The sequence below is a fragment of the Berghia stephanieae genome, chromosome 6, assembly GCF_034508935.2.
Source record: "Berghia stephanieae isolate SIO BIC M18660-M18661 chromosome 6, UCSD_Bste_1.3, whole genome shotgun sequence".
Taxonomy (NCBI): domain Eukaryota; kingdom Metazoa; phylum Mollusca; class Gastropoda; order Nudibranchia; family Aeolidiidae; genus Berghia; species Berghia stephanieae.
The window spans coordinates 15,993,692-16,065,780 of NC_088365.1; the positions used below are offsets into that span (position 1 = coordinate 15,993,692).

The 72,089-nt window shown below is 35.1% G+C and overlaps 2 protein-coding genes across 8 annotated transcripts; one reads left to right on the plus strand and one right to left on the minus strand.

Annotated features, from left to right (window-relative positions):
* Window positions 1–8,880: 8,880 nt before the first annotated feature.
* On the minus strand, window positions 8,881–26,250 carry LOC144974566 (centromere protein P-like). 7 transcript variants are annotated; one of them, XR_013645763.1, is made up of 10 exons: window positions 26,127–26,250; window positions 23,569–23,747; window positions 22,407–22,479; window positions 21,571–21,637; window positions 19,926–20,011; window positions 18,166–18,266; window positions 16,489–16,662; window positions 14,940–15,031; window positions 10,917–13,379; window positions 8,881–10,565 (listed from the first exon to the last, which is right to left on the minus strand). XR_013645763.1 is itself a non-coding variant. In XM_078917562.1 (9 exons), the coding sequence occupies exons 2-9, from the start codon at window positions 23,733–23,735 to the stop codon at window positions 13,198–13,200; spliced, it is 942 nt and encodes a 313-aa protein (XP_078773688.1). In that variant the 5' UTR covers window positions 23,736–23,747; window positions 26,127–26,245; the 3' UTR covers window positions 8,881–13,197. The 7 variants fall into 7 exon arrangements, 6 of the variants coding, with proteins under 6 accessions (XP_078773688.1, XP_078773691.1, XP_078773689.1 ...); XM_078917562.1 differs by having other exon boundaries at window positions 8,881–13,379; window positions 26,127–26,245; XM_078917565.1 differs by having other exon boundaries at window positions 8,881–13,379; window positions 18,166–18,263; window positions 26,127–26,235.
* Window positions 26,251–26,521: 271 nt separating this feature from the next.
* LOC144974567 (store-operated calcium entry regulator STIMATE-like) lies at window positions 26,522–37,208 on the plus strand. Its single transcript, XM_078917566.1, has 8 exons — window positions 26,522–26,610; window positions 27,533–27,918; window positions 29,426–29,474; window positions 30,184–30,279; window positions 30,951–31,072; window positions 32,121–32,233; window positions 33,937–34,020; window positions 35,164–37,208. Exons 2-8 carry the CDS (start codon window positions 27,735–27,737, stop codon window positions 35,413–35,415), a joined length of 900 nt encoding a protein of 299 aa, XP_078773692.1. The 5' UTR covers window positions 26,522–26,610; window positions 27,533–27,734; the 3' UTR covers window positions 35,416–37,208.
* Window positions 37,209–72,089: the final 34,881 nt, after the last annotated feature.

Sequence of the window (72,089 nt, forward strand, 5' to 3'; positions counted from 1 at the left end):
CCCTGAGAGAAGTAAGGTTAAGGTTAAGGATAAGTCGCCCATTTGACACCCATTTTATTCCACTCTTTCAATATCTGCCACTGTCTCTGGCTAGGTACTTGTTTGATTATAGTTTGAAGACACGTGTGACACTCTTAAACCAATGAGGTCCAACTCTTCTCAATACGTATTTTATTCATGTTCTAGAAAGGCTTTTTAAAAAAATTATTTCATACAGTTTTCATTATATGCTATTAACTCTAACACTTACGTTAAATGTCAGACAATGTTGTCAAAATGAATACCCATAATGAAAGGAAAAATAAGGCACGGCGATGAAAGTGAAAGGCCTCCATTAAATTGTTATTAAAGTAAGGCATATTCTCCCGTCCACTAACAAAACGTCTTGTTCTATTTCCCCAGAAAATATTCACCTCATTAACCAGTTAACCGCCGTACTCTGGAAAAAATAGTATTTAAAAGTAAGGCCAGAAAACTCGTCCTTCAAAAATCGATCGATTTAAATGATCACCATCTTGACAAAAATTCGAAAACTTGGGACTTCGCGAAGTCCCAGGTTTGAGAGGGTTTTTTTTGCCAATATGAGCGTCATTTAAATTGATCGATATTTGAAGGACAAGTTTTTTGGCAAATTTTTAAAAACACAATTTTCCAGAGGACTGCAGTTAACGGGTTAATTATTGAGATTTTTGCTACTTTTCAAAATTGGAAAAAAAAATGTATTAAAAATGAGCATGTACATGTGTAGTTTGTTTCAACTATCATTAACATTTAAAAATTAAAAACATTAGATTTGATACTAAGCCTAGAATTTGTCTGAGAAAAATGTAATAAATAGGCATGGGGTAAAAGTAACTAGGGTAAACTACGGATATAGTCGGTGTTCGGGTTAAGTGAGTTAAGAATGCCCTCAATTATTTGTCAAAATGTCATAAATCTGAGACTTCTAAAGTACACACGAACTCTAACAAAAATGTGACCCATCGTCTCAAAACGGTATTCCGTGTGGATGATTAGGATACTGAAAAGTAAATTTACAACTAAAGCGATAAGAAATATAAACGTAAGTCTTTTGTAATGTAAGAAGTCGTATTTCGTCTTCAACACAACGAATAGAATTTAATCTCAAGTTTCATATTTGTGGCTATAAATTGTGTTTCTGAGGGCTTGGTCCATCTCCGACAAATTACAGTTTGGAGACATTGGGTTATAGATTCTTCTTGAGCTTTTTTTTTTAGCTTTTATATAGCGCAATATCCACTAAACGTGTTCAAAGCGCTTTACAAAGGGGTCCTTGGCCAACAGCAACACATAACATGTAGGACGAGACATGACGAAATATTCCTTTTTTTTTCGACAGAGACAACGCTGCTAACGACCAGCTACTCATTTTACACTTGAGTACGGTGAAAGAATGTGAGTAAAGAGCCTTTTCCAATGACTCCACTATGCGCCGCTTAAAGTTCTTAAATAACACAAGAACACATAATTCTAAAGAAGTCTTGGGTTTAAAACTTTTTAACAAGTGGAGGAGGAGGAAGCCTAATCTATTGACTTGTGAAATAAAAGCTTCCAAAGTGCGGCTATGTGGTCTTGTGGTATGACACTCACTTTCGGATCGGAAGGTCCTGGGTTCAAGCCTCGCGCTCGGCGCATAGTTGAGTCCTTGGAAAAGACTCTTTACTCACTTTCTCTCACCGTACTCAGGTGTAAAATGAGTACATGGTCGTTAACAGCGTTGTCTTTGTTCGAAAAATTGAATCATCGCCTAACAGGCGTCATGTCCCGTCCTACATGTTGAATGTTGCGCTATGTAAAGCTCAATTCTTTAAAGTGGCCAAAGTGAAAAATAAAATGCGTTTTGTGATAATACGACAGTACTCTTCATATAAATGATCCTTGACAGGTAAGAGAAAAGGAGCGGGGATCCTAATGACATTTTAATCTTGGCAGGTTAAAACAACAATATAATCGTACGTAGAGAGTGATTACATTTTAACATTGGTGCTTTATTATTGTGTAATTTGTCAGTATGTGCGGCTCTGTGGTCTTGTGGTATGACAATGACACTCGCTTTCGGATCGGAAGGTACAGGGTTCGAGCCTCGCGCTCGGCGCATAGTTGGAGAAGGCTCTTTACTCACATTCTCTCACCGTACTCAGGTGTAAAATGAGTACCCGGCCTTTAACAGCGTTGTCTGTGTCCGAAAAATTGTAATATCGTCTAACAGGCGGCATGTCCCGTCCTACATGTTAAATGTTGCTGTTGACCAGGGACCCTTTGTAAAGCGCTTTGAGCACATTAAGTGGATATTGCGATATATAACGCTCAATTTGTTTATATTATTAGAATAACTCTCTACTATAGATTTAAGATTCACGTCATACATCTTTGTCGTTTTCAAGAGAATAACATAGGGAATTGCAGTGACATTTCAAAGACCAGTTTAAAATCAAAATGACCCAAGAATTTGAATTTATATAAATAAAAAAGAACGTTTGTGACACAATTATTTTTTTTTACGGATCAATGCGCGTCAAAGTTTCATGTATATCATTGATAGGTCATATGAAACTAGGTTTCTTTTTCACACAGTACTAGTCGACTGTAAGGTTCCTGTGTGTGTGTGTGTGTGTGTGTGTGTGTGTGTGTGTGTGTGTCTTTTAGTACTGTTATAATATCCGTTAGATTCTATAGTCAAAAACCCCATTCACATCTGAGTTGAGAGGGGTAATATGTGTAAAGAGACTTAACCAATGACTAAACAGCCACTGATACTGATAATGAGAAGGATAACGTCTAAGATGGGGGGGAGGGGAGGAGGCGGGGGGGGGGGGGGGGGGGGGGGAAATCCAATAGATCACATCGTGACTTGACCGCATGTCATAAGGTCTACCACAATAATGTACTGTAGCTAAAACATTGACGTCACTCGGCTCTTTGTTATTGTTTTTTTTTAATTAAAAAAAAAGCTTTTATATAGCGCAATATCCACTAAACGTGCTCAAAGCGCTTTACAAGGGGTCCCTGGCCAACAGCAACACTTAACTTGTAGGACGTGACATGATGCCTGTTAGGCGATATTAAAATTTTTCGGACAGAGACAACGCTGTGAACAGCCAGGTACTCATTTTACATCTGAGTACGGTGAGAAAATGTGAGTAAAGAGGACTCAACTATGCGTCGAGCGAGGCTCGAACCCAGGACCTTCCGATCCGAAAACGAGTGTAATACCACTAGACTGCCATTTTAACGGTTAGTTCTCACTTAATCATATATCAACCAAACTATAACTATTCAAGGTTACACATAGATAGTAATAGTATTGTATTTTGATACGTTATATAGGGAGTATTTTACCTTAGCGTATCACGTGGACAATCTAAAAAAAACACCCGTTTCAGTTCAATTTCAATGCCTTTTTCATTATTAATAATCAAGTTATTTAATCAAAAGACTCCCTTGTTCACACATTATGACAATCAGACGGTTCCGTACAGTCAACATTGTGACGCTAAAGAAATGAGATTAACTCACTCAATCCTAGAGAATTTTGCTACTTTTCAAAATTGGAGAAAAAAAATGTATTAAAAATGAGTATGTGGATAGATAGTTTTATTCAACTACCATAAACTTGTAAAAAGGAAAAACGTTGGCTTTGATACTTTGCCTATAATTTGTCTCAGAAAAATGTAATAAATAGGCATGGGGTAAAAGTAACCCGGGTAAACTACGGATATAGTCGGTGTTAGGGTTGAGTGAGTTCAAGCTTCAAGTTCAAGCCGAGTCTTATGGTTCATATTATTATGAATATTCAATTCTTTAATTCGTACTGGTGTCTTACTTGTTGAGAAATTCGTTACCCCCTGGAGAGAGACATGTTAAAGTCAAAGTAAACAAAAGATAGATCACACTTTCCTTTTTATACTTACATAGGCTACCAATAATTCAACATGGAATAGATAACGCAATAATTCTAGCTTGTCTGCCACTGTTTCTTAAACACTTTTTTAACCCTCTCCTTACCACCTATTGGAAAATCGTCACATTTTTGTTACGATGCAACCGTCACTTTTCTCATCCAGATTTCATTTCTTTATGCTTTAGCTATTAAAACTTGACATTCTGTAACAGAGTTCATATCGTTAAACAAAATTATGTATCGAATGTGCTTGTTGCTTTTCTGTTTGAGTTAGAAATGTCTGTTTTTGTGTTGGGTGGGTGTGAAGTTTTGGGGAAAATTCTGAAAATGGCTGGTAAGGAGAGGGTTAAACCAGTGCCTGCTCCATAATTAAAGATTTAAAAAAAAAAGAAAAGAAAAGGAAAAGAAAAAATGTGACCTAGTGCCTCAAACTGGTGTTATGTCGGATTGATTGAGATACGAAGAGTTAAGTTATAGCTGAGACTATAATAATATGGAGACTTGAAACGTAGGTGCTCCTTCGTATGTGGGTGTTCAAGGTCAAGTCGGTAAACATGGCATTTGATGGTATGTGTTTAAATAAAATACACACCATTTCTTCCCGCTATATCAATCGTACAAATACACAAAAAGTTCATCGTCTGATAGAATTTAGTGAAATCACATCTGCAAAAAAATCCCATGCCAAATATCAAATGTATTCATATAAAACATTATGAGCGAGAGGTTGTTTACCGGCCTGACATATAGATAGAACGAAGATGACGTCACTCATGTCTTTGTTATTGTTTTTTGCCATCCACGTTTATGAGTACTTCTCACTAAACTGTATTAACCAGACTATAAACGTTCATGGTTACACATAGTTTTGTGTGTTGGTCCGTTATACTTTCGGATGGCAAAGTTGTGAACTTCTTGGCCAAGCGCATACTATCTATACACCAACGTATCTTCTGCTATTAAAACCCTATTGCCACTTCAGAAGTTTCGCGTCCCTATATATCGCTGTCTCCGGTTATATATATATATATATATTTTTTTTTAATATGAGATTTGGATTTATTCTTATGCTGTTTTATTAACTCACCCAACCCTAACACCGACTATATCCGTAGTATACCTGGAGTTACTTTTACCCCATGCCTATTTATTACATTTTTATGAGACAAATTATAGTCGTAGTATCAAAGCTAATGTTTTTAGTTTTTACATGTTGATGATAGTTGAATAAAACTATCTATGTACATGCACATTTTTAATACGGTAAGAGCAGTTTAGCGTGCTTGAGTCCGAAATCTGCTTTATGCCGGTGTGTTTAATGCCGGCATGTACTGTACATTTTTTTCCAAGTTTGAAAAGTAGCAAAATCTCTAGGATTGAGTGAGTTAAGGAGAATGAATATAGATAAATAATACTTTACTCTTCCGATTCGATTTTCTCACTGCCCCTTACCCCCCTCCACCCAAATCGCTGTGTGACCTTGAGCAAGTCACCTCACCCGAGCTCACTTTGTGGCGCTGCACAGAGGCTGATCCTGGGTTATTCCATTCTTCTCTTGGAATAATAATCTATCATACAGTACATCCCATCTAACCTTTAGACCTAACCATCAATTGACTGATGATTGAACACGAAGCCTTCAAAAAAGGATTGATTACAAGACAAACAGGGGTCATATTTTAGTCATCTGACTGTAGCCTTCCCTAATTCATAGCAATAGCAGGATACTTTCGTAATCTAGCAAATAGTATTCTCTTGTACAATCAATAAGATTAATTCAACTTTTTGATGATATATTTTTACGCATTTGAAAGCTGTAGTGACTACTCTTTATTCCATCATTTTTGCTGAGTTGCATTGTGTGGTCTAGTGGTATGACACTCGTCTTCGAACCCACAAGTCCCTGGTTCAAATCCTGCAATGGGTGGTACTATATAAAGTATTGTCCTTGGAAAATGCACGTTACATTGCCATACGCAGGTTTAATAGGAGTATATAGCCGGTAACAGCGTTGTCTGTCCAGAAAAAAAAAATAACGCATTTGACCTCCATGTTAAGTGTTGCTGCTGGCTCAGCAAGCCCTCTACATTTAGTGGATATTACAAGATCTATAAAAAAGCTTTTTCTACAAGGAAAACGTATGAAAACACAAATTAAAATGGCAACAAAAAAACCTGGCATGGCAGTTTGTTGTCTTTTTTTTTTTGCATCGCTTACGGCCGCAAAAAAAACAAAACCCAAAAAACCGCAAAATATCACTGATTTGCATTGCATTTTTACAAAGAAAAAAATAAACAAACACAAAAAGGCGAAAAAAAAAGACAATTTTTTTTCCTTTTAATTTGATAGCTCGTGTAGAACGTGAAAGAGGGGTTTCTTTTTTACTATCTCATTTTCTTCCTATTTACTAGTGCTGATACCTTACATTTGTTGCAAGCGGCGTGAAACTCTTAAAAACAAATACCTTTCTCTTTCACGAACTAATTACGGATTTTTAGGAAAATTAATCGCAAATTAATTTGCAAATTTTGCTGTTTTTAGCTTGCAAAATTTGAGATCTGCTGGCAAAATTTGGGATTTTTTTATTTCTTTCAAAAATCCGTCATGTCAGAAAAACGAAATACTGACAATGACTGAGTTAAGTTGTGTATACTAAGCATGATCAATGACTGGATGGGTGACAATGATCGAGAAACGAAAAGTCCTCGGTCGTCTTTGTCTCATCTCTTTATTATCATAATTAGACTATATATTGTTGTCAGATGTGAGGGGATCTCCATAGCTCAGTTGGTAGAGCACTCGCTTCACACATAAAGGGACCAAGATCGATCCCAGGTGCTGTTGAGATTTTTTTTTCTGAACCCCCTGTCTGAGTCTGTTAGATTTGGCGGAAAGTACTTTGCTATAGACTCGCGTCCTTTCAAAAGGATAGCAAGCAATTGCTTTTGTCCGTTTCACGCTATAGAAGCACCATTGGCCCAATGGTTCAGAAGAACTGCTTTTTTTTTTCTCTGAACTGAAGTGTCTTACCCAACTCGACTCAGGTATAAATGAGGACTTGACTATAGGCGGTGTATTAGTGACAGTACAGACAAAATGCCAAATTGGAAAATTGTATTGTAGGATATGTAAATTTTGCCTGTATATAACCCGCTGGTGAATAAATGAAACATTGTGAAGCACATGGAGCATGTTAAATCCATGAAAAGTTTGGAAATGTTAACAAAGAATTGTGGAATTGTTCTTGAGGTCTGTATACCTTTGAACCTGCAGGTCCCAATTTAGTTCTGGGCGATACAACAGTTGAGTCCCTGAAAAAAATATCCTTCACTCACATCCCCTCACCGTTGCCTCCGTAAAATGTCTATCTGGCTGAAAATAGCATTGTCTCCGTTGGAAAAAAAATTGTAATAGTGTGTTACATGTATCATCTCTCATGCTATATGTCAAGTGATGTTGTTGGCTTGGGACCTCTTGAAAAGCGTCCTGAGGACATTTTAGTGGATGTTGGGGCTATTTAAAAATTCAAAGTTCTTTTTTTTTTCTCACACCTCAGCAGCAGTCTATGTATGTGTCCAACCTGAGGTCACCAAAAGTCTCAATAGACGAAATGAAATGAGATCCAACAGATCAGGAGATTGTTTGTTTTTAAGGGTTTCATGGCGCTTGCAACACATTTAGGTCATATCAGCGCCAGTAAAAAGGAAGAATATGGGATTGTAAAAAGTTCTAGAATTACAATTAAAGTTAAAGTACACCCAATAAAAGGTAAGACAAAGGGGAATTGGTTCAAATAGGGATTAGATGTAGATTTAAAGAGCACTATCAATGTAGGTATTTAATTTGAGATCACCTAAAAGTCTCACCCAGACACAAGCACATAGGAATACACTCAGATGTTTACACATTATATATAATAATATGTCCAAAAAAAAAACAATACAGTACATAACAGAGAGGTGATTTAAAAGACAAAAATATCATCTCCCAAACTCTAACTATACATTTGACTGTTTCCTTCTCAGATAAGGTATTCGGCCACGGCCAGGACAAAACCAAGTCATCTCACCCCAAGACAAAGGCAGAAAGTATGTTGAAAAACATATATAGGGGGATAGTAAGTGTGTCCCTGCCCACAATGGGAGGTCAGGAACCCCACCCAGACAGATTAGGAGACCACGGTAATTTTCTAATAGAGATGAAGGGAAAAAATATAATCCATATTTCATTGAAAACACATTCACTTACACAGAAAAGGACTCTTACCAGGGTCTGGGCAAAAGCAAGTAGATTCAATCCAGGACAAGAATGGAAATCCACACAGAAAAGAGAATAGAATAAAATAATGAGATGTTTGTTTGTTTTTAAGTGTTTTACGGCACTTGCAACACAGTATGGTCATATCAGCGCCAGTAAAAAGAAAGAAAATAGGATAGTAAAAAGTTCTAGAATTACAATTAAAGCATCCAAGAATAAGGCAGACAAAGGGGAATTGGTTCAAATAGGGAACAGATGTAGATTCCAAGAGCACACTATCAGTGTACTTAGTTTGAGATCACCTTAAGTCTCATCCGGACACAAGCACAGGTCCCCACTAAGAGGAATACACTCAAACGTTTACAAATCATATATAATACATAAACAAAACATAATACAGTGCATAACAGAGAGATGATTTACAAGGAAAAAAATATCATCTCCCAAAACTATCTAACATTTGACTGTTTCCCTCCCAGCCAGGGTATCCAGCCAGGTCCAGGACAAAACCAAGTAATCTCATTCCAAGACAAAGACAGAAAGCAAGTTGGGAAATAGATATTATAGAGGGATAGAAGACACAGTATGTACCTCCCTGCCTACTATGGGAAATAATGAGATATCACAGACATCCCCATATGATGTCGCTGCTATTACATCAGAATCAGAGTTGATCCAATTCGATAAATTAAACATTTCTCTTTATTGCTGGTTTATTTCTTTTATTAAAAAAAAATTAAAATAAACATCAACATAATATGAGAATATAATTCATACATAAAAGTTAAATTCTCGATTTACCATTCCTTACATAAGAATTTTCCAAAATTAAAAATAGTTCAAACCCTATCTTCCTGTCCAATCAGAAACAGGAATTCAAATGAAGGCAGAAATGAGTTTCAATTTCAGGTAAAAATTTAAAATTAAATAAGTAATTTTAACTATCATAATACATAGAGAAAAATCAGGGGACTAGATTTTAAAATATAAGGATATAGAAAATCATACGTTTAGAGGAAAAGATTGACATGGCATATCAATGAGAATATTGGGACATTCTCCCTATCACACAGTGATGAAAATGCGCGATATAAATCAGTGCTGATGGAGACAAAAAGTGATAAAGTAGGAAAATGATGAACGATTGCCTTTAAGCCCCATTTCTACCACACTAAACCCTACTTTTAGAGCAATTGAGATGATAGACTATCATTGATACTCTAGCTAACTTCTGGAGAGTGGGAAACTGCGACTGTGTGTTCCACCACACATCAACTCTCTCATTGCTAGCACATTGTTTCGAGAAAATAAAATTTTTAAAAGGAGGAAATTCCTCCTCTGGACTCCAAAATCGCGGATTTCCGTGAATCCGAGGAAAACCATCAGCACTGATAAAGGCCATGTATTATTATTATCAATACTTTTGAAATAAAATAATGCAAACATCAAGACAATGACGTGAACTCCTCAAGAGTATGGGTGGATCCCAATAGCTCAGTTGGTAGAGCACTCGATTCACGCGCAAAGGGTCTGAGATCGATCCCGGGTGAAGTTGATTGAGATTTTATTTCTGAGGCCCATGTCCAACCAGCAAAGATTCGAAAATTGAGCTTTTATATAGCGCAATATCCACTAAAATGTGCTCAAAGCGCTTTACAAGGGGTCCCTGGTCAACAGCAACATTTAACATGTAGGATGGGACATGACGCCTGTTAGGCAATATTACAATTGTTCGGACAAAGACAACGCTGTTAACGACCAGGTACTCATCTTACACCTGAGTATGGTGAGAGAAAGTGAGTAAAGAGCCTTTTCCAAGGACTCAACTATGCGCCGAGCACGAGGCTCGAACCCAGGACCTTCCAATCCGAAAACGAGTGTCATACCACAAGACCACATAGAACTGGGTTTTTATAGTTATAGCTGGCATAAAGTAATTTGTGATAGACTAGCATCCTATCCAAAGGGTAGCAAGCAACTGTTATATATTGTTTGTTTCATGCGACAGAAACCCAGGTACACTCCAGCTTCATGGATCTAATGGACTACTAGACATGCCGTGAACTCCTCACGAGCATATTCTTCTTTAGTGACAATTTCTTGCTAATGTGGTTCATACTGACTGATAATAAATACAGAAAAGTGAATGGAGCAGGTACTTCTATTAATAGTTACAAAAATAAAAAGAGTAGAAAAATGATAGAAGACAAAAAAGGACAAAAACTTTTGCAGTGAAAAGCATCCAATATGGGATGCGATGGCTCAGTTGGTAGAGCACTCGCTTCACAAGCAAAGGGACTGAGATCTATCCCGAGTGCAGCCAATATTTTTCCTGACACCCCCCCCCCCCCCCGCCCCACTGGTTGACCCAGCAGTGAATAGGTAGCTGAGTTTTTTGTTTGTTTGTTGCTTTAGGTCTCTTCCAACACAATTGAGGTTATATGAGAGACTGCTGAAACAAAAAAACAAGCAATCTAACAAAAATAGTACAAATGTAAATCAAAATCATAACCTAAAGATATCATAAGCTAAATTACAAATAACCAAGAACAAACAGGCAGAAGATTTACAGAAAAAAAAAAAAAAATCCCCTGTCAAAAATACAATCACAAACCAAAGAAGCAGGATAGGCTAGTAAAGAGAAGAAGAAACGACATCACTATCGGATCGTACACCCATGCGACCATCATAGGTATATGATTCAAGGGTGATGCTCCCATCCAACCACCCGCGTAGCTGAGTTTATTAGATCTGGTGGAAAGTACTTTGCCATAGACTAGCGTCTTATTTAAAGGATAACACACACTTTCTATTGTCCGTTTCACGCTAAAGAAACCGGGATAAACTCCTCCCCATGAGCCTAATGGTTCTGAAGGACTACTTTTATTGAACCCAACAGGTACAGCACCCTCCTCCTGACTGTGATTACTCTATGATCAACGCCATCCACCACTCCAAAAAAGTGGTTTAAAATATATAGTAGAATCCGCATAAAATCAACACTCAAAGTCAACTTCTTGCCATCTAAAAAAAAATAATTTTTTTAATGAGCTTTATATAGCGCAATATCCACTAAATGTGCTCAAAGTGCTTTACAAAGTGTCCCTGGTCAACAGCAACATTTAACATGTAGGACGGGACATCGTCACATTTGGTATGACAGTTTACATTTTTTCTTATTCAGCTTTATTTTGCACATCGCAATGATCTTTGTTTAATAATTAATAAGAACATAAAGTTGTTTTGTAGAGAGATTGTTTGAGTTTTAAAAAATCAATATTTCTGCTGGGTAAGCCTGCCATTTTGGGAATATACTGATACTGCAAATGGCCGGTAAGGAGAGAGAGAGAATTAAAGTCAACAATTCTTGGTGATCCGAGATTTTCTGTTCTTTATTCAAGTGTTTTCCATTGATAATGGATAAGTTCAACATTGCTTAAAGTCAACCATCTTTCTTGTTTTTATGTTTATGTTTTTAAGGGTTTAACGGCGCTTGCAATACATTAAGGTCACATCAGCGCCAGTAAAAAAGAAGAAAATGGGATAGAAAAAGTTATAGAATTACAATTAAAGTACCCAAAGAAAAGGTAAGACAAAGGGGAATTGGTTCAAATAGGAAACAGATGTAGATTCCTAGAGCACATTGTCAGTGTACTTAGTTTGAGATCGCCTAAAAGTCTCATCCAGACACAAGCACAGGTCACTCAAATGTATACAAATCATATATTATAATATATAAACAAAATATAATACAGTGCATAACAGAGATATGATTTACAAGGAAAAAAATATCATGATCTCCCAAAACTAACTATACATTTGACTGTTTCCCTCGCATCTGGCCAGGGCGAGGACAAAACCAAGCAATCTCATTCCAAGACAAAGACAGAAAGCAGGTTGGAAAACAGATATAGGGGGATAGAAGACACAGTATGTACCTCCCTGCCCTCTATGGGAGGTCGAGAACCCCACCCAGAGCCATCTTTCTTGGTCCAGTGGTTTATGACTTGATTAGATTTCCACTGTCCTCTAGCACGAGTCACTACTCTCACAAATGTTTAGGGTCGGATCAGATGAGCCATACCAACCGTGTCCTGGTTTTGATTTCTCTACTACAGTATTCAGGCATTCCACTACTCTATTCATTTCTTGTTATTGATGATAAAATGTAAATTTCACTGCTAAACCTTTAAAATTATGAGAAATTCCCACCTGTGATGGATTGATAAATGAGCGAAACTTCTGGAGCGTGTTCATAGGAGACATAAATATTTATTTAAGTCTTTATCATACAGAAATTTCCATCTGTAAATAGCTTTCACTAAACCCTTGAATAGAATCCATGGACCATCTTATTCAATAATTCATTATGTCTACACTCATTTCTATGGATATCTGGTCTGAGAAAGGAAAAAGACTACATCATCGTCTGAAAATGAAAAAAACAAGCTGGCTACATCATCATTTCCACAAGACATAATCCAAATGGACTAAATACAATTGACCACAATATTCCACAAACCCATCTTGGATAAAATGTAACCAAGGAATCATTCGTCGAAATAAGACCTAAAGCAAGACAAAGTGAGATCTTTCCCCTCTAAAAAAAAAAAATTCCTAAAATTGAGCTTTATATAGCGCCATATCCGCTAAATGTGCTCAAAGCGCTTTACAAGGGGTCCCTTGTCAACAGCAACATTTAACATGTAGGACGGGACATGACGCCTGTTAGGCGATATTACAATTTTTTGGACAAAGACAACGCTGTTAACGGCCAGGTACTCATTTTACACCTGAGTACGGTGAGAGAATGTGAGTAAAGAGCTTTTTCCAAGGACTCAAATATGCGCCGAGCGCTAGGCTCAAACCCAGGACCTTCCGATCCGAAAGCGAGTGTCATACCACTAGATCACATTGCCGCATAGCCCTCTCATTGACTGTGATGCTATTTCAATAAATGCATAAAATGATCAAAAATCTTTTCTATTTTTTTTTTTTCAAAACAAAAAAAAAAATCCTCAGCTTCCCACTGTTGATGTCTGTAATGATTGCAATTCATCTGGAGACATAATGTCCTCTCCTTCTGATATGACCATACGAACAAGTCGGTCAATAGCTTTCTTTAAGCCGAGTAGTGAGGTCATATGGGAAAAAATCTCGGGAGCAGAATCCAAAACACCGTTGGAGTCCTTACTTTTCACTGGAAAAGAAAATGAAGGAGATGTGACCTATGGTAAATAAAACTCTTATAGAATTAGTTATAAGATTTAAGTATAACTTTCAAAGAATACAGTTAAAGTGAAAACAAAACTGCTGGAAGCTTTGAACTGTAAAAAGAAAACAGTTCTCTCTTATCTATGAAAATATAAAGTTGATAAAGTTGATTCTTCAAGAACACAAAATCAAAATTAAAAAAAAAAAAGAGATACCATTTGAAAATAAAATTATAACAATTAGAAAAGAAGAAACATAAGTGATCAATTTGTACAAAACTAAACTCATTACAATTCAGCTGTTATTGATAATGATTCGCTTGCAAATGTAATATATATGTACAAGACATGATACTTTAGGAGGAGGAGGAATTTTGTGTGCGGCTTCATCCTCGCTGGTCGATTGCTCTATCAGTACTCTTAGTTACTATGGCGTTCGGGATTTTATTTTTGTTTTCAGATATTTTTAGATATATTAAATTGCAAGAAAAATGTGCTAATCGCATGATTTTATTGATGGTACCATATTTAACACAGGACAGTAAATGGAATGTTGGACTATTCCTAATTGTGTTATCCGTTTTGTCTATAGCTATGTGCAGTCATTATACAGACTCAATGGTAGCCTATAAGTACATTTACTTGCATTTCAAAGAGCGAAAAATGATAAAAAGAATGATATGTAATATGGTGGGGTTTCGTAAAAAATTCGGTTCTCAGCACTGAATTGAAATCCTCTAACTTAGAGGCAGATTTTATAGAAATTTTGAAGGTATTTCTCTTTGATAGAGGTCAGAAAAAAATATATAATCTATAAGCTTCAAATTGTAAAATCCTCGGGTGAGATTGTACTTGGATGGATAATAAAAACAATAAAGTGAAAAAACAGAGCTCATGCAGATAACGATTTTTCACCTATATTCGCAAATATCTCAAAACTAGCTTGTACCACATCCGACCGGTTTTGCCAAATCATCACACAAGTTATAAATAAACAAAACAAAATTAAAATTCTGACTACAATAACGTAATCCTAAGATTTTTATAAAGAATCACTTGATTTCATTATAATTACAAAGTAATGTAAACGTTGCTGCTCGAAGCTCGAAGAAATAAATAATAATGTGAAATTGAATGTAAGCTTCAATTTAATTACAAAAACAGATCAAATGAACGTTTCGGGTTTGCCCTTTATCAACAAAACAGTATGAATGAAACACCACAGATGAATGAGATGATGTGGTAGTGGTGTAGTTAAGATGAATCTTAACTATGCCACTACCAAATCATCTCATTCATCTGGTGTTTCAGTCATCATGTTTTGTTGATAAAGGGGAAATCCGAAACATTCGTTTGATCTGTTTTTGTAATTAAATTGAAGCTTACATTCAATTTCACAATATTTTTTATTTTATAATTACCAAGCAATGATATAAATATAAGGCTGATGACAACAACCCACAATCTTGACAAAATGGCAGTAGAAAAAAAATTATTATAGGCAATTAGACCAGGTTTAGAAATGAGGTAAATGAATGAATTCTTACATTTCTTCGAAAACTCGACTGAAAGGGTAACATTCATCACATACACATAGGTCTCTTGTAACTTGAAAGGCCATTCTATGAGAAAAGTTGGTCTGCAGACAGAGATATAAATAAGTCACTTGAACGGTTATCTATGACCGTTTATTTTTCTCAATCTGTTATTATTTTGGGGTGAAGTAAAATATTACATAAATATTATACTCTCCACAAGGATACGTCCTAGGACTACTGGAGTTAATCTAATGTGTTCGTTCTCTTCCCCTCGTGTTCAATGTTTGTATTTTGTGATGGAGACGTAGATTCATAGCGGAAACGATTACCCTTGTGAATAAAATATACATTAAATTGTCCTAACTATTTGGTAACATCTGTGGTATAATGGTAGCATGTCAGACCAGTAATCAGCAGGTCAGGTCTGAGGTTCGATTCCAAGGCTGGAAGAGGAGGAGGAGGAGTAGGAGTAGGAGGAGTAGGAGTAGGAGGAGAAGGAGGAGGAGTAGGAAGAGGAGGAGTATGTGTAGTAGGAGGAGTAGGAGTAGGAGGAGTAGTAGTAGGAGGAGGAGTAGGAGTAGTAGGAGGAGTAGTAGTAGTAGTAGGAGGAGGAGTAGGAGGAGTAGGAGGAGCAGTAGGAGTAGGAATAGGAGGAGGAGGAGTAGTAGTATGAGGAGTAGGAGGAGTAGTAGTAGTAGGAGGAGGAGTAGGAGGAGGAGGAAGAGTAGTAGTAGTAGGAGGAGGAGGAGTAGTAGTAGTAGGAGGAGGAGGAAGAGTAGTAGTAGTAGTAGTAGGAGGAGGAGGAGTAGTAGTAGTAGTAGGAGGAGGAGGAGGAGTAGTAGTAGTAGGAGGAGGAGGAGGAGTAGGAGGAGGCCAGCTGATTTTTGTCTAGTATTTTCCTTTCTGCTTTGTCTGGCACTGTTTGATACAAACCTTTACAGATCGTTATCTTAAATCAGCGCCTGCTCCTTACTTTGTCATGGTAAAATAATATATATATAGAACTGATGAAATCATTTGGAAAAAAAAAATAAAAATAACAAGAAAAAAACTGTGATTTCTTTGGACTTATTTTCAAAACAAAACAGTTCAATATTATACTCATATCTTAATCCAGTTACTGTAAAATGGATGTCAGCCAATCATGGTTTCATAAGCAGATTAAAGTCTGCCATACTAGAAAAATTCCTGTCAATTCTGTATTGGAAAAAATGCCAGCAACAAACAAAAAAAAAAAAAAGAAAAAGAAAAATAATCTACCATCACATCGACTACTACAACTTGCAGTGGAGTACAAGGGGCAGTGTGGCTCAGCGGTACGATTTTTGCTTCATACCTGAAAGTTCGATCCCCTGTCGCTGCGCTGTGTGGCCCTGAGCAAGTCACCTTGCCCTAGCTCAGTTTGCAGCGCTGCACTGCGGCTGACGCCTGGGTTATTTCAGTCTTCCCTTGGAAAAGACCCTAGAGACAAATTTCCCCTATGGGATGAATAAAGGGAATTTTATTTTATTTTATTTATTCCCATCTTACAATAACAGGTTGGACTTGAACCACTTACTGTCTGATATCCTTTGATATTTTCAACCCATGAATCTGTTCATTTCTAAAGTGAGTTACAAATTCAGGGTAGGCCTGTGTGAAATGGTTTATCAATTTGTCCCGTTCACTAACACATAGTAGGTATGATTTGATTAGGGACATTATGGGATGGATGGCTGCCTCTTCGGTGAATCTGAAAGTAGAATTACATTACGTTTATCAGCCAGCAATTCATTACTTAAACACAGTAGAGTAAACAACCCCAAACAAAATTGTTCTTTATATTAGAAGTCTTTGAATCAGGGGAAAATAAAATGTGGTCGAGTAGTATAACACTCGCTTTCGGATCGGAAGGTCCTGGGTTCGAGCCTCGCACTCGGCGCATAGTTGAGTCCTTGGAAAAGGCTCTTTACTCATATTCTCTCAGCATACTCAGGTGTAAAATGAGTACCTGGCAGTTAACAGCGTTGTCTTTGTCCAAATAATTGTAATATAGCCTAACAGGTGTCATATCCCGTCCTACATGTTAAATGTTGCTGTTGACCAAGGGACCCCTTGTAAAGCGCTTTGAGCACATTTAGTGGATATTGCTCTATATCAAGCTCAATTGTTTTAATTGTTTTGGAATGGGGCACATCATGCGTTCATCATTTCCATCAGTTTGTTTCAAGCATATTCCTTAAACTTAAATGTGTGCTTTACAACATGTTCAGCCCACCTTGTTTATGGTTCATTTCTCTGTGGTAAACAGTATATCATCAAACAGTATCATCTATTTGTCCTTTGTGAGGACATCTCTTGTTCCAAAGTGTTTCCCAATAACAATTTTCATGATCTTCTATAATTTACTACGGTTGCCTTTCGCTATTTTTTCCTTTCTTTTTTACCCAATCAAAGCATAGCCATTGTTAAATTATAGCTTGACACTAGAATCATCTAAGACTTATAGTTTGACGTCATTTTTTCAGATTGTGAAACATCTGGTGAGTTGTCGTTAGTAGAATTCAAGGAAACGAGTTATTTCATTGGTTGAACTACTGAATACAACTCATAATTTGTTTTCTTTTGTGGAAAGACTTGTTTGGCCAGTGTCAGGCTATAAGTTTACGATGGCTACGATCAAAGACACAACAACAGGACCAGAGACTTTGTCATTGTCACCCATCCAGTCATTGACCATACTATTTTCACAAAACGTGACACAATACCATATTAGATAAGACAATTTGATAACATATTGAAAACCATTTTAGATCCATGTTTGAAATTTGTAGTAATTGTTATCTTTAATTATTCTTTTTCTTGAGTTGCATTGATCATACTTTTTGCTTAAACATACGTAACATATGGGGGGTGAAGTGGCCGAGTGGTTAAGGCATTATACTGTGACCGGAAACGACCCGGGTTCGAGCCCCACTTCAGGCACTTTCGTTTTTTTTCCTTGGGCAAGGTTATTAACCCCCAATTTGCTTACTTGGACAGTATGGGTGATTCCTGTTGACATCAGACATCTTGTTTGTTGAGTTATCTATATTCCTTCGTGGAATGCCTAGGCGACGATATCTTATGATGTCGTGGTGGAAAGGAGCATAATTTTTTTAATACGTAACATATAATGTAAAATCCAAGGCTTTCATCATCATTTTATCAAACACATAATCTGGAAAATTTCTAAAAGACCAAAGTCTTGACTTACTTTGTCATTTCATCACCAAGTACATTACTGATTTCTTCTGGGATCCAAACCTCAACCCATGACACTCTGCCTCTTCCTGTCTTACCACTCTCTGAAGACTGCTAATTGAAATAGAAATGAACAAAAACCATTTTCAAATTTAAAAAAAAAAAAAGAAGAAATAATGAAGTCCTTAACCCTCTCCTTACCAACTGTAGGAAAATCGTCACAATCGTTACGATACAACCAACATTTTTCTTATTCAAATTTCTTTTGCATATCATAAAATTTAAGGAAAATGAACAGTGTGTCAAAGAGCATGTTTTGCTAAAGAAATTATTTATTGCAAGAATTTTACTGCTATTATGTCTGAGTGATAAAATATCTATTTTGTGTTAGTTTGGTGTGAAGTTTTGGGTAAAATCTAGAAAATGGCTGGTAAGGAGAGGGTTAAACAAAAAATATTATTGTTCAGAACCACTGGGCCCACATTACAAACACATGTCACCCAACGCCTCAAAACGGCATTATGTCCGGGTAGTTTAGATACTAAAAATTCAATGCATGCTAAAAAAATATGAGATCTGGATAGAAAAAGAGTATTCATGCTTTAGTGAGAAAGAATGGATTATATTTCATAAACTGACAAAATATGAAGTTTCATGTCTCCAGTCATTTCGTCTATAAAACCACTTTTTGGCATCTGACTCACCGTGATATAATACCATTTTGAGACGATGGGTCACATATATGGACAATATTAGGAGCAACTGAGCTATATAACAATTTTTCAAATTCATTTGAACACTTTCTTTCACTTAAATTGGTTTGTTTTTTTTCAAGTCAGGTTTTGTCATCACACAATTTCAGTTTTTCAGGTTAACCCTTTTAATCTTAAAATAAAATGAATGGTTTACAAAAAAATTAAAATTTTTTTAATGAGCTTTTATATATCACAATTTCTACTTAACATGCTCAAAGCGCTTTACAAGGGCTCCCTGGCCAACAGCAACACTTAACATGTAGGACGGGACATGGCGCCTGTTAGGCGATATTATAATTTTTTCGGAAAGAGACAACGCTGTAAACGGCCGGGTACTCATTTTACATCTGAGTACAGTGAGAGAATGTGAGTAAAGAGCCTTTTTCCAAGGACTCAACTATGCACCGAGCTAGGCTCGAACCCAGGACCTTCCTATCCGAAAGCGAGTGTCATACCACAAGACCACATAGCCCGTCTTTATATAAAAGAGGTATATAAAGGTAAACAATGGCGTCCAACTAACGTTTTGAAAACCTTTCAATGACGCAGTAGCCTATTTGTCCTTAAAAGCAATCATACAAATCTGTATACATTACAAAAAAATCCAGTTATGAAATTAGGGGGCAGGCACCGCTGTAAGATAAAGATCTGAACAAGTGTGTATTAAAGGTGCCAGAGAAAGCAAGAAAGAAAAATACAAGAAAAAAAAAAATCCTAAAAAGTTTTCTTCGGATGGGGGGAAATTTTTATTTTTCCCAAGTTGAAAGAAGACTGATTTTTTTGGGAGGTTTTTTGTTGCGGCACAAATCTATATCTACAGACGCACTTTGGAATAAAGGATCCCTCTCCAAAAGGAGAGACTCTTAGATGGTTTTTTACATAGTTTAATTTAGAAGTAATAGTTAAAATGTAACAATTTTTAGACCATTTCAGCTGCTTAGACAATAGTGTTTCACTAAATATACCAATTCTAACGGGTTTTTTTTTTCCAAATTAATTAATCTGGTCGTTGACTCACCAATAACTCATCAACATTACATATTAAAGTAATTTCGTTCCCCAAAACTTGCAACTTTAGTCTCAAAGACTTGGAAGGTGTCTCATCTGAGAGGATAATAAAATAGGACATTTAAAAATAATTGAAATGTGTAATCAGTGCTGATGGTGACAAAATGTTAAAAAGTAGGAAAATATTGAACGAATGCCTTTAAGCCCCATTCTTTACTGCATCAATCTCCATATTTTGAACAATTCCAGGTGATAAACTATATCATTGATAAACTAGATAACTTATGGAGAGTGAGAAACTGAACCTGTTTGTTCCCCACACATCAAGTCTCTCACTGCCAGTACACTGATTATAAATTTTTATAAAGGAGGAAATTCCTCCTCTGACTCCAAAATCGCGGATTTCCGTGAATCCAAGGAAATCCATCAGCACTGTTTAATAAACATTGAAACAATGACTGAGCAGAGTGTCTTAAGATTTTCTTATATTTATTACAACGTAGTAAAAATAAAAGGAAACAAATTCGGGTAAAACTTGAAAATGTTCAGGTTCAAGTGTTAAAGTAATAGTCACCTTAAAGGTAATAATAATATAATAAATTGAGCTTTATATATCGCAATATCCACTAAATGTGCTCAAAGCGCTTTACAAGGGGTCCCTGGTCAACAGCAACATTTAACATGTAGGACGGGACATAAAAACACAAAATTAATTGTTATTTTAATTATTGGTCAGTTTTGAAAGCAAATGGGCTATCCCACGTTACACAAACATTTTGACAAGACGAACATGAACACAATTTTTCATTATATATGGGGCCTAATAACTCAATTGTAAGACGACTCTTTTCACAAGCAAAAGGATCCAGGTTTTATCGAGATTGTATTTCTAACTCCTTGTCTGTTGACCCAGCAGTGATTGGATGATTGATCTGTTAGATCTGGTGGAGAGTTTGTCCATTTCACATTATAGAAACTAGGATAAACTCAAATTCCATGCACCTAATGGCTCTGACTCTGAAGAGGACTTTTCCTAATTGTGTTTAATATCATCCAATTGTGGGTAAAGGTGATGTTGTAAAATGTTTCTTGTTCTTGATTATTAAATGAATAGAATATATACTAAAGAACCAAGAGATTGTGTGAATATTTACTGAAAATAATTTACTACCGGTTCCGGAGCTGCTACATAGGGCTAGCAACAGGCAGGCATGGAGGAAGACTGTAACTTCTGCTTCACGCAAATCCCCCCCCGACGACCATCCGGTCATGGGATTGAGTGAGTGAGTGAGTGAGTGAGTGAATTTACTACCTGCCTCTATTATGCCCATAAACAAGTAGAATGCATTACAAAAGTACAGTAATTTAAAATTTGACATGACTTAACTTTATATACTGTTCGGGCATACTAAAAATATAAAAACATATTACAAATGGCTCAATAGATGGACTAATCTGGAATGGATCAGATTTGAATCTATAAGATGAGCTTTTGTCCACATCTCTCTTTTACCTTCATAAGATCTGGCTAAAAGTACTTTGCAATAGATAAAAAGTCTTTTATCCAAATGTAGCAAGCTAGGTAGTAGCAAGATTACCGGGTAAACCCAAGCTCCGTTGATAAAACAAAACATATAAAGCCTTTATTTACTAACCTGAAGATTTAATACTCTCTTCTAAATCAATGATTGAAATTCCTGTCAACTTGCAAGTTTCACTCAACTGTCAATAGAGTATATATATATATATATATATATATATATATATATATATATATATATATATATATATATATATATATATATATATATATATATATATATATATATATATATATATATAAATAAATATGGAATTAAAAATTCTATTTTCAAAAGAGGGGAGAAAGAATACAAATTACATTATTTATTTTGAAAATGTTAAAACACAAAGATAGGTATATTCCATATTCAAAGTATTCCTTCGACCTAACATCTAGGAGTATACAAGAACAACACATTTTTCAATTTGAAGTATCATGAGTCATTCCTGTTTATTGTTTTGTTTGCATTTCAGCAGTTTTACTGCACCGTGACAAGTAAAAAATGCACTAGAAATTCATCAACGTTTCAACAATGCTAATTATATGTAAATACAATATCATAAAATATGTATTCATATGAACCTGCAAAACTGTTACTATTTTTGTAGAGTCACCTCATAGAACACATTTATCCTCATTTACATTTTTAAAAATAATTCTGTATTCTCATCCTTTAAATGTTGTTGATAATATGATAGAGATTTTTTTTTTGTAATGACAATACACTGCATGCCATATATTGTGCACCTAGAGCTATATTGTATGGGACAGGCGCTATATAAATAAATTACATTATTATTATTATTATTGTCAATCCTTTCTTCTACTCACATCAATCAATTTATCTTTTACTATCACCCATTTGCTATAACAAGTAATTTGTTGAAATTATAACAATCACATTATTACCCTTCTTTCTAAATTTAAAATTTCATTGTAAAGCGTCTCCTTTATCTCGTCCAAATTCGTAGTCCCATCAGCTCTGAAATAGATTTTAACAAAACATCAAATGTGTGTAACAATATAAAATAATTTCTTCTGATAACAAGCGTATAAGTAAGTATTGAAAGAATCCTAATATCTTTTTTTGATGGTGCACAAATAATATTCTGTCTTGTAAAATAAATAACTCAAGTTGTTGATGAAGTCACTTAAAAAAGATCAATTATTTTTATCTTAACATGAATCACTTTCTTCTCTAATCAATTGCTAGAATCTAAATATGTGATGAGATTGCACAATTTTCATGGGACCATAATCAACACATGTCATCGATACTAAGAGTGCTTTCTTGCTTTTCAGCTCTTCTACACCATTAATTCGATGGACGATGATGTATCTCTTGGGCGAAGTAGTTCCAATGCTTGCTTTAGGGTATTGAGAGGAGAACAGAGGAGTTAAAAGTACTCTTTTCTCACAGGCCCAACACCTCCATTGAATGAAGTTACCAAGAAAAAACAATGGGTTGCACAAACATTTTGTGTGTGAAAGAGAAAGTGATGTAGAACATGATTGTTACATTCATGGGTGAAAGTTACTCAATGATATTAATCCTGCAAAGGCAGGTGCTCAGAAAAAAAAAATCCTGCAACTACAACTACCAATAAGAGGAAAAAACAGAAGTGCGGTTAATTATATAAATGCCGGTTTTTTTCATTTTCGAATTCCGGCCAGACAAAAAAAACAAACGGCGAGACCTCTTTTTCAAAAATAAAAATCCGGCCATGCCGGATTTTTCCGGCGAACTTTCACCCATGGTTACATTCGTATCACTCGAAGAAGCATATAAATACAATGACTTACTTAGTGCATACTTCGAAGCTGAAGGAAACAACAACAACAAAAAATCACACTGGAGCAAAATTTGAAAGACTAATGATATGGTTATTGGTATATATCTAGTTATGAATGCATGCTGCAGTAAAGCAAAATATCAACAACACAAAAGCCCTAGAAGCTGAAGAGTTTCCGTCCAAAAAGAAATCATTGCAAGGACTCAAAAAAGTAATCATAAAGAGATTCCAAATAATTGTCATATTTTACAAAGAACAAGATCAAGACCAGCACACACCTCTGAATGATTTTCAATCGTTGGGCAAGTTCAGCTCCTGGACCACAATATTTGATTTTCTTTATGTACATTTTCTTTTCCTCTTCTAGCCTGGCTATCATCTGATTGTTAAGATGAAAAAGCTCCTCCAACTCCTCCATATTCAAATTCTCGATGTTTTCCTCCATAGTGTTGAGACTCTGAAACAAAGGAATTTTAACAGATATTTTATTTTGAATATACATCTATCAATAGATATATATGAAAAGTAAAAGACAGTTTTTCTTACTAACTTTAACAAAGAAAAGTCTTGTGATTTTTCTCAAATGGAAATTTTATGCAGACTTCACCATAGAGTTGACATAAATGTGGAAATAAATAGATATAAACTAGAATATGTGCGTGGATAATCATGTTTGCTATTGAATGTATTTTTGGTGTAGTAATACACCGCACTGCCATTATAATAAAGGAAAGAAGTTCATTGCACATATTCAACCTTGACACACAAACTGTCGTTACTGGTGGAGGCAAAAAAGATGTCTCTTAATCATCTAAAATAAAATAATAAAACAATGTTTGATGGAATCCCACAAGAAACTACGAGTTGGGAGGCTATGATCGTGGTCAAAACTGACCAATGGCTCTATAGGGAGATCACAGTTTTCTTTTTGTTCCCACTGCACATGCGCATATCAAATGGATAACTTGAATCAGCCTTTTCATTCCACCCAAAACAACCCCCCCCCCCTTCTCCCCCCAAAAAACGAACAAAAGCAGCAAAAGAATGTATGTTGGGGCGTAAAATGGTAATCTGTACTCTACCTACCAATACAACCATAGTAAGGTAAACTTATAAAGAGTAAATAATAAAAAGCAAGTTGTGAAAATCAATAAAGGACCCTTTTTGCACTCTGGATAGTTTGCAATCTGATTTATGCCATGATAATACTAATACTATGACAATGCCGAAAAATAAAAAAAATAATGAACTCACATTCCCATAAAGAAAAAAGAAACAAAGACACCTTTGAGAGATGTCCCTCAAAAAGATATTCCTTCACTTCAGACAAATTTGTAGTATGTTTGCCTTCACTTTAAAATTAAATGGAATCTTTCGTCGAAAAGTATTGCATTTTTGGACAAAAATCAGATGGATGGGACAAGTATCCCTTGCAACGTTCTGTAAAAAGAAGATGGAATTTAAAAAAAGAAAAAAGAAAAAAGTGGTGGAACCAGGATTTGAACCTGCAACGTCGATTCTGGTAAAACTTCCAGGGCAGACGACTAAACCATTCGGCCATGACACCCACTTCGAAGTCGACGCATATTGTGTAACAACTGATTTAATGTTGGTTAATTTTATGTTTTTATAGATATTTTATTAACATTCCTTAGCATTTCTATGTGCATTTGGAAACATTCCATATTCTGGAATGTGGATAATTGTTTAAAAGAGCGGAGTTTCAAATATGTGTCTGGGAAAAACGAAATTTCGTTATCCCCAGACAGGTGTCTAGGGATAACGAATTTTCATTATCCCCAGTAGGTACTTTGGTAAACGTCCATTTGGCCCTCAGCAGGTAGCCGATAAATGGGCTAGTGGCTGTGACCCGATTTTTTGGACTTGTAAGTGATGGGTCTCATAAAAAGTTCCATAGATTTTTTGTTTATGTATGGATTTTAATGATTTATGTCTTATTTTCTTCAGGAGAAATTACTCTAGCGTTTGGTGTAGTTTATTTTAAAATCAATGACAATTTAGTATAACTTTTGATTATGGATAAAATAGGGTATAATTTAGCTTTGGATAATTAAAAGTAAAAGATTAGAACTTAGTAAATTAAAATTTCATGATGGCACGTTTAACTTAACTTTTATATAAAATTAAATTCAGGGCAAAGTTGTATACCGCATCCATGAAATTCGTTCCAGCAAAATCCTTACTCAAATCTTAGCGGCCATTTTAGACCAGTTTTGAAATACAAATGGTGGTTACTACCGGAAATGCAACAATTTTCAGGTCACAAAGTCCGTCAGTAAATAGCAAAGAAAGGCAAATAGAAGACCATTTTTCAACCTTTAAACTAACATAATTTTCCTCCTGCTTATCTGATTTTCACAATTTTGGTATCATTAGAATCGTGTTGAAAATCCAATTTGAATTTTTTACCAAAGTACCTACCTATCCCCAGACAGGTGTCTGGGGATAATGACAGCCTTTATTGAAAAATGAAACGTTAGAATTCTATCGTGGTTTTTAGATTAAATGATTCAGTTGTCTTTTACTTTTAGATATAGGCAGTTAGTTAGTGTATTAGTATTAGAAATAAGAAGTATAGACACGCCTCTCCATGCAAGATGAGATTGAGAAGAGGTGTTAGATTATGTCTTTCGAGATATGTCTCTTCCCAGGCCCAGACTCTCACTGTCCAGACCAGCCGCTAAGGCTTAGGCTTAATCATAATATCTGAGGTCCAGTCAACATATGGAAAATTCGGTGCTTCCATACTATTAGACTGTCTTAAAATTATTCATTTAATAATCTATTTCTTTCGAAGTGAAATATCATTCATTACCTATTATTGAAGGCATGTATCAGTTTCTTATAATATAATTTATAAGGATCTTTATTTGTTTTTGAAGTTGTGCGCCATACAAAATTATGGGTACCACAACAGTCATAATAACAGTCTACAAAATAAAATAAGAGTTATCTTTCTTCAAGTGGGCGGAGGTTTTCTAAGTTTTCTTTTTTTTTTTTTCTTTTTTTTTTTCTTCCTCTTTGCTCTAGGTAAGTTCTAATATTATTTTAATCTTTTCCCCAGACAAACAAAAAGAAATATTTTTTAAAATGTAAAGGTTAATTTCCCATTTCTAAAATAAAGAATTGCGATCGAAGTGTTCGTCGCTTTTAGGGAACAAAGTTTGTTCCATTAATTTTCAGAAAGTTATTTATTTTTTAAATTTGGAAATTAGTTCTGCATTTTAAAGTTTGTTTCGTCACCAAACAAACAGGAGGTGAAAATAAAGATGCCAATTTTTTTGGAGCAAGTAAATTAGGTACTTTTAAAAAAAAAACAAAATAATATATCATTGTCTCAATGGTTATATCATGATTGTCACCAACGTGAAGACTCATTCTTTCTTGATTCTTCCTTTGTGACGGTGATTAGCATGAGCCAGGTGAAGACAGTGTAGTGTAAGTGCTCCCTGGCATGAGTCATACAGTACAGAACTGTTTCTGAATTTTTCAGTTTTTCAGTGCGGTCTTATTATTTCAATCATAATTATGAAAATGTTTTGAAGACAAACTTCTGACAAATATTAGGAGTGAAGAGAGTTCCTTCACTTTCTGGCTCTGGTCTTAACTTAAAGATATTCTACTTCTACATGAATTGATTTTTCTATCAGCACAATCAAATTGGAACAAAATCTCGTTTGGTGTGTATGCCGGTAGAGTACATGTACAGGCACAGGTCTTTGGTCATCTGAATCTAAAGTTAAGGAATCTTGTCATCAGTTTTCCCCTGCTGATTGCGACGAATACTGATCACAATCACATGCAAATTCTTTTTTGTTTCATTAAAATACTTGGCTTACCATCAATATATGAGTCAATGAGTGCAAAGACTATGTTGCTTTAAGTTGAAGATATATGCAGAAGCCTGACTTTAGGGATGACAAGTAGCCTTCAACTTTTTTCTTTATCTTATGTAGGGCGATAAAGTTCAAGACTTTTTGGAATGTTGTGAGTGGTACAATAGGTTGTAGGTTCTTGATGGGTCCTTCTGGTTAAGGTTACTCATCACAATTAAATTGAGATGGTAGTCTATATATGTGTTGTGTCAAAGAAATTACCTTGAAGCTATAGATGTCATGTTTCAAATATTTGGCTCCCCATAATAAGGAATCAGTAAAAAATTTTTAATGTCTTCAAGATGGTCTCAACTTATCTTTTATTTACTCCCTTTTCTTCTTACAGTGTTCATCGTAAAAGATCAGCCGTCAACAAAGGCACTGTCTGCCATCTAGCTTTCAAACATATTAGAAGGGCTTCCAAATTTTAAACATCGAAAAATAATATGGCATTGTCATCCAGCAACTCTCAATGTCATTAACATCGTATTTAGCTTTGCTCAAGCATTGAAGGGTTTGTGATTATCTCTACCAGAACATCAGTCAACATGATGAATGATATGCCAGTTCACTTGACATTGTATTCTGCGAAGAATTTATCAGAGCACAATAATGATAACACTAATCTGCCTCACAGCACTGACTCCCATTGTGGGCAAGGAGATCTCACTGGCGTTCTGGGATTATTTGTTCAAGCTCTTTTAGCCTTTCTTGCCTTTACCTCATTGATATGTGAGTATTATTTTTAAAAATAACTTTTCCCTGTTAAGGGTGAGATCGACTTACTTTCAAATCATATTTTCTCTCCTTTGATTTAAGTGGTAATTAATGCATAAAGAGAGAAGTGACAACATTATAAATTTGTCATCAATGAAGCCTGAATCCCATTGTTAATAGTGCTCTCTTGGTAAAAATGGTGAGGTTCAATGACAGGTTCAAGTAACATCAAAGTTTTCCTGTAAAGGGTTAATTAATGAACTGAAAATGAAATGATTTCATGCTTGGATATGATATAGTTTGAATCAGGACTCTTTCTTGATGTAAAAAAAAAAAGAGCATGGTTGCTTAAAATTGGTGCAGATTTTCATGAGTTTTTATGTGTGTGTGTGTGTGTGTGTGTGTGTTTAGAGAGGTTGTCAGTGAATTTTGAGTTACATTAATAATGTTATAATTTTCCATGTCACTTTAAGCGTTTGAAATCTTTGTATGAGTATAGTCAAGTTTCTGTAATTCAGAACTCCACAACCCGCATGTCTCCATTTCCAGACAGGTTGTTTGGGGACGGACAGATCTTTTCTTCTTTAGTCTTACCCTGTAATCCGGATATTCTTGTTTCCAGATCCGAACACTTATTTTGGTAACAAGCCATTTCAATATATAGAGGATTTTTGACTTTATAATCGGAACATCACACTGATCTACATCGTCTGTCCGCCAACTCCGGTTCAGTTTAATGGACAAATGACTGAAGTATAATCCAATTTAAAACACTTTGTCACATCAGTAACTTATTTACCTATGCAGTCCAGTCCAATGTGTGTGTGTGTGTGTGTGTCTGTTTTAAAATATTTATTCTGGGTGGAGTTCCTGACCTCCCATAGTGGGCAGGGAGGTACATACTGTGTCTTCTATCCCCCTTTATCTGTTTTCCAACTTGTTTTCTGTCTTTGTCTTGGAATGAGATTACTTGGTTTTGTCCTACTCCTGGCCGGATATCCTGGCTGAGAGGGAAACACAGTCAAATGTATAGTTAGTTAGTTTTGGAAATTGATATTTTTTACCTTGAAAATCATCTCTCTATTATGCACTGTATTATGTTTTATTTATATATTATATATGATTTGTAAACATTTGAGTGTGTTTCTTTTAGAGGGGACTATTGCTTATGTCTGGATGAGACTTATAGATGATCTCAACTATTTACTTTGATAGTGTGCTCTTGGAATCCACATCCGTTTCCTATTTGAACCAATTCCCCTTTATTTTACCTTTTCTTGGATGCTTTAATTGTAATTCTAGAGCTTTTTACTGGGGCTGATATGACCTTAATGTGTTGCAAGCGCCGTAAAATGCTTAAAAACAAAGTATTTGAACTAATTCCCCTTTGTCTTACTTCTTTGGTACTTTAATTGTTATTCTTCCTTTTTACCGGCACTGATGTGACCTTAATGTGTTGCAAGCACTGTATAACCCTTTCAAACAAACAAACAAAATGTTTATTTATTTTTTATTTTTCTAGTAAAAAGATATTGTGAGCCAAAGCATTCAAGAAGACCCTGGATGATATGGTAATTATGAGTTCTTCATTTCCTTTCTTTTCTGTTTTTGAATTTGACTTTGAATGGCAAGAGATATTGTTGTGTAGTAATAAGTAATCATCTTTTCTCAAAAATGCATTTTTAACCTTTACCTTTCCATGTAAAGGAGTATACTTTTTTTCTGTCTTGTCAATGTATACTTAAATAATATTTTGTTTAAATTGAAATTCTAATATTCATGATATATATTTTGCAACATTGTGTATGTAGATTTAAATTTCCTGACATTCACACAACCCATCACATTGCCAAGAACAAATTGGTTTTTGCCACTCACATTCCATCCCATCTTTTTAGTATTGATTATCTTTCACTGTGGTTGACATTTTAAAAAATAGTAGTCCTTCAGAGCCGACAGCCCATGGAGCAGGAGTTAATCCTTATTTCTGTAGTGTTAAACAATTTAGTAGTTGTTGTTTGAAACCCTTTGGACAGTACCCTAGTCTACAACAAAGTACATTCTGCCAGATCTAACACACCCAGCTACCCTATCATTGCTAATTTGACAAAAGATAAGAGACAAATCTCGGCACCATGGATTTAAAACGGCCCCTATGCATGTGAAGTGAGTGCTCCATCAACTGAGCTATCAGAACCCCTTAGTTGGTTGACATCAACTAACTATCATCATCATCTGAGTTTTTTGAATTCACAAAAGATTAACCTTTTTTTTTCTCAGGTTTTTTGACACATCCAAGCAAGGCGTGGGAGCTGCTGTTTTACATTTTGCTAATTTGTTTTTGTCAGACATGTTTCAAGGAGATCCTTGCACTTGGTAAGGTTTTTTAAATATTTGATTGTTTTTTTATTGGTTTTTTTATGCTGTTAATAAAACAATTTTGACTCATGTCATTAAATTGTTTCCAAACAAATGTCAATAATTTTTTCTTATTTTTTTTTCTTCCCGTTGAGTTAAGTTGTTTAATTCAACTTGTATACATTATTTTTAAAAAAGAATGTATATGAAGCATTCGGGTGGATTCACATTTCATACTCTGCTCACATTGTCTCGTCAGTCTCTTCTTATAAAATTGTTGTTACAAAATCTGTCGTTGCCTTTGGCCAGATAGTCATTTACACTGGAGTCAAGTACATTTTGGAAAACATACAACTGAGGGTCACAGTTTTTTTGGGGTTTATTTTTTCAATCATTTTAACACCCATCCTGTTACTGACCACATTCCACAGTCAACAGTTCTTGACTTCTGTTAAAAGAATATACACTTTACCATTGAGTCACTTATTTCACAACATTTGTTTTTTTTTGTTTTTTCTATTTAAAAAAAATTTTTTTTTTGCTTTTTGTTTTGTCCTTTTCTACTTAAAGCATATCAAAGTTTTCTTATTATTATTATTTGAACTGTAGCCCTGAAACCTGTTGTAGGTCAGTTTTATAACCCTTTCTTTGTTGATTTTTTTCAATGATTTTATTTTTTCTTATTCCAGGTATTTCATCAGTTTCTTGTTAGATTCTACCATTGGTCTTCTTGTCATATACATCGGTTTAAAATCATCACAAATTATCTCACATCGATATGGATGGAAATCGCTATATTTTGGGGAGTATGGTAAGCAGATGATTTTCTGTTTTCTATTATTGCTTGCACTAGTAACTGACCAGCCACTTGCCCGTTTAATTTGCATATACAATTTTATTTTAGAGCCAAAATTGGTCAAATTCCAATTTTTTTTTCATCCAGGTTCAAATTTTAAAACTGAAATGTTAAAAGAAAACTTGGAAAAATAGTGTATTATTTTTGAAATGGAAAAATTCTAACTGAATTTTAAATAATTTCAAATCAACAATTGAAATGAATAAGGGTATAAATAATAAAGGTTATAGTTTTTGGGGGGATTGATGCAGACTGTTTTATCTTGCGATTCGAATTTTAAAAAGATAATATAAAGAGATTAATTATTGGATACCTGATTGAGGATTGTGATTTTGTTGCATCGCTATTTTAATTTTAATGGAGAGATCATGGATAAGTTGATATATTTGGGAAGTTAAATTTTTTCAAATTGTTCCAAAAGAAAAGTATTTATAGAAAAGTATAAATTGGGTTGCCAAATTTTTACAAATATGTATATCCGCTTCAGTGAGGCGTAATTTACTTGGAAAGTGTTGTGGATTCAAAACTATTCCTTTATTCAAATAATAATAGAATAAAAGAAATACAATTTTATTGGCCTACGTAGTAAACTGTCGAAAACCCGAACTTGCAGGAGATTTTAAAAGCTATTTAAGATTATATTGCGGTACAATTGACATGATCAATGTCTTCACATGCCAAAATAAGGCAACAGCATTAAAGTTTTACCCACTATTCAGACATGATGTGTCAAGAGTTGAAGAGTGATCTTGGCCTAGAATTAGAAAACCGAATGGTTTGTTTTTGTTTCTTTTGTGTGTTTTCTTTTTTGTTTTGGTTTTGTTTTATCTATATTCTGCTCTTTGTCTACTTATTTTTGGTACCATTTCTGTGTGTATGAGGGGGGGGGGGGGGGGGGTGGATATTTAATATTTTAAGCTATAACCTGTACATTAAAAAAATTGTCATCAAACTTTATTTTTTTATGTTTAAAAAATTATGCTTATATGTCCTCTATTGTCAGGCGACCCACCCAAGTGCAATGCATGGATAGGCCAGTGTGCCTTGTATATTCTAGTCATGATTATAACCAAACTGTTGATGACCCTCTTGTTGTTATTCAAGTTTTGGTCTAAGGTAAGTTAGTACCAATTTTGTAATAACATTGTTTCTAGTTTTGATATATGGATGTATCACCCATTAATTATAGTATTATTACATGTTCCATAGGGGAAGAGTTCTTCTTCTGTGGGGTGTTCATGTTGACTTCTGACTAACGAAGTCTGTCTTGTTGTCGAGTTGTAATAAAGTTGATTGAGTTTATCAACAGATCTTAATTCTCATTAATTCAACGTTATAACAATTTTCATTTCAAAAAACTGTTCCACCACTTTTGTTAGTGTTTTATGTATTTAGTTTACAGTTTTTGGGCTATTGTTTTTTTTTTGAGGGGGGGGGGGGTGTTTTCTGTAGCAATTTTTTTCCCCCATTTGTTGGTGCTATCTTTTTCTTCTTTTTTTTTTCATTATCGAAGAGTAAAAAGTTTCATTTTGTATTGAATTGAAAATATGGATGTATTTTTTGCTATGACAGAGATATAGGTCTTTTGAGAAAGTGAAATCTTGATCATTAATTTGTTTGGAACTCTCTTCTCTTTTATGTCAGATAAGTGAGCAGTGTCATGTTAAGAAAAGGCTCAAAGCTCAGAACTAGTGCTGTGCATTATATAGAATGCATTATTGACTTTAACACTGATGAATACAGCGCAGCATGAAAATCTCGAAATCACGGAAATTTCGATCACATTTCAATTCCCCATTTTATTCCCTCTATTTTCATAGTAATGGCAACACGAATATCTCAAACTATATCGGAGGCAAACACAGGTTACTTGAAAAAATTGGACTTACACTTTTGTGCTCGTTGATAAAATTCTTTTGCCTTTGTTTCTATTGAGCAGAAACGAACGCTGCTTTTGTTATCTGTTGGTGTTAACTGTGCTAGTTGATCTGTTTTCATGTATATGTGTGTGTGTGGAGCATGTGTGTGTGTATTTGTGTCAGTGGAGGGAGGAGGTTCAGAATAATAACTGTGGGAGGGGATGTGCGAAGTATGTTTGACAATTGTCTTATGCATGCGACTCTTCATTCTAATGTGTATCAGTACCAGTGGGAGACTAGCAAGGCCGTTATGGCATGAGGCTGTTACTGTTATGTAATAAAATCAAAGAAGTGATTAGATGTGGGGGAGCTAAGGTGAGAAGAGAGGCACTGGGTAGATAGGTGAGGAGTGGAAGTGATTAGGTACTGGATTTGTAGATAAATACGTTGAATGCTGAGTGTGTAATCAACAATGCAATATGCTGGTTTTGTTTTCTTATTATGGTACACATTATGCCATCTGCTATTGAATGAAAAAAGACACACTAAACGCTGTGCCTCATTATAATGAAACCTTATCAAAACCATTCACCTTAAACCCCCCTTACATTCTTCATATTCTTTTGTAATATACTCAACACGGAAATCTCGAAAACATGGAAATCTTGAACAAATAGGCCCGGTCCTAACTTGTTGGAGATTTCCCTGCTGCACCGTATCAGTTACAGTTTCCATTGATAAATCTCTTTTCATTATGTTATGAGGTCCATAATCTGCATTTTTGTTATGAAAGTGAGGTGAGGTGTTAGTAGTAATTGTCTGTGACTGGTCTAATGAAGAAAGTGAAGAATTCAGGAAGGAGGCATGTTGTGCATCTGATGAAGATTGGGGAGATGCATTCTGTTTTACCACTTTTTTATCACTTCACACTTGTCATTTCTTATTTGATTACTCTCACAGGTGAAGGAGTTCATCATGTCACCCATCGGAGACCCCAACTTGGAAATTGTTCTTGTTATGTTCATTGTTCCTATTGTTGTTAATGTAAGTATAGATCATAATATAAGTATAGATCATAATGTAAGTATAGATCATAATGTAAGTATAGATCATAATGTAAGTATAGATCATAATGTAAGTATAGATCATAATATAAGTATAGATCATAATATAAGTATAGATCATAATGTAAGTATAGATCATAATGTAAGTATAGATCATAATGTAAGTAAAAATCATTATCAGACCTGCCAACCCTCCTGGTTTATATGGGGAAATTCCTGATATAAGCTTTCATTCCGGATTGAGAGTTTTAAGATTATAATATTATTCTAGATTTTTAAAAAAATCATCAGCATTGGCATAATTATCATCATCATTCTGAATATTATCACCACTGTTATTTTTATCAATTTCATCATTCTCATCTTTATTTAAAATCCCAAGAATTTTCCTGAATTTTGTCTCTGAAAAGTTGGCAGATCTGCATTATTATTTGCCAAAATAATAGTAATAAATAAATTAATAATAGATAATAAATAAATAGCAGTGATACACACAAATTGCAAGTTTTAATGTCTATTTAAAGTAAGCATATTTTGAAAGACATGACAAGCATTTGTAAAAAAAAAAAAAAACTAATCTTATAATATTTAAGAATCTATTCATATCTAAACACATGCTTTTTTAATAAAAAAAAATTTTTCGGTTTTTCTTTTTTGTTTTTTTTTGCTAGGGGCGGGATGGGAGGATGTTAAGTTGTGCTTTACAAATTATCACTCGAAATGTCATTCAGGCATAGTTTCTTAGGCTTTAGCATTTTGAAAGCTTGCTATGTGGTCTTGTGGTATGACACTCGCTTTCAGATCGGAAGGTCCTAGGTTCGAGTCTCGCACTCGGCGCATAGTTGAGTCCTTGGAAAAGGCTCTTTACTCACATTCTCTCACGGTACTCAGGTGTAAAATGAGTACCTGGCCGTTGACAGCATTGTCTTTGTCCGAAAAATTGTAATATCGTCTAACAGACAGCATGTCCCGTCCTATATATGTTAAATGTTGCTGTTGACCAAGGACCCCTTGTAAAGCGCTTTTAGCACATTTAGTGGATATTGCGCTATATAAAGCTCAATTATTATTATTATTATTATTATTACAAATGACAGTATTTAATTTTTGAAATACCTTCCAGGCTATCGTGTTTTGGGTTGTGGACAATTTCTTGAAGCATTCCATCCAGAGTGCCAAGACCATCTACATTCAATCGTCGTCAGACAGGGAAGGCAGAGTGAAATATTTCACCAATCTGGAGTCTGTCAAGTGTTACAGTCGTATAGAGCGGTCCGATGACCCTGACTGCGATATGCTTTTGTCACCAGTAGATGACAGTGAAGAAGTGAGGCAACGAAATGCTTCTGATCCTCATCATAGACTAATTCCTTAAAAAATATTTTTTAAATTTATTTTTAGTGTTTGTTTACATGCTTTACTCCTTAAGGACTATGTATGTACCAAAATTGTTAATTTCGACACCTGTTTTAACAAAAACAAATTGTAACTTTTTCAAAAGTCTTCAACAATTTTACACATTGTTTTTTGTTTTTTTTTAATGGCATTTTTTTGTTTTTAAATGCATCGAATTGCTTTTGAATAGAAAGAGAAGTGTATAGTATTATTAATGATTAATTGTGTTTTGTCTTTGTTTGTCTTTTTTATATTGGGGGGGGGGGGGGTGTAAAGCTTTTCCTCAAGGCTATGCACCCTTTCAGTATAGTTCGTAGGTAGTTAAAGTAGTTTTGATTTGATATGAATTTTTTCTTTGCCATTTAATTGGGTGCAATTTAAATGGGAGCTTGAGAACTGGATAAAGCAGTTTTTGCATAAGTTGTTCTTCAGCTGTTATTTTCAAATCATCCTTCTTTTTTTTTTCTTCTTTCTTATTGCATTTTGCAAAAGATATATATTATGATGGAGGGCTATTGACGTGATGATATTGTAAATTAGAATTATTTGTAAAATACTGTGAAAATTTTTTAAAAACAGAACAAAAGTCGAATACAGGGATTATGACTTGGTAGTTGTACGCCTTTTTAGCGGTTTAAAGAAATCCTGGATTTTGTTTTGTTTTTTTTTGGGTTAAATTTGCCTTCTGTTGATATAGCCGGATATTTTTTTTTTAAATGAAAAACCAACAAGTGAGTCAACAGTAATAGTCAATCTGAGTCCATTTATCTATATGTAAGGAAGGAGTGGAAGTTGACACCTAACGTTACTTTATTTAAAAATTTTCTTATCAGTTAACTTAATTTTTCTTAACTTTTTTTTTTTTTTTTTTTTCAAAGAATTATTAACTAACTCTGGGTAGTTTGTCATTTTTATTTGTTGATTTAGAGAACGTAGATTGAAGGATACTTTTTGATGTTTGTATCAAAGTTGTTATATTATATTACAGTTGACTTATAAAGTGAATTAAGTTGTTTAGATTTTTTAGGTTTGTTTTTTATTTTAAATTTTAATTTACAAGAATGATAAAATCCATAACTTTGTACAAAGAAATGCATTTATTTTTGTATAACGGGTAGTGGGTGGGGGGAGGGAAAGAGAGAGAGAAGAAGATCACATTGCATTTTGTCTTTGCCTATTGTTTTATTCAAGTTATTGAACCATTTTTTTAATATATTATGAATTATACTCATAAATTGTGTCCTGTTTGAAACATTTGATTTAGAAATCGGTTTATGTAAAAAACATCAGATATTTATTCAAACCGAATTTGCATAATTGCAAAAGAGTTCTCATTGGGGAACAATTTTAATGTCATCATTTTTTATTTTTTAAATCTAGGAATATGGTAAATATTATCCTCTTATTTTTGTAAAGTTTTGGTTCTATCTGAAATGATTGCATGAAAATAAAACTAATTTCTTCGCATCAGTGGCCAAGAAATAGTCTTTCAACCTTTTCTCCAATTTACAACTTTCAGTATTACTAACATGACAGAGGGTCATTGCTCTCTTCCACCAGTTAAATTATATATAATGTTATTTACATATTGTATTGAATGCGTTGACAAGGTTGTGACATGAAGTCGTTTCTTGTACTATTGATTTTGATGTTGGGAAAAGAGATGATCAGAATGAAACAAAGTTGTATTGAGTAGGCAATATTTTTAAGAAGACTAAGTGCTCTTGTTTAATCATGTCAAATTGGGTTTAAAAAAAAAAAAAAAAACAGTTTTCAAATAATCACATATTTACCCTGTAATGTATTTATAAAATTGCATTTAATATGTGGTTCTGTACAGATTTGGGTGCATAAGTTCGTTTTTAATGTTTAGAAATATAGAAATTAATTACTTGTATTTCAATACAATTATTTCCACTCGGCGCAGATAGTATCAAATTAGTAACAGTTCGTTTTATTATTTATTTTACCATTTTGAAGATGGCAGTTCTGTGTTGAGTTGAGAAAAGCTGGAATATGAACATGATTCATATAATGTTATGATAATGAAAATGGTAATAATTTTAAGAATAAGGGTGAGCACTCATTTACAATGCACTTGTTCAAGGAAATAAAATTATAGATGTTGAAATGATATTTATATATACTTTTTCTTAAAAGATAGTTATATTCCCTTTGGAAAGCAAGATTATTTCTAAGTAAACATCCTAATATAATGTCAAAGAGAATTTATTTTTTTAAAAAAAACATGAAAAGATCACAGGTGGTTAATATTTTTCAACACCTTTGAACATTTTCCAGCTGAGTTTTATGACGGTTCCTCGTTATTTGAATCAATATTAGAGATAACCTGATTTGTACATAAAGATGTAATTAACCTTTGATTTGATTTTTTTTTTCTGTTGATTTTAATATATTATCAAGACAAAAACCACAATTTGTCAAAGATGATGAAAACTGGGGTTTCCTGTTCTGATCTTGTGAATTGAAATCTTGCCTATGTATTGTTATGAACAGACTTCAGAGCTTTATAACAGATTGCCATGCATGGAATATTGTATCGAATTACATACGTAATTTATTATGAGTATTATTAGTGTTATTGTTGTTGTTATTATTATTATTATTGCTATTATTATTATTATTATTATTATTATTATTATTGTTATTGTTATTATTATTATTATTATTATTATTATTGTTGTTGTTGTTGTTGTTATTATTATTTTCATCATTATTATTAATATTGTTAATATTATTTTTATCATTATGTAAAGTTTGAAAAATCAATAAAGTTGTGTCACAATTGCTGCATTTTTAACAATGTCTGTGTAAGAGAAAATATCTGATTTGTAATCTAAATTGAATTTTGTTGATTCTCAAATCGAAATACCAGCAGGTATAAATTTTTATTTGGGTACCATTGTATATTCCCGATGTACTATTCTTGTCAGGTTCTCAAAACCCGAGTCAACAATTATTTCAGATGTTGATAATTAGCTGCTAGAAATGATGGGCTGTAAAAAGTAATGTTCAAAAATTGATTTAACGGCTTAACATTTTAAAAAAGAGAATATAATACTAAACACCAATTTATTGGGCTCAAAAACATTCTTCATCCAATAAGTTGTCTACAATTGATAATAATGATAATAATGCAATTTATTTGTATAGTGCCTGTCCAATACAATATAGCTTTAGGAATACAATAGACATGGTGTGCTATATACATCATAAAATCTACTCTTACATATTATCAATAACATTTAACAGAAATGAATACAGAATTGTTGTAAAAAGGTAAATGATGGTTAACAAAGCTTATGAGTTTGACACCACAAATTCGATTTGTGATGTAAAAAAATTATTTACACATAGGAGAAATTGTGATTAATTTGTCATTAGCCTGTTATGTTCTGTAATTTGTATCTTGATCCTTGAGGATTTATTATGGTCTGAAGAAGGATTTTGAGTCAAAAACTTTTAGTATTTAGTATTTTATTCTGTTTTGAAGCTGTTGTTTTCATTTTTTGTACATCACATTATTTCAGTTGTTTTTACTCAGATGTCTTCCTTTTTCAGGCACCTTGTAAGAAGTACCCTGTGACATTTTACGGATATTTAACTCTCTAATCTTATGAGTGTTTTGTCATATATTTTTTTTAATGCCTCTCTTCTTTTCTTTTTTTTTGTAACCATTACCTAACCTGGGGTTTTATGTTGAGAGGGCGGGTGGTTGGATGGGAGCATCACCCTTGAATCATATACCTATGATGTTCGCATGGGTGTACGATCCGATAGTGATGTCGTTTCTTCTTCTCTTTACTAGCCTATCCTGCTTCTTTGGTTTGTGATTGTTTGACAGGGGATATTTTTTTTCTGTAAATCTTCTGCCTGTTTGTTCTTGGTTATTTATAATTTAGCTTATGATATCTTTAGGTTATGATTTTGATTTACATTTGTACTATTTTTGTTAGATTGCTTGTTTTTTTGTTTCAGCGGTCTCTCATATAACCTCAATTGTGTTGGAAGAGACCTAAAGCAACAAACAAACAAAAAAAATATGTTGAGAGGGAAACAGATGGAGTTGGTTTTTAAAATTTTGTGACAGATATTGAGATGAATTGTCTTATCCTTCTGGGTAGGGTCTTTGATCTCCCATGGTTGGCAGGAGTTCACTGGCGCTGAAATGACCTAAATGTATTACAAGCACCGTAAAACGCTTAATAACAAAACAAACATTGTCTTATCCTTGTAAACTATCTCTCGAAAGTGTGTTTTATCTATATATAAATCCCATTTGAGTGTTTCGTCTTCAGCGACAATTCAGTACCTACACCAGGGTGAGACACACAAATAGAATTGCTTTTGGTTTTACTTTTTATCTCTACAGTGCTTGATATCATAGCTTAATTCTAGACCAAGACTCTTTTAAATATTCCATTATCTTCTTTCAATGAAATGACTTAACTGTATCGCAAGTGCTGTAAATCTCCTAAAAATAAATAAGTAGTTTGGAATATAAAACAAAAATGGTAACAGTTTGTATGTAGTTAATCTTTCAAGATATGAATTCATTTATTGCTAATATTGTTTTTATTGTTTTGACATCACACTAGAATTGACCAATCTTCTCAGAAAGGTATTATGTTGGAGTGATGTTGATGCTTAAATTGAATTTATAGTTTTTTAAAAATATAAAACGGGTTCATTTGATAAGTTTTATTGCGTGGGATAAACATAGTTTCATAAAGTGGACAATCTCAAAATTTTATATCTCTTATCATTTTAACTTTAAATTTGTCACTTTGACGCATTGGGTCACACATGTTGGAAATTATTGACCTCTCATGTTACAGGGTTATTTGTGTTTTATACATTGTAAAGTGTCGTTTTCTGGGTGGGGTTCCTGACCTCCCATAGTGGAATCTACATCTGATCCCTATTTGTTCCCAATTCCTCTATGTCTTACTTTTTCTTGGGTGCTTTAATTGTAATTCTAGAACTTTTTACTATCCCATTTTCTTCCTTTTTACTGGCGCTGATATAACCTAAATGTGTTGCAAGCGCCGTAAAACCCTTAAAAACAACAAAAACAACAAGTGTTGTTTTGTTAGAAGTAGTAAAAGTGTTTTGTGCCTTGTCAAGTAAGTCGTGGGTATTTGTGTGCCTTGAACAATGTTTTATTTATTCATTTATTTATTTATGTATTTGAAATGTTCTATTATATTGAGCAATCGTTGGAATAGGCGGATATTAAGATCTGGAATCATAAACATGTTTTTCTGGGTGGGGTTCCTGACCTCCCATAGCGGGCAAGGAGGTCTTTGTTGTGTCTACTATCCCCATGTGTCTGTTTTCCAATTGCGTTCTGTCTTTGTCTTGGAGTGAGATTACTTGGTTTTGTCCTGACCTTGGCTGGGAGGGAAACTGTCGAATGTATAGTTACAGTTTTGGGAGATGATATTTTTTTCCTTGTAAATCATCTCTCTGTTATGTACTGTTATTTTTTCATTTTTAACATATGATTTGGAAACATTAAGTGTATTCTTCTTAGTGGGATCATGTGCTGGTGTCTGGGTGAGACTTTTAGGTGATCTCAAACTAGGTACACTGACAGTGTTCTCTTGGAATCTACATATTTTGTCTATTTGAACCTTTCTTCTTTGTCTTACTTTTTCTTGGGTGCTTTAATTGTAGTTCTAGAACTTTTTACTATCCCATTTTCTTCCTTTTTAATGGCGCTGATATGACCTTAATGTGATGCAAGCGCCGTAAAACCCTTAAAAACACAAAACACATAAACCTGTTTGAAAAACTCAAGTGATGAAACATATATTATTGATTTTACATAAGATGCAGATAAGAATCTGTATACTGTAATTAATGACGCTACAAGCAGTATATGAAATAAAGATAAGAATTGCTATACTCTGATGAGATACAAACATTACCTGAGATGCAGTTAAGAATTTGTATACCCAAATGACGATACAATCATTACATAAGAAGCAGATAAGAACCAGTATATTCAAATGACGATACAATCCTTGCATACTGGGTGGGGTTCCCTACCTCCACAGTGGGCAGGGAGGTACTTACCGTGTCTTCTATCCCCTTATATCTGTTTTCCAACTTGCTTTCTGTCTTTGTCTTGGTGTGAGATTGCTCGGTTTTGTCCAGACCCTGGCCGGAGTCCTAGCTGGGAGGGAAACAGTCAAATGCATAGTTATTGTTTGTGGAGATGATTTTTTTTCCTTGTAAATCATCTCTCTGTTATATGTTATTATATTTGTTATTTTTAATGTATAATGCAAGCATTTGAGTGTATTCCTCTTTGTTTGATTTTGTGCTTGTGTCTGGATGAGACTTATAGGTGATCTCAAACTAAGTGCATTGGTGGTATGCTCTTGGAATCTACATCTGATCCCTATTTGTTCCCAGTTCCCCTATGTCTTACTTTTTCTTGGGTGCTTTAATTGTAATTCTATAACTTTTTACTATCCCATTTTCTTCCTTTTTACTGGCGCTGATATAACTTAAATGTGTTGCAAGCGCCGTAAAACCCTTAAAAAAAAATCCTTGCATAAGGTGTAGATAAGAATTAGTATATTATAAGGATGATAAAAAAAATACATAAGATGCAAATAAGAACCAATATGTTACTCAAATGACGATACAATCATTGCATAAGATGTAGATAAGAATTTGTATATTCTAATGATGATACAAAAATACATAACAAGATGCAAATAAGAACCAGTATATTATTCAAATGACGATACAATCATTGCATAAGATGCAGATGAGAATCCGTTTATTTGACTCATTTCCACAATATTTTTCGAATTATAGAGCCATTTTTTTTTTCTAAATACATTGAACACATTTTAAAAGATTATGATTCATTAACAAGAAGATGACCTTGTTTTTCTTTTATTTGTTTATTTTCAATGTGTTGATGATTGTATCGTTTTGTTTTTTGTTTTTTTCAAAAGGACGTATTGCATTGTTTCTAAATTTAACTATCGAATGAAAAGAGCTCTCTCTCTCTCTCTCTCTCTCAAAGGTTTTATTTTATTTTGTCGAAATTTGATTTATTGTCTTGATGCTTTTTTGTTGAATTGACAAGAGAACCTATCTTTATATAAAAAATACAACTTCTATCTGGTTTTGTTAAACTCTTCTGAATTTCTTTTACATCAAGATTTCATGATGTATGGAATGGTTATTGGTGGTTTTTCTCCAATTATGATCTTCTTTTTCTTGCTAAATACATTTTAAAAAATCATAATATACATATAAAGAATGATAGCAATGAATGATTCATGATATTGCCTTTTGATTGATTTATGTTTATTTATATATTGTCTTAAAGACCAAATTTGTATGTATTTTCGTGTTCGTGGTGGATGAAATTCCCCCTTGGCAGGGTTTTTGTGGTGGATGAAATTCCCCCTTGGGCAGGGGAACATTGGACTCCCCAGGGTTGACGAAGTCTTCATCGGTCGGCAATAATTGTTGTTTTACCATGTATTGTTGCATTGCTTTATTCTACAAATGTTTTGATCTGGTGCTTTGAATCAACTCAGTGTGATACAGTTGAAATGAACGTTATATTGCTTCTCAAGAACTTGCTGCACTTTCCTCCATAATCAAGATATTCTTTATTATATTATGGCTTTTGTTGTCATTATTATCATTATTCTGTTTTGGATATATTCTGTAGGCATTTGAGTGTATTCCTCCTAGTTGGATCCTGTGATGGTGTCTGAAGGAAACTTTTAGGTGATCTCAAACTAAGGACAGTGATTGTATGTTCTTTGAATCTACATTTGTTCCCTATTTGAACCGTTTCCCCTTTGTTTTACTTTTTCTCGGGTACTTTAATTAAAATTCTAGAATCTTTTCACGTTCCCATTTTGTTCCTTTTTCACTGACGCTGAAATGACATAAATGTGTCGCAAGCGCGTAAAATCTCTAAAAACAAAGACCTGCTAACCAGAATTTTTTTTAAATTGTTTTTTTTCATGGAGGAAGTAAAAAACAGTCACGGGCCCAAACACCATAAATGTGTTCCACTTTGTCAATGCGGTTTGAAGTGTCAATGGTTCATCCTGATATTATAATATTATTTTAGGGGCTGGCAGGTCTGATTATGTTTATGGAAAAGAGAAGCTGTGTCACGGATTTTGATATCAGATTTTGAATGCGGTTAGTTTAGTTTTCTTTTCCTCTCTATTTTGACTTTCTTGTGTTGATAAAATATGATTGCTCTCATAATCTCGTCATCGTGGTCATTCAGAAATAAACAATCAGCACAATGATATTTTCCTAGTCTTGAAATAAAAATGATATTACAACAATAATTGTCATCTTTGTAGAAATTATTTTTGTTTTAAACTAGTGTAGTCAGAGTTTGCACAATGTAAAATTTTGACTCAGATCATAACTCTAATATCTAAATACTCTTTTTTTTTTATTTCACTGTCTTTTTTCTTTTTTTTTTAAATGGGGAAAGGGGGGGAGGGGTGATTGTTAACATTAAGTTTTTAAAATTTTAGTATTAAAATTATTGATATTATTTTCCCATTGATAACTAGCTGTTTGTTAAATTCTGACAGAAATCTTATGCTTTCTCATTGTTTTCTGATTTATTTATGTAATATGTTTTAAAAATATGATAAGTAAAGTAAAATATTCTTTAAATGTTTATAAATATTATCATTATTATTCTTGTTTTGTTTTTATCAATATTCATGTTTTGTTTTTTGTTTTTTGATATTTTTATTATAGCTTTTGTTGTTGTTATTATTATTATTTATATTATTATTATTGTTATTATTCTTATTATTATTATTACTATTATTATTATTTTCATTTTTATCATTGCTATATTTTTCTTTCAGTTCAGAAATGGCGGGTCGCGTACTCAACTTACCATATCATTTATTATCATAATTTATCATTTCGTTTTTATTTTTCTGTACATTTATTCACACTTTATCAAGTTGAAGACTGAATAAGATGGAATAGGTATAATATGTGAAACAATTGTCCGTTTTCACTATTTAAATTTCTCGGCCCCAGGGTAGAAAGACAATAAACTCTCACTTCAGCCCATTTAATAAGTACTTATGAAATACATAACATAAATTGTGCATCAGTTACAGCTGTTTAATAAATTTTGTTAGTCTGGTCTAGTGAAACATTTCTTATTGTTTGCAATAGATTAACACGACAGGGATGCCCTATTTAAAACTGGCTTTTTGACGTTTTTTGCCTGACTTTGTTCGGTATTGGAAAGGCAACAATTAAGGGGAAGCTAGATGGAGGTGTTTCCTTTTCTGTGATTTCAGGGCGATACCATTTGATAAAGAGAAGCTTGGCACGTACTATTTTCATTTAATTTGCTCTTTATGAGAAAAATTTTAGCAAAGGACATCACTGAATACAGTATACCTGATGGCCAACTGTCACTTGGTTAAATATTGCAACAATTCAAACATTGGTACCAATAAAGGAGGAAATTAATTCATTTGTTTTTTGTTGTATTTTTTTTGTTTTTTTTTGTTTATGGTTTGTGAGCACCTTTATGAAATAATTGTGATTTTTGTTGAATGTTTTTTTGTTGTTTTTTTTTTTTTTTGAAAATGTTATTTGATATCAGTACCAAATCTCAAACCGCTTCCTAACATTATTGTGGCATTACATAGTATTTACTTCCGTTTTTGATCTTCGCACTTTTGTGAAAGATCTAATGTCACCTTTCTATTTTAATTTTTTTTTTTTTTATGATTAGAAAAAAATTAAGTATGAAGCTAACATAATTTTTGTGCAAGTTTCATTTTCGTTTTAAGTTTTTAATTATTGGTTACCTATTTATTTATGTTATATCTTTATTTAGTCATTTATCCGTTTATCTTATAGACATATTTGAAATATGTATTTATGTTTGGCTTCAAATGTCCTATTTGCTTTTATTTCATATCAATGTTGACAGAATAACTCTGGATGATTATCGGGTTTATTGTAAATATTGAGTTATCTTTCTTGGTAAGTGTTCAGACGCAAGATCTGTATGGGAAGGGTGCTGCATCTCTGAAAATGTGTGTGTGTGTGTGTGTGTGTGTGTGAGATAGAGAGAGAGAGAGAGAGAGAGCCTCCCTCAGTCATATTTCCTAGACCTAGAAGTTAGATATAAAAAGTAGTCGATTCGGACCGACTAGGCCCATGGAAACAGGAGTTTATCCCAGTTTCGATCGCGTGAAATGGAGAATAGCAATTGCAAGCTTCCCTTTGGATAGGATGCTAGTCAATCGCAAAGTACTTTCCACTAGATTTAACAGACCCAGCTAGCCAAACACTACTTGATGGGCAGGGGGTCACACACAAAAAAAAGTCTCGACTGCACCTAGGATCGATCTCAGTCCCTTTGTGTGTGAAACGAGTGCTCTACCAACTGAGCTATCAGGACCGCATTGTAAGATATAGACTTACCCTTTAATTTATCTTCTATCTTTGTTTTTCCATTTATAAATTTGATTTCTTAAAGAGAAATTACCACTGTACTCACCTTCCATCAATTCCTTTTCATCCTAATCCCATGGCATAAAATTTACTAGACAAGAGCTTTCAGGCCGTTGCTTTTTGATGATATCATACATTTGATTGTGGGTTAAAACCATTAAAATTGCTTAACAGTGCTTTCTTTTTTATATTTCGTCTCTTAATGGTATTGTATCGGGGTGAACAAGATTCCAAAAAGGGTATGTTAAATTTAAACTTAGCAGCAATGTAAAATTTAAGTTTTTGATTCTTTCAGAAATTGTAGCAGCAATGTAAAATTTAAGTTTTTGATTCTATCAGAAATTATAGCAGCAATGTAAAATTTAAGTTTTTGATTCTTTCAGAATTGATATTATTGATTCCAACATGAACTGATAACCCTCAAGTCTATATTTTTTGGATATAAATTCAATCTCTAGCTTCTAATCCACTCCGACATAATACGATATGAGACGACAGATCACATTTATGTATGTCATTTTTTGACTCTGTAGGGTAATGTACGAATCAATGCAAAAGGAAAAGACTTATTTTAAAGCAAACGAGGTCACTATTTCATCCATTAGGCTCATGAAGCCTTAATTTCTCTTGGTCATGGGTCAGGTTTTGTTGCTCTGAAATGTTGTAGGGCACTGGTCTATCACAAGGAATTTCTGCCAGCACCATAGTAGACCCAGCTACTCAATCATTGCAGACTACTGGTTTAAATAAATCCAATTATTTAGTCTGGTACTCTTCCGACTGAGTTACCCAACCTTCAATATTTTTAAAAGGTAGGTAGGTAGGTACCTCTGATTTTCAAATATGGTAGCGTTTTAAAACATGGTTAAAATAGCGTACGAGTCATGTAAATAAGAAAAAAAAAAGCAGAAAAAAAACTGCTGTTAATAAATGTTATTCTTCTTGAAAAGATGGGATGGAATATTACTTTCAACAAACAAGAAAACAAAGCGTTCATCCCTCTGGAATTGGAAGTTGCAACTCCTAGTGGATTGGTTCGCGCACCTGACATTTTTTTTTTGGTTATTCCCCTTTGATTAAGATTGCAAAATATTGGAAGTTTCTAGATGCTAAGACAGGGTATGTTGAATGATAATTATAATATGTACAAATTTAATAAATAAAGAAGGATTGGAATAATGGATCTGAATTTTTTTTTTTAATTATTCACCATCATCATTATCATCATCATTATTAGTAGTAGTAGAAGTATTTTATTATTATTGTTATTCTCGTATCGTCACCATCACCATCACTCCCCCCCCCCCCCCCCCCCCCCCCCCCCTCCTAATAATGGACAGGGAGGACACTTACCGTGTCTTCTATTCCCCTCTATCTGTTTTCTAGCATGCTTTCTGTCTTTGTCTTGGAATGTGATTACTTGGTTTTGTCCAGGCCCTGGCCAGATTCCCTAGCTCGGAGGGAAACAGGCAAATGTATAGTTAAGAGTTCTGGGTGGGGTTCCAGACCTCCCATAGTAGGCAGGGAGGCACTTACTTTGTCTTCTATCCCCTTATATCTGTTTTCCAACATACTTTCTGTCTTTGTCTTGGAATGAGATTACTTGGTTTTGTCCTGGCTGGAGGGAAACAGTCAAATGCATAGTTATTGTATTGGGAGATGATATTTTTTTCCTTGTAAACCGTCTCCCTGTTATGCATTATTATTATATTTGTTGTTACATTTTGAATATATAATGTAAGCATTTGAGTGTGTTCCTCGTTGTTGGATCTTGTGCTTGTGTCTGAGTGAGACTTATAGGTGATCTCAAACTGAGTACATTCTGGGTGGGGTTCCTGACCTCCCATAGTGAGCAGGGGGGTACATATTGTGTCTAATAAGCCCTTATATCTGTTATCCAACATGCTTTCTGTCTTTGTCTTGGAATGAGATTACTTGGTTTTCTCCTGGCCCTGGCAGGAGTCCTAGCTGGGAGGGAAACAGTCAAATGCATAGTTTTTGTTTTAGGAGAAGATTTTTTTCCCTTTTAAATTATCTCTGTTATGTATTATTATTATTATATTTGTTGTTTTGAATTTATAATGTCTGGGTGGGGATCCTGACCTCCCATAGCGGGCAGGGAGGTACATACTGTGTCTTCTATCCCCTTATATCTGTTTTCCAACATGCTTTCTGTCTTTGTCTCGGAATGAGATTTCTTGGTTTTGTCCTGGCTCTGGCCGGAGTCCTAGCTGGGAGGGAAACAGTCAAATGCATAGTTGTGGTTTTGGGAGATGATATTTTTTTCTTTGTAAATCATCTCTCTGTTATGTATTATTATTTTTATTTTGAATGTATAATGTAAGCATTTGAGTGTGTTCCTCTTTGTTGGATTTTGTGCTTGTGTCTGGATGAGACTTGTAGGTGATTTCAAACTAAGTACATTGGTGGTATGCTCTTGGAATCTACATCTGATCCCTATTTGTTCTCAGTTCCCCTTTGTCTTACTTTTTCTTGGGTGCTCTAATTGTAATTCTAGAACTTTTTACTATCCCATTTTCTTCCTTTTTACTGGCGCTGATATAACCTAAATGTGTTGCAAGCGCCGTAAAACCCTTAAAAGCAAAAACAAACAATTTATAATGTAAGCATTTGAGTGTATTTCTCTTTATTGGATTTTGTGCTTGTGTCTGAGTGAGACTTATAGGTGATCTCAAACTAAGTACTTTGACGGTGTGCTCTTGGAATCTACATCTGTTCCCTATTTGAACCAATTCCCCTATGTCTTACTTTCTCTTGTGTGCTTTTATTGTAATTCTAAAACTTTTTACTATCCCATTATCTTCCTTTTTACTGGCGCTGATATGACCTTAATGTGTTGCAAGCGCCGTAAAACCCTTAAAAACAAAACAAAACAAAACATATAGTTAGAGTTTTGGGAGATGATATTGTTTTCCTTGTAAATCATCTCTCTGTTATTCACTATATTGTTTGGCTAGGGCTATTGGTCAGTACTGACTCCCAGGCGCTAGCACATGCGGGTCAGTACTGACGAACAGACGCCAGTGCCTGGAGGTCAGTACTGACCAATAACCTGGTGTCTATTGGTCAGTATTGAACAACAGGTGCCACCGCCCACAGACAACCTCTCTTCGGTCTGTGCCACCGCCCACCATTGATCAGCACTGACGAACATAGGATCTGTTCGTCAGTGCAAAGACCTCTTCGCACTTATTCGTCACTTCCAAAAGTATACCATTTAAAAAAAAAACAATTAAAATTCCAGGCTCTCAGGCCAACTTATCCGATGGCACACAGTAACACTTGGTCACCTAGATAAGTTTGATTTCTAACGCGTTAGATGCCGTTGGGGCAACGATATGACTCGTTATTTCAAGCCACCGTAAGATTCTATTTTATTTTATGTTGTCCATTCTATTTCTTTGGGTTATTTTGTTTTTATTGTTTTTTTTTCCCCCGTATATTTTCGTCATAGCTTTATTTAAAGAAAAATAGAGGAAAATGTGTTATAATATTTCCTGTTACGATTCTTTTATAATACTTTGTCCATTCTATTACTACTACTACCACTCACTACTACTACCACTACTGCTACTACTACTACTGCTACTACTACTACTACTACTTATATGTCTTTTATCTTCCATTATTTTCTGGAAGGTTCTGTTCCCTGACGCTGACCTTTTCTTATCAATCAGATCACCCCCATGGGGCACCCTATCCTCTACCCACGCTGACATTTCATTCATACTGCAACCTCAACCACCATTGAGTACAGACGACAAAGTTATTTTTCATTATATTTTATTTGTTTTCCACGTTTATTTGTGTATTGTTGTGTTAATGAAGGGTTTGTACCCGAAACGTCCATTGTCTGTTTTGTTCCCATACGAAGCCTTTCATTTTCACTCTTTCGTTAGTATTTTACGATCACCGGCTTCAGGCAGCCCTTACCGTTTTCTACTTTTCCTGTCTCAGTAAGATGCGAGCAAGCCGAATTTCAAATGACAGGAATGAAGAAAGACGAGACAATGAAAGAGCTTTCACTTTCAGTTCTTGCGCCACGCATCAGTGCAGTGAGCATGCGCGTTGGATGAACCGAAATATAGGGCTTCCAGTTTGGCGTTTCAACACCAAATTTGGTCTTTTTCTCAGGATTGGACAATTTCACTTGTTTAATTAATTGATATATTTATTAAACAAATCTCACGTAAACCGACAAAAAGATTTAGTGAAAACAAGGGCTTCCCTGCGACTAGTATGGGACAGGAAATGCTGATTTATTTGTCGTAGAGCAAGTTATTTTAAAAAATGGCATTTTTCCATAATTTTGGTACCGTCAACGCCCGTGGCCAGGTCAGAACTGACCAATTGGCATCAGTACTAGTAATAGTAATAGTATTAGTACTGACCCCCAGACGCCGGTGCCTGTTCGTCAGTACTGACCCGCAGGTGCCAGCGCCTGGGGGTCAGTACTGACGAATAGCCACTCCGATATTGTTTTGTTTACATATTATGTATGGTTTGTAAAAAAATGAGTGTACCCTTTTTAGTTGGGACCTGTGCTTGTGTCTGGATGAGACTTTTAGGTGATCTCAAACTAAGTACTTTGATAATGTGCTATTGGAATCTACATCTGATCCCTATTTGAACCAAAGATTGGTTATATTTTTAAAATACACGTAACTGTTTAAACTGTTCCCGACGTGCACTTATTTGCAGGTCTGATAACCCAAAGTATTATGGGCCCATTGTTGTAGTGGAAACAGTCCCAAAACCACGCAAAATATTGTCCATTACTACAATGTTAAGTCAAGCCTATAATTGAGTTCTGCTATCAGACCTACAAATATGTATACGAAGGACAGAAAATGAATGTCCTAACCGTCATTCCCAGAATGTCACACTCCTCAATCGATTTTTAAAATGTATTTACATGTATTTATTTTTTGTTGTGTTTGTTTTTGGTTGTTTTTTTTGTTTTTTTTTTTAAATTTATTTATTTATTTATTTAATTTTTTTTTTTTTACCAACTTCAATTATCAACCTTTCGCGAAGAAAATCATGAAACGTGCGCTATGTGCATGTTAAGCTAAAACTCCGGTGGTCCGATTGTATGTATGAGTGTGACTAATTAAACCAACTTTAAAGAGAAATTTTTAGATATCTTTATTGTTTTAATAAAGACGTTTATAGAAGCTAGACATATAATATATAATCCCTCCTTTATTCCAATGCTCTGAGCCGTGCTTTGTCATTGTCAAAAGAATCATTTGGCAATATTTTCTGACGGGCGTGTGTTACTATCTAAAGATAGAACCGCCTTTTTTCCTTTGGGGTCTAATCTGCCAAACTTTGACAAAAGGCGTTTTGAAATTTGGCCAGAAAACCTTAGTACATAGTAGTATTATTATATCGAAAGTTTACGACTATTCCCCCAAGTTGTCAAAATTCAAAATCCGAGACTTGTTTGAAGATTTATTTAAATTCTCAGATTTAAACCTTTTGACAAATGAGGCTGGTTTTTTGGTGTTTTTTTTTTAGTAAGTAAATGTTTTCTGGCCAAAATGAAAAAAAAAGGTGTTTTGTTTGTGTGAGTGACAATAATCCGTAAGTCTTTGTGTGGTGGGTCGTTTTCTAGTTGGGAGGGCCTAGCCCTTCTAAGCCAAAGGGATGAGACACCGCTGGCCTCCCCTATTTATTATCCACTTATTTTCATATTTAAACAGCTTTAGCACCCGTCTCGTGTTTGCTTTCCCTTTCTATCAACGGTTTTTGAAAGGCGAGAGAAGACATCTCAATGGCGGTATCATACAAGTAGCGAACCGTTTCAAAGCGGGTCATATTGAAAATAGAAAATGAAATAAAAAAGATAAAAGAAGACGAAGGGAAAACAAGACGTAGAGCAGAGACGTAGAGAGAGAGAGAGAGAGAGAGAGAGAGAGAGAGAGAAATCTATACTTTAAAAACAGCATAACATTACTCTTTCGTTCTCTATTCTACTCTGCAGTATATCTAATCTACTCCGCCGAAACCTGAGGTTTCATTAAATGAGTCTCAATGTGCCAATAGAAATCTCAAACCTGGGACGTCATTGTGAGTCTTAGTTTTGAGAGTTTTTTTTTTTTTTTTTTTTTTTTTTTTTTTTTTTTTTTTGGACAAGTTGATGGTAATTTTAATCGATCGATATTAAAATGAAAAAAAAAATTTTAATTTGTTTATTAGAAAAAAATTATATATATATATATATATATATATATATATATATATATATATATATATATATATATATATATATATATATATATATATATATATATATATATTGTGACCATGCAATGGATTAAACATTTTTTTTAAAAAACAACAAACAATAAACCAAAAAAAGTGTCTTAGCACACGTTATAGTGATTGAAAAAAACAACCAAAAAAAAAAAAACACAAAACAACAATAAGAACAAAACAAAACACGAAAGTAAAATAAAGATATCTTATAAGGGAGAATTTCCCGAAACTGGTCATTATTTATTTGTTCTTTTTTTTCTAACACTGTCCCTGACACCATTAACCCCCCCCCCCCCCCGCCCCCTTTCCACCTCCCCCTTCTCCTTTCGCCTAACTACAACTCGACAAAGCATGATTTTTATTTTCGCGGAATCATGATTTTTTTGACAAACATGTCAAATAACCTACCTATTATAACAAACCAATTTACATGACCCGATTTCTTTATTGACACAGTAAACCAAATTACAGATTTTGAGCTACCAATCTACCGTGATCTTGAAAAACACGTATTAAAAATTTTGGCCAGAAAACTCGTCCTTCAAATATCGATTGATTTAAATAACCCTCATCTTGGTAAAAACTCACAAACCTGGGACTTCACGAAGTCCCAGGTTTATGAGTTTTTGCGAAGATGAGGGTTATTTAAATCGATCGATATTTGAAGGACGAGTTTTCTGGTCAAAATTTTTTAATACGTCTTTTTCAGGAGTACAGCAGTGATCCCATTTTGATGGAACTACTAAGGTGTTTTGCGACATACAAATTATTCATTCATTATAATGTTTGCGACTAACTAGAATTTTAAAAGATTCATAAGGACGTGCAATTGACCTAAAAGTTGCCACTCGCTTAGGAGAAAGTGAAAATTAAAACGAGAGCAGATACGTGTGCAAAACAGAGATTTGAAGAAAAAAAGGGTGTTTATAATAGAATAGTGTCAAACATAGAAGAAAGAAAATACTCTAGAAAAAAAAACCCAGTCTCCCTCAAGTTAGGAATAAATTTCATACCTTCCAGCAATCCGCTTCCTTTATCAGGAACTGGGGTTTTTTTGTTGAGCTTTTATATAGGGCAATATCCACTAAACGTGCTCAAAGTGCTTTACAAGGGGTCCTTGACCAACAGCAACAAGTAACATAAAGAACGAGACATGACGCCAGTTAGGCGATAATACAATTTTTTTCCCGACAGAGACAACGCTGTTAACGGCCAGGTAATCCTTTTACACGACATGAGTACGGTGAGAGAATGTGAGTAAAGAGTCTTTTCCAAGGTCTCAACTATGCGCTGGGAGAGGCTCGAACCCAGGACCTTCCGATCCGAAAGCGAGTGCCATACCACAAGACCACAAAGCCACATAGCTGTTTGGTACACTCTTGCTTGAGACTATAGATGACACAGCTGGAATAAAAGAGAATCTTTATCAACTGATATTGAAAGGTTGTAAATTCTGCACCATCAATATTGAGAGAACAAACATTTGTCTATCAACTGTCTACAGAGTTGAAGTGGGTGGAAATTCTCTCTGGGTGGGGAAATGACCAACGAAAAAAAGTGTCGCACGTGATGTAAAATTCCTATAAACGGACAATAATTAACTTCAATTAAAATCAATGAGTCCTTGCCTGCAACAGAAGTTTTAGATTGTCCTATCAAGATGACTTTCGTCATTGGTCAACAACTTTCCCTGTAGGTTTTACATTCGCCCTATCTAAAGAGATCCAGATGACAGTTCATTTTTGAATGAATGGACCGATAGCCCATTACGAGATGGACAGAAAGGTCTTTAACAAAGTGAAATCCCCGGGTGATGCGCTCAAAATGCTTTACAAGGGGTCCTAAGCCAACAACAATTCTTAATACATATCTACGACAAGATATAACGACTATAAATGCGCTTTTACTTTTCGATATAGACAGTGCTCTTACCAACCTCATTTTAAGAATCAGTATGATGTGAAAATTGTCGCTGACAAAACTTTTTATAAGAGGCCCCAAGCCAACAACAACACTTAACTTTTCGAACGAGATAGGACGTCTAAAAATCGCTGTTACAGCTGGGGGGTTTTGTGTTTTGTTGTTTTTTTTTTTGTTTTTTTGTTTTTTTTTTGACAGAGACAAACGCGATTACCGACCTCGTTGTTTTCCCGTCGTCAGCTTTATGTTTTACACAGTGTATGCTTGTAAACGTCTTGGCATGGGATTTGAACGTATTTGAATTATGAGTATTGCAATTTAATATTTTTGGTAATCAAGAGACTTCAAACGTGATAAGTGACCATATAGGTGACAACAACGTAAATGCAGTCTTCTAGACTTTGCATAAGTTAAATTAACACACTCGGCCCAAATCTAAACTATTTGTTCGCTATATCATAGTGATGGAAGACAGTAGAGACTGTGGTATGGTAAATGTTACTGCTCGAAGCCAGAAGAAATAAATAACAATGTGAAATTGAATGTAAGCTTCAATTTAATATACAAAATCAAATAAAATGGACGTTTCGGATTTCCCCTTGATGAACTAAACAGGATGAATGGAACACTACAGACGAATGGGAAAATGTGGTAGTTGCGTTGTTAAGGTTTATTCATCTTAACAACGGAACTACCATATTATTATCTCATTCGTCTGTAGTGTTTCATTAATCCTGTTTTGTTGATAAAGGGGAAACCTGAAACGTCCATTTTATTTGTTTCCGTATATCAAATTGAAGCTTACATTCAATTTCACATTGTTATTTATTTTAAAGACTGTTGTTAGAAAAGACCCCCAGGGGTATTTGTTTCAACTGGCCTGGCGGGAAAATTATTTGAATGTGGCTCACAGATGAGTATTTTCTAGGAATAATAAATGTCCTTCATAGACACATCTCAATTCATTTCCTCGGTAACGTGAATTTGTTGGGGTTTTTATTTGTTGTTTTTTTTTTGTTTTTTTTTTTTGTTTGTGTTTTTTTTTTTTGTTTTGTTTTTTTTTTGTTTTTTTTTTGTTTTGTTTTGTTTTTTGTTTTTTTTTTTTTTGGGGGGGGGGGGGGGGGGGTAATACAGTCGTAATATGAGGGGGGATAAAAGACACATTAAAAAATTTTTGGCTAGAAAACTAGTCCTTCGAATATCGATTGATTAATATGACTATGACCCTCATCTTGTTGAATATGCTCTCAAACCTGAGACTTCCTTCTGGTCAAAAACTTCATTAAAAACTCCCAGGTTTAGAGTATTGGACAAGATCAGGGTCAATTTAATCGATCGATAATTGAAGGACTAATTTTCTGACCAAAATTTTTGAAAATGTTATTTCTCACAGATATATAACGGCAGTTCAGGCTATTTCCTGTGGTCTATGCTGAGACTTTCGCAAGAAAATCAGAATCTTTTGAAGTTTTAGAATTACCCAATTTAATGCCCTCAAGTGCCAGGCTTGTCTTTATTTATAACCCAAGATTTAAATCATTTCAATGGGCCCGTAATTGTTTACGTTTTGGATTTGAATGGCTCTATTTAGAGGGGATATTTTTGTTATGGAAATGTGTACTTAAATCATTAATTTCACCATTGATTCAGAATGACATGAAGTTGGGTCATTTTCTTTTATATCAAAGACAGACTCGTAAATTTTTAGGGACTAGCAAGATTTGATTTGATTTATTTGATATAAATCAAAACAAAAGTTTTTTTTATATTTAAAAAAAAAAACGAATAAGGAAATTAAACGTACATTTGTGTTGCGCGTTACCATGGTTTCATCATGCTCAATGCGCATAAAATATTTCATTTATCATTTACTAGACGCCCATGAGAAATGATATATCAATTTCATCCTTTTAGAAATAGCCTGTTGAGCGCTTTTTAAAATTCTACCTATACTCTTCAATAAAAAAAAAAATTATTCCTTTTGCGCAACGATATCATAAGATATCGTCGCCTAGTCATTCTACGAAAGAATATAGATAACTCATCAAACAAGATGTCTGATGTCAACAGGAATCACCCATGTTGTCCAAGTGAGCAAATTGGGGGTTAATAATCTTGCTCAAGGAAAAAAACGAAAGTACCTGAAGCGGGGCTCGAACCCGGGTCATCCGGATCACAGTGCAATGCCTTGACCACTCAGCCACTTCGCCCCCTTTTCAAAATGCTTTAAATATCATGGTACAGATATTCTTTCACACCTGGGCCCAATAGGGAAATGTGAGTTAAGTGCTATACTGAAGAAAAAGTCCCGGGCTAGAGTTTTGCGATCATTTGTGTCATTCATCCCCCCCCCCCCCCCCCCCCCCACTGATGGCTAACAATTTTAGAGAATTGGCCAAGTCAAATAATTTTTTTAAATTGAGCTTTTATATAGCGCGATATCCACTAAACGTGCTCAAGCGCTTTACAAGTTGTTGTTCTTGTTGTTAGGTTGTCGTGTTATTATTGTTGTTGTTTCCGTTGTTGTTATTGTTGTTGTTGTAGCTCTTCCCGTTGTTGTTGCTCTTCCTGTTGTTGTTGTTGTTGTTGTTGTTGTTTTCGTTGTTATTGTTGTTGTTGTAGCTCTTCCCGTTGTTGTTGCTCTTCCTGTTGTTGTTATTGTTGTTGTTTCCGTTGTTGTTATTGTTGTTGTTGTAGCTCTTCCCGTTGTTGTTGCTCTTCCTGTTGTTGTTGTCGTTGTTGTTGACGCCTGCCATTGTGGGGATCAGTCCCCACAACCTTTTACCAGATCTATTATTATTACACAACCAATCAGATTTAACTAGATCGAAAAGTGGCACCTATTATGTTACGCATAGAAGTACTAACGTTGTCCTGCATAACGATGAGGCACATGATTCTTACCGATTCCTGTAATATTATGTTAAATTGAGAATGACAATTACTTGCTACCCTTTGAACTGGACGCTGGTAAAAGCACTTTCCCACAACAGCGAACAAGCTCAGTCACCACTGTGTGAGCAGACGGTCTAGAACGATTGTCACAGCACATGCGTATTCAAACGTGGCCATCGTTAAGTTATAGCCTGACCCTGAAACCCAAAAAGACGTCAAAACCTTTGACGTTATTATTTGGTTTTTGCACCGCCTAGTGAGTTGTCGTTAGTAGAGCTCATGGAAACAAGTGGTCCCATTGGTTGAGCTATTGAATACAACTCACAATTTGTTTTCTTTTGTGGCCAAAGACTGGCATTTTGACATCATTTTTGGTCAGTGTCAGGCTATTATAAGTTAACGATGGCTACGATTCAAACCGCATTGGCTTGAAAGGGAGCTCTATCAACTGAGCAACCATCCACCTTATATGTGTACACATTTTTTTAAAAATGATTAATAATATTATTATTGTGAATCATATCGTTTGCGACTAGCATGGGGATTTTGGGGGATTTTTCTTTTCATTTTCGAGGGAATCGTCTGTTAACACTTGATAAATTTTGTAGAACTTCATAACAAATAATGGCAGCTTGGATGAGTGGTAGACTACGTGTCTTCTTGGAAAGAGAGTCAGTATTTGTGACCCCTCGTCTCAAAACGGTATTATGTCGGGATAGACCAGATACTAAAAAGTTAAATTATAGTTAAAATGGTCAAAAATATGAAACGTTGGTATTTAGCACAGTAAAATATGATATTCCTTCTTCTCTATAAAGCAAATAAACTCAACTTAAACATTATATTTCTGGCTACAAATTCCATTTTCAGCATCTTAATCATCCCGACTTAATACCGTTTTGAGACGAGGGGTCACATTTGGAACTGATGTTGATAGGTTATGTTGATGGGATATACTGCGTTTCTGAGTGGAGTGGATTGTAAGATTTAGGGGGCGGGAATGGAGGGAATTGAGTATCAACAGCTGGTTAGTGTCTGTCCTCTTTGGGGTGATGAAAATGCATGGAACAAACTAGACTCTAATATAATGGTGGGGGAGGGGTGCTTATAGTAGAGATGGGGGCGGTAAAGAGATGATAACGATGATGGGAAAAAAAATTTTTAACCTCTCAAACCAAGGCAAAATATTTTTCACTTAATTAAACTATGTTAATCTCATAAATTATGCTTTGTTATCAATAATATCTGACAAATTAAATATACACACATAGTCCTTAACTGTAATCGTTTTCTGAATGTTGGAAAAGACCAAAGTAAGACCAGGGTCTGTGACAATCTGATTCTGATTACAAGAAAATGGCATCATTATTGTAATTAGAAAAACTCTCAAACCAACGCAAATATTCTTACTTCACTTTCACTATGTAAATACCGTAAATTGTGTTTGATTATCAATACCTGTCTAATGAAAACATATGCAAACCTAGTTCTAAATTCTTTGTTCTATTTTCCTAAATGTCTGAATAGACCAAAGCAAGACCAGCTGACAATCTGATTCTAATAACGAAAAAAATTGCCTCATTGTTATAATGGAAAAAAAATACCCTCCAAAACCAACAGAAAATATTCTTCTCTTGAACTTTGAAATCCCATAAATCACGTTTGGCTATTAATAATATCTGACTAATGAAAAATTCACGCTTTGTCCTCAACTTCATTCGTTTTCTGAATTTCTCGGGGGGAAAAAAGGAAGACCATGTGATTATTCATGTCTGACAACAAAAAAAAAAATTGCCTCAGTGTTGTAATTGAAAAGAAAATGGAGATTTATATAGAGCAATATCCACTTAATGTGCTCAAAGCGCTTTACAAGGAGTCCCTGGTCAACAGCAACATTTAACATGTAGGACGGGACATGACGCCTGTTAGGCGATATTATAATTTTTCGGACAAAGACAACTCTGTTAACGACCAGGTACTCATTTTACACCTGAGTACGGTGAGAGAATGTGAGTAAAGAGCCTTTTCCAAGGACTCAATTAAGCGATCGGAAAACGAGTGTCATACCACTAGACCACATAGCCGCACGTAATTGAAAAAGAAAAACAACCTCTCCAACCAACGCCAAACATAGACTTCTTTTCAACTATGAAAACTTCATAAAGTTTGTTTGATTACCAATATGTAACTAATGAAACATGCACATCTACTCCTTAACTTTTCCTGAATGTCGGAAAAGACCAGAGTAAGACCGGATATCCACGACAGTCCGAGTCTGATTACCAGAAGAATGCCATCTTTGTTGTAATTTTTTAAAATTCTCAAACCAACGTAATATATTCTATGTAACTAAGAAATGTGCACACCTAGTCCTTAACTATACATATTTCCTGAATATCGGAAAAGACCATAGTAAGACCAGGTGTCTGTGACAGTCCGAATCTGATTACAAAAAGAGTGAAAGTGACACCTTTGTTGTAATTAGAAAAAAGACTCTCAACCCAACGTAATATATTCTTTCTTCTCTCCAACTATACAAACCCAATCAATTTTGTTTGGCTATCAACATATGACTAATAATGATAATATTTATAATAAGCAAAAAAAAAAATTGAGCTTTTATATAGTGCAAATTACAAGGGGTCCCTGGTCAACAGCAACATTTAACATGTAGGACGGGACATGACGCTGATAGGCGATATTACAATTTTTACTGACAAAGACAACGCTGTTAACGGCCAGGTACTCATTTTACACCTGAGTAAGGTGAGAGAATGTGAGTAAAGAGCCTTTTCCAAGGACTCAACTATCCACCGAGCGCGAGGCTCGAACCCAGGACCTTCCGATCCGAAAGTGAGTGTCATACCACTAGACCACATAGCCGAACCTGGGCCTTCCGATGCCTGTCAAACCTAGTCCTGAATTATTTGTTCTACTTTCCTATTACGTCGGAATAGACCAAAGCAAGACCAGATGTCTATCCTTGTCTGATGACCAAAAAAAAAAAAATATCTCATTGCTGTAATGAAAAAAAAACCTCCCAAACCAACGAAAGATGCACTACTCCATTCCAACTATGTAAACCCCATAAAATTTGTTCAATTATCAATATATGATTAATATATTATGCACACATAGCCCTTGACTCTGAAAGTCTGAAAAGACCAAAGCGAGACCAATAAATCGCTGTCTGTGTTTGATAACGAAAAATAATGCCTCCTTATGTAATTTGGGGTAAAGGGGGGGGGTGGGGGGCAATTCCCAAACCAAAGACAAATATTCTCCGTTTCAACTATGCAAACCCCATCAATTTTGTTTAATTATCAATATCTGGCTAATATAATATGAACACCTAGTCCTTAACTGTACACATTTCCTGAATATCGGAAAAGACCAGAGTAAGACCAGGTGTCTACGACAGTCCGAGTCTGATTACAAAGAGATTGGCACCTTTGTTATAATTAGAAAAAAAAAAGACTCTAAAACCAACGTAATATATTCTTTCTTCACTCCAACTACACAAACCCAATCAATTTTGTTTGGCTATCAATATCTGACTTATAATAATAATATTTATAATAAGCAAACATAGTCCGGAATTATTTGTTCTACTTCCCTATTACGTCGGAATAGACCAATGCAAGACCAGATGTCTATCCGTGTATGATGACCAAAATAAAAAATAAAAAAATCTCATTGTTGTAATGAAAAAAAACCCTCCCAAACCAACGAAAGATGCACTACTCCATTTCAACTATGTAAACCCCATAAAATGTATTCAATTATCAATACATGATTAATATAATATGCACGCATAGTCCTTAACTGTACACGTTTCCTGCAAGTCGGAAATGACCAAAGCAAGACCAATAAATGACTGTTCGTGTCTGAAAACGAAAAATAATGGCTCCTTATTGTAATACGCTTCAACACTTGTAACGTCACTTCCCTCGTAATGACGCATGGTAACTTAGTAACTGACTCTAAACTATCGGAACAATGGCGGATGCCCTATGAAATATTTGTCCGATGAGCATAAAATCGTATCCAGAGGAAAAAAAAAACATTATAAATCTGATCATGTTTTGACTTTTACACATTCTGGTCACAAGTCATATGAAAAGTTCTATAAAAGTTCTATATAAAAAGTACCGATTTTCTTTTTTGGAACCACGCTGGCCGCCGTTGCTGGGCGACATGACATCAGACTATTGAATCCAATTGGGGCGGGGGGAGGGGGGAGGGGGGGGGCAACAACTCCCAAACCAAAGACAAATATATACTCCGTTTCAGCTACGCAAACCCTATCAATTTTGTTCAATTATCAATATATGACTAATATATTATGCACACTTAACTCTGAAAGTCGGAAAAGACCAAAGCAAGACCAATAAATGAGTGCCCGTGTCTGAAAACGAAAAATAATGCCTCCTTATTGTAATTGGGGATTGGGGGGGGGGGGGGGGGAGGCGACAACTCCCAAACTAACGATGCACTACTCCACTCCAACTATGTAAACCCCATAAAATTTGTTCAATTATCAATATATGACTAATATATCATGCACACATAGTCCTTAACTCTGAAAGTCGGAAAAGACCAAAGCAAGACCAATAAATGACTGCCCGTGTCTGAAAACCAAAAAAGAATGCCTCCTTATTTTCATGGAGGGGGGGGGGGGAACTCCCAAACCAAAGACAAATTTTTAATATACTCCGTTTCAACTATACAAACCCCATCAATTTTATTTAATTATCAATATCTGACTAATATAATATGTGCACACCGAGTCTTTGACTGTCCACGTTTCCTGAATATTGGGAACGGCCAAAGTGAGACCAGGTGTCTATGACTGTACCTATAATAATTCAATGTTTATTCACAATACCGGCAAATGGAATCGACAGCTACCGTCGACGAGAATATTGATTCAATCACTTCCCACAGGTGTGTCACTTAATGAGCTAGTGTTAAAAGTAAATACAAGACCCAGACATATGAAAACATAACGTGATAAAGCAGACAGTTTATGGTGATAAGTGATAATGCGGCTATGTGGTCTTGTGGTAAGACGCTAGCTTTCAGATCGGAAGGTCCAGGTTTCGATCCCTCTCTCTCTTTCTCTCTCTCTCTCTCTCTCTCTCTCTCTATCTATCTATCTATCTCTCTCTCTCTCTCTCTCTCTCTCTCTCTCTCTCTCTCTCTCTCTCTCTCTCTCTCTGAGCGGCGCATAGTTAGTTGAGCCCTTAGAAAAGGTTCTTTACTCACATTCTATCACCGTACTCAGGTGTAAAATAAGTACCCGGGTGTTAACACCGTTGTCTCTGTCCTTTAAAAAATGTAATATCGCCTAACAGGCGGCATGTCTCGTCCTGCATGTTAAGTGTTGTTATTGGCGAGGGACCCATTGTAAAGCGCTTTGGGTACATTTACATAGTTCTAAGTTGACGTCACTCAGGTCTTTGTAATTGTTTTTTGCCATCCGCGTGTATGAGTAATTCTCACTAAACTGTGTTAACCTGCCTATAAACGTTCATGGTTGCACACAGTTTTGTGTGTTGGTCCGTTATACTTCCGGATGTCAATGTTATGGGTTTCTTGGCCAATCGCATACTATCTATAGGACGAGAATGGGGAGAATGGAAGAATGTCGCCTGTTAGTTAATAATATGATTTGAAATCACGTGGGGGAAAAAAAGGAAGTAAAAAGACGTAACCAACCGCTTCTATACGGTGATATGTCGCAGTGAATACCAAATAATTGGATTTTAAAGACAAAAGGACCAGAATAAGGAAATTCAAGGGGTTTTTGTTTGTTTAACTCTCTCCTTACCGACTTTTTCCACGATTCTCCACTAAACATCAGACCCATCTAACATTTTTAAAAAAATGATTTTTAAGCCTCTACTCAGAAGAAAGAAATAGGTGTACATGGCAGAATTAAGTTCTTATAACTAGAATTTTTTAAATCTTTAAATTTTGGGATTATAAAAGAAAACTGATTGAGATAAATGTTGGTGGCATCGTAATAAATGTGACGATTTTCCTGTAGTTGGTAAGGAGAGGGTTAAGTCTAAGAAGACACTACTTACTTTGTTACTTATCTGAACCAGCGACGAGCTGGGCTCTTCTCCTTTCGTCTCGTGCCATGACGTAAAAGGTGTCCAGACGACTGTATTGTGTGTGCCTTTAGTGATTGAATAGATAATGGATAAATAAGTAAGAATTTTCTTTATTCATCCCCAAGGGGAAATTTGTCTTTCGAGTCTAATCCTAGGCGAAAACTGGAATAACCCAGGCGTCAGTCGCAGCGCAGTGCAGCTCCGCAAAGTGAGCTAGGACGAGGTGACTTGCTCAAGACCACACAGCATGGCGGGTAGTCGAACTCGGTACCTTTCGGGTACGAGCATAGACCTTACCGCTGAGCCCGTGAGAGACGTGTTCATTTGAAGTTGAAGAAACAAAAATCACTTTTCATCTCAGTTGTGATTGGATAGCAGGTTATGTTATTTAGATCTGGCTCAAAATCCTTTGCGATAGACAAGCGTCCTATCCAAAGGATAACAAGCAATTGCTATTGTCCATTTTTCGCGCTATAGGGGAGGGGAGGCAATAACTCCCAAACCAAAGAAAATATACTCCGTTTCAACTATGCACACCCCATCAATAGACAAGCGTCCTATCCAAAGGATAACAGGCAATTGCTATTGTCCATTTTCTCGCTATAGAAACCGGGATAAATCCCGGCCCCAAGGGCCCAATGGCTCTGAACGACTAAAATAAACAAGTAATGTGGACAGGCATTAGACGGCGAACAAAGCAAGGGAAGTAGAAACAATAGGGAATGAGATTAGCGGAAGAGTAGCGTCCCTTGATTGGACGTCACCCATAGTCTGTGACGTCACCGGCGGAAAAGTTATTAGAGAGAGAACGTCATGTTGGTTGTGCGCATGCGTCTCTCGTCCTGCGAGGACGAGAGACGCATGCGCACAACCAACATGACGTTCTCTCTCTAATAACTTTTCCGCCAGTGACGTCAAAGACTATGGGTGACGTCCACTCAAGGGACGCTACTCTTCCGCTAATCTCATTCCCTATAAATTATAGAATCTACTAGAATAACCCACACATATTATGCCACGGTAACCGCGTGCGAACTTTTCATTTAAAATCTATTTAAACGTCCATGCTATTCAATTAATCATATATCTACAGCCAAGCCGTGAGAAATCGTATTAATATTTGAGTTGGTCCAACAATTTAAATAGAATCAGTGTGCGAATAGCCGTGTTGAGATAATCATAAACAGTTCAATATTTTTTCAAAGCTATCTAGACCAACGAGTGCTTTTTTAATATATTAATCAGGTCTATACGTACACTAAAGCGGCTTCACTTTCTTCTCATTGAAATGTTTATTAAGAAATTAACAAACATTTGAGATTTGTGTGTTTTTCCACAGGGAACGCTTTGCATTGTGTACTTGACTGAATTGAACGGAACTTCAAAACTCCTCGTAAAAGATCCTTTGTGCAGCTCTTGGTAATTTTATAACATAAATTCAAAATAAGTGACAGAAATAATAAATAATGCAACCGTCCGTGTATCAGAACGCGGGCGATTAAATAAAAACGATGATATATAAATGCAATAATTGTTTAGAGTATTTACCGAACTCTTCAATATCGAGTGAAGAAAGGACACGAAAATCTATGAATATTTTTATTACCTCCCATGACAAGAGAGTGCCACACTACGTAGGTCGCAATATCCAGGTGGCGTTGTTGAAACAGATGTTTCCCGTCTGCTTTTGACTGGGGCTTTGAATAATAAAAGCAAAAAGTAGAAGTTATAGTTTAGTGACTGGATAAGGCGTGGTCTGCAGACGTGTAAAAACTATTTTACTTTATAATTTTCTAAGTTCCAAACTTATAGGCCTACTGTTTACTTAAGACTCCAGTTTTGAAAATAAATTGAATTCTGGCTCCATTCTGAGATCGCATGAAAAATCAGAAATAGAAATGGGAGCGGATATAAGTATCAAATAAGGAGTGGCCAGAACGGGTGAAAAATTACATATTATTACACGTGTAAATTATGTTGCTGCTCTCTCTCTTTCTCTCTCTCTCTCTCTCTCTCTCTCTCTATCTCTCTCTCTCTCTATCTATCTATCTATCTATCTATCTATCTATCTCTCTCTCTCTCTCTCTCTCTCTCTCTCTCTCTCTTTAGCAAATTGAAGTTTAATATTTTATTTTTTGCTAAATTGTACAAAGTAACATCAAAATGGGTGGGAGGGGCATGCACTGGTAAGAGTATATTAAATTAAATTAAATTTAAATTAAGCTTTTATAAAGCGCAATATCCACTAAACGTGCTCAAAGCTCTGTACAAAGGGTCCCTGTCTAATAGCAACATGTACAAGATAAAAATCTGCAAAAGTGTGAGTGTCATGTGACAAAGTAATGAAAATAAAGCCCACCACAGAGACAACTGTGCTCCTGTTGGATACATGTTGGTATCATTGAAACTGGGCCCTATAGAATAGCAGTTTAAACTTATACAATCATTTTATGATTCAAAAAAAAAATAATAATAATAATAAAATACAAAATAAAATTCAAAAACAAATGTAAATTGAGATAACAAATTAATGAAAGATAGATGAGAGTATCTAGAACATACTGCAAGATATTTTAGAGATATTTAAAGTACCCGCTAAAACTTCATAACTTCAAAGCTGGGAATCTTCAGAGAACTAAAAATTCACCAGATGGCAAAGATGAAAGGGAGGGAATTTAACACGATTAGTGAAAGAGATCTAGAGTAATGTCTAATGTAGATTTGAGTTCACGTGACAAATGGAATGGGATGTGGAGATTGATGGGCGGGCGAGGGGGACAAAAAGGTATTCAAAGTAAACGCGTGTTGATTTACCGATTTGTAAGCAAAGCCAATCATTGCTGGGATGGGATGGGGCTGATGTCTCCAAATTTTGTCAAGAGTCCTCCACCCTCTCTGTCTGTCTGTCTGTCTGTCTCTCTCTCTCTCTCTCTCTCTCTCTCTCTCTCTCTATCTCTCTATCTATCTCTCCCTCCCTCTCTCTCTCTATTAACCTCTCTCTCTCTCTCTCGCTCTCTCTCTCTCGCTCTCTCTCTCTCTCTCTATCTCTCTTTCTATTAACCTCTCTCTCTCTCTCTCTCTCTCTCTCTCTCTCTCTCTCTCTCTCCCTCTCTCTCTTGACACAGGCCGTGACTTTTTATACGAAACGTATTCAATATTTATACCCTATTGTTCATTCTACTCATCTGTCACTGTATCATACCACATCTTGTGCGGCTATGTGGTCTAGTGGTATGACACTCGCTTTCGGATCGGAAGGTCCTGGGTTCGAGCCTCGCTCGGCGCATAGTTGAGCCCTTGGAAAAGGTTCTTTACTCACTTTCTCTCACCGTAAAATGAGTAGCTGCCGTTAACAGCGTTGTCTCTGTCCGAAAAGATTGTAATATCGTCGGAGTCAGTCTCCAGTGTGGGATAGCCCATAGCAACACTAACTACCGCTCAACGGGCCTTGTTGGTCTGAAGAGACAATTTAATTTTACTCGTTCACAAGTTAACATACCGTATTGAGAATCATCACGTATGAGGAAGCAACCACACCTAAAAACCATTTTTTTTTTCTTCTCTTTTTTTTAGCGCCACCTTGTGCAAGCTGTTATCAAATTGTCTTTTGCCAAATACATGACACGTTTCTGCGATGTCACTCAATCTGAATGACCAATGTTGATTTTGAATGACGGGCTGATGAGGGAAGAGGGTGTGGGCGACGGGCACGAATACGATTCAATAGTCTGATGTCTCGTCGCCCAGCAACGGCGGCCATCGTGGTTCTAAACAAAGAAAATCGGTACTTTTTATTCTACATGCTGGCTTGAACATTTCATATGTCTTGTGATCAGTATGTGTAAAAGTAAAAACATGATCAGATTTATAATGGGTTTTTTTCCGCCTCTGGATACGCTTTTATGCTCATCGGAGAAATATTTCATAAGGGCGTCCATTGTTACGATAGTTTAAAGCCAATTACTAAGTTTAATGCGTCATTACAAGGGAAATGATGTTACGACTGTTGAAGCGAATTAGCAAGTCTGATAGCCGAACGCACTGATGGCCTTGATTTAACATTGTTGTCACGGAAAACAATCTCTTGGGTCGGTTTGAGAGTATAATAATATAGTATATATGACAACAATGACTCCATAACCATTTGTGACCCAACGGTATTATGTCGGGATGAAACTGATGCTAAAAAGTCAAAACATGTGTAGCTAAACTGATCAAAAATTGGAATAATTGCTATATAACACACTAAAATTAGCAATGACTATGAAAAATGTTTTTTTCTCCTTTTGAGGAAAAATTTTTGTCTAAAATCCAAGCCCTATCTCCACTGAGTAAAAATGTTTTTGAATTTTGAAAATCCATTCATAAATAAACAAGTTATACAGTTTTAAAGGTGTCATTTATTTGGATGACCCGCAAAGAGGAAAAAAACGCGAAAATATGGGACGCTTTTTCGGCATTTTTTTTCGACCTTTCGTTGTATCTTGCGTAATAAGTGGATTAAAAGATTGAGACTTGAAGAGCAAATTAGGATGGTGTTTTGTAAAATACGGGAAAAGTACTCGTCATATTCATATGAAATTTTACAACCAAAAAGAAGAAATGTTCATGTATTACCTTGTCAGCGACAAAACCTCCACGCCCGGTAGTTTTAGAAATATTTTACTCCAAAGAGTAAAAATCTATTTTTAACGGTCTTCTGGTAATTGCACGAGTTTTGTCGCTTGACATAATCTAAAATGCCCTTTTTTCTAACTGTGTGCCAACTTTCAGTCATATTCATCGATAAACAGCGTCGTAATAAATTTTTTAAAATAGCATATACGAAACGGCTTCGTCCCATATTTTGACGCGAATTCGGGCACTTCGTGAGCGAAAAAGAGGCCCAAAGATTTGTGCGGGATAGTCATTGCTACTAAAATATGATATTCACTCTCTTCTTCAATAAAGCAAAGAAACTCAACGCAAGTCCGGTATTTCTGGCTATAAATACCATTTTCAGTATCTTCATCATTTTACATAATACCATTTTGAGGCGAGGGGTCACGTTTTGGTCATCAGACCTGCTAAGTAAAAAATAAAATAAAATAAAAATAAACTTACCCATAGGGGAAATGTTTCTTTTAGGTCTATGCAAAGGGAAGACGGGAATAACCCGGGCGTTAGCCACAATGCAGCGCCGCAAACTGAGGTAAGGCGAGGTGACTTGCTCAAGGTCACAAAACGCAGCGGGTACCTGAACTCGGTACCTTTCGGGTATGAAGCAAAGACCGTAACCGCTGAGCCACGCTGCCCCATTGTCGGGTGTAAGTAATGTAGGTGTGACTTGTTCTATGTTCAATAATAGGGAATGAGATTAGCGGAAGAGTAGCGTCCCTTGATTGGACGTCACCCATAGTCTGTGACGTCACCGGCGGAAAAGTTATTAGAGAGAGAACGTCATGTTGGTTGTGCATGACGTTGTTTTTTGTTTTTTTTTTTGTTTCACGAGTTATTCAAGTCTTTCCTTGGAATAGATCATAACGACAAAGTTGCCCTTGGAGATGAATAAAGAGAATTTTATCATTTAGACGATATATTTATATAATTATTCATTACTTTCGGGATTGTCCAACAGGTGTACAAATAACGAACATTTCAGAAAGAAACCCTTCCTAAGCGGACAAACATCAATAATTGCTTTTCTTTGCGCTGTCACACTTTGGTTATTTTCCTTCATTTTCTTTCTTTTCTTTTTTTTTTTTTTTTTTTTTTTTTTTTTTTTCTCTTTTTGTTTGTTTTCTTCTGTTTTTGTTTTAACTTGGTTTTATTTGTTGTTATTTCAATTTGGGTTTTATTTGGGTTTTTTTTTGTTTGTTTTGTTGGGGTTTTTTTTGTGGGGTTTTTTGGGTTGATTTTTCTTCTTTTTTTTTTTTTGGGGGGGGGGGGGGGGGGGGGGGGGGGGGGGGCTGTTGCTTTTTTGTGTTTCGGTTTTTGTCTCGCTTTGTTTTGTATCTTTAAACGAGGGGTTCCTAATTTATTTGATTATTTATTTATTTATTTATTTATTTATTTATTTATTTATTTATTTATTTATTTACTTTGACAAACCTTTAATCATTGTTATGACAATCCAATGGTTGGAGATTGCATTGTTTAGGAAGCTTTCTTGACCGGAACAAAGTGATGTGGGTATGACTATGACCGGAAGTAAGTTCTAAAATTTCCAGATTTTAAGTTTTTGGGTTCACAAAAACACTAAAACCTCCAATTTCAATCCAATCCAAAATAGTTGCAGCTTCATGTGATGACGATTGACGCAACTCACGTGTGATGGGGTAGAATTGACGTAATATTTATCTATGGATAGAACGAAGATGACGTCACTCAGGTCTTTGTTATTGTTTTTTGCCATCCGCGTTTATGAGTAATGCTCACTAAACTGTATTAACCTGACTATAAACGTTCATGGATACACGCGGTTTTGTGTGTTGGTCCGTTATACTTCCGGATGGCAATGTTTTGAACTTCTTAGCCAAGCGCATAATATCTATAGAAAGAACGAAGATGACGTCACTCAGGTCTCTTATTGTTTTTTGCCAAACACGTTTATGAATACTTCTCACTGAACTGTATGAACCAGACTATAAAAGTTCATGGTTACATATAGTTTTGTGTGTTGGTCCGTTATGTGTCCGGATGGCAATGTTGTGAGCTTCTTAGACAAGCGCATTCTATTTATTGGTTTTAAACTGGTCCAGATAACTATAGAATATTGTCGGGTTATTGGTTGCTCTGATAACTGAACTGAAATCAAATGCCAATTGGCTTCAACAGTCATGACGTCACTTCCCTCGTAATGACGCATGGTAACTTAGTAACTGGCTCTAAACTATCGGAAGAATGGCAGACGCCCTTATGAAATATTTCTCCGACGAGCATAAAAGTGTATCCAGAGGAGAAAAACATTATAAATATGATCATGATTTGACTTTTACACATTCTGATCACAAAACATATGAAAACTTCTAGCCAACATGAAGAATAAAAAGTACAGATTTTCTTAGTTTAGAACCACGATGGCCGCCGTTACTGGGCGACGTGACATCAGACTATTGAATCCAATTCTCTGTACTAAAATTTTGAAAGTTGGCATAGAAAGAAGAAAAAAAGTGTGGGGGGGGGGGGCAATAAATAAACAAATAAATCATAAAAACAAAAACAATTTGACATTTAGGATATTTTGGGGAATATTTTCTCAAATTTTATTCATCTGTTCACATATTGAGTGATAGACATTTAACAATAGATAAATGGTTGCTTTTTAAAAGCGTTGAACGAGCCAGAATAGTTAATACTTTCAACAACCAGGAATTTTAAGGAAGAAAGTTGGATAATAATACCAATAATTAATATCTATTTATATTCTGTGCATTTAATCATAATAATATTACCCGGCTAAATTTGGATCTTGGAGCTGCTGGCAATGTTATTCTTAAAACATGATAAAGAGCTCATGAGAAAATGTCAAAATATTATTATTATTAAGAGTTATCCAAAATAAATGGCCGGGGTTTTGTTCGTATCTGTGTGTGTGTGTGTGTGTTTGTGTGTGTGTGTGTGTGTATTTGTCTATATCTGTCTTTGTGCGTGTTTCACGGCACTTATATGTATGAAGATGAATAAAATCAGAGATCTAATGTGTCAATAAATATCGTTATTATTTTGTATCCATTCCGTAATGCCTTCTCCCATTAGTGCACCTGCCCTCCACCTCCCCCTTCCCCCCCCCCCCCCCCCCCCCCCCCCCCACCACGGTACCACCACCGCTCCTACCCTCCCCCCACCATCCCCGCATCACATACACACACTAGTCTTCTTATTCATCATAGCATCTCTGCCGTACAATAACAAAACGCTCATTTCATGTTTGCCCCCCCCCCCCCCCCCCTTTCCAAAAAAAAAAAAAAGAAAAGAAAAGAAAGACTTTATATCGTATAGAGGGAACGAAATTGACGTCACCCAGCTCTTTATTATTGTTTTACACAGCCATTTCAATGATTAGTTCTCGCTGTAATATTATTTCAATCAAACTTTAAAATCTCAAAAGTTACACATTATAGTTTTGTACTTTTTATCCCGCTGGCGGATGTTTTGAGTATTTTACCTAAATGTATAGCATCAACATCGATTGATTATCGACTAGTCGAAAAAAAAACAAATCATATAGTCGAATGGAATAGAGGCTTCAATTTAATAAACGATGACAGATGATGAGGACGTGTCGTCTTTTTAAAAAAGTAATTGAGCTTTATATAGCGCAATATCCACTAAATGTGCTCAAAGCGCTTTACAAGGGGTCCCTGGTCAACAGCAACATTTAACATGTAGGACTGTTAGGCGATATTACAATTTTTCGCACTGAGACAACACTGTTAATGGCCATGTACTCATTTTACACCTGAGTACGGAGAGAATGTGAGTAAAGAGCCCTTTCCAAGGACTCAACTATGCGCCCACGCGCGAGGCTCGAACCCTTTAGTGTTTCATTCATCGTCTTTTGTTGACAAAGGGTAAATCCGAAGCATCCACATCATTTTATATCTTCATTGATTTAGTTGGAGATTCCATTTATCATTTCACTATTGTTATCTATTTCTTAGAGCTTCAAGCAGCAAAATATGCTACAACAAAAATAAATAATGATAATAAAAAAAAAAAGAAATTTAAAAACAACATTAACTTGAGTCTCAGATTTTTAAAGACTTGACTGGAATCTGAAGGGGTGTGTAAAACCGTAGCCATCGTTATGTTATAGCCTGATACTGAAATCCAAAAGGACTGGCAGTTTGACGTCATTATTTGGTTTTTGCACCGCCTTGTGAGTTGTCGTTAGTAGAGCTCATGGAAACCAGTTATTTCA

Excerpts from the sequence above, each read along its gene's own strand:
- LOC144974567 (XM_078917566.1), top strand. The coding sequence starts at position 27,735 with ATGATGAATGATATGCCAGTTCACTTGACATTGTATTCTGCGAAGAAT. Across the intron at positions 32,234-33,936 it reads TATTCAAGTTTTGGTCTAAG|GTGAAGGAGTTCATCATGTC; the intron begins GTAAGTTAGTAC and ends TTACTCTCACAG. Across the intron at positions 34,021-35,163 it reads TTGTTCCTATTGTTGTTAAT|GCTATCGTGTTTTGGGTTGT; the intron begins GTAAGTATAGAT and ends AATACCTTCCAG.
- LOC144974566 (XM_078917559.1), bottom strand. Across the intron at positions 22,480-23,568 it reads CGATTGAAAATCATTCAGAG|AGCTGATGGGACTACGAATT; the intron begins GTGTGTGCTGGT and ends AATCTATTTCAG. Across the intron at positions 15,032-16,488 it reads ATATCAAAGGATATCAGACA|ACCAACTTTTCTCATAGAAT; the intron begins GTAAGTGGTTCA and ends CTCTGTCTGCAG.